The 72089-nt window shown below is 39.2% G+C and overlaps 1 long non-coding RNA gene across 1 annotated transcript; it reads left to right on the top strand.

The window, feature by feature from the left end:
- The first annotated feature begins 50246 nt into the window (after positions 1–50246).
- On the top strand, positions 50247–51122 carry LOC119773879. Its single transcript, XR_005279470.1, has 4 exons — positions 50247–50399; positions 50567–50638; positions 50735–50817; positions 50994–51122. It is a non-coding gene; the product is annotated as an uncharacterized LOC119773879 (long non-coding RNA).
- The last annotated feature ends 20967 nt before the right edge of the window (positions 51123–72089 follow it).

The following is a 72089-nucleotide window of genomic DNA, read 5'->3' as shown; positions in this document are numbered from 1 at the left end:
CTCAATATGCACTGTTTATATATGAAGGATGGAATTTAACTGTGGGTTGCAATTTTACTTATTTATTCTGTGTTATTATACTCTATTTTATTTTGCTGTATTGTAACTACTTACAGTCTTATTTTTCTCTGTTCTGTAAATAGTTGTGGCAATAAAACAATTTCCTGCAAGTGATTAATTAAATCTGATTCTAATTCTGGAAAAGAAGAGGAATCAGTTTAAACTGACATGTAAAGAGTAAAAGTTACACGGAAGTCAGACTTCCATTCAGTTTTACTCCAACTAGAGTTGATTTTAGTTATTGAGAAAAGCAAGATCAATACTGACAATTGTTGACCTGGTTTTACACTAACAAACATTTAACTCTGACTGGATTTTTAATGACTGTTTTTGCTCTAAGTGACAGATGTAATTTCCAACCCTTCATTTCCTACATTTGCTCCATTTTAGAAGCTAATGCTCCAAGCCGGTCTGTAGGCATGAACCCGTTTCACAGTAGATCCTGTTAGGAAAACTCCTTGAACTTCTTCTGTCTCCTTGAACCCCAGTCGGCCTCAGCAGATGGCCGCTCACATTGAGCCTGGTTCTGCTGGAGGTTTCTTCCTGTTCAAAGGGAGTTTTTCCTCTCCACTGTTGCTACAAGCATGCTTAGTGTGAGGGATTGCATTTGAGTCAATGAGTCGATAGAAAACTTTGAATTGTATTTGTATGATCTGGTTGAACTGTAAAGTGCCTTGAGATGACATGTGTTGTGAATTGGCGCTATAGAAATAAACTGAATTGAATTGAATTGAAAATCAAAAATATTTTCTGTCAGATCAATCCTGCCGGAATAAGTGTTTTTGTTCTGAACAGAATGGTGGAAAGGTATAAAAGTACATTTCTGCCACTATGGTGAAGTTAAAAATATGTATACTTTGGCATAGGTATCTATTTTTTATGAGAAAATATCTCATAGTTAAACTTAGTATATTATAATAATGAGACAACTAGGTCATATGATAGACATTTTGGGCTTTTTTTCACTAGCAAAAATGGGCTCCCATGCAGTTAGGTTTTCATACCATAGAGATGATACTGATGATCAGCTCATAATAGCTTATACTTTCTTTTTAATCAGACATTTGGGAACAGAGTCTTAGTTATAACAGTATGATATTGTAAAATTGGGCTTTTTTTTCCAGATGTTTTTAATACCAGAACTTATTTCCGGCCCACGACTAGCGGTCCAGTAAAAATGCAGCTGGAGTCCTTAGGAACCATTTTTAAGATATTCCCAAAATCATGTAGAGCTAATAACTGATGCCAGTCTAAAGGGTATTCTTGTTCCTTTTATCATTATTCCTTTATTTCTGTTCTCTTCATTTGGAAGAGTCTATTTTCAGCTGATACAATTAAAACAACTTACAACACCAATTGCCAATTTTCATGACAAAAGTGAAATACAGAAAGTATGTTTAAATGTACATTTATTTAACAAATTCCTATAGACAGAATCTCCAAGTGTGATCAGACTGGTCAGGCTTAGGCCCTGCTGAAGTGTGATCCAGACAGAGGAGCTAAGGAGAACGGCTGTTCAAACTGCTGAGATGCTGAAGGAGACACAGTCCTGGAAGCAGAGATAGCTTCTGTAAAAAGCTGACAGAGACGCTTACGGTACATCAAAAATATCTCTGTAGTTCTTAAATACTTTCTGGAAGTCTGACCTCTTTCTAGACCTAATATAAAAAAAATTGTTTTATCAGTGGGGAATAGATTGGACCCAAAATTTAGCCTTGAGGGACTTCCTTGACTCCAAATAACTTGATTTTAGATCACCTAGTTTTTCACACTGTTTGCTCCATGTCATATTTAAAAAGCGAAGGTGTCGTCTGATCTGTGAATCATATATCCGAAAGCCTTCGACAAAATATTCTATGGTCAATCCTGTCAAAAGCTCAATAATCTGGCACCAAGTGCTTCAAATACATCACTGGGTAACTTCATAGTGGCAGAAACTGTTCCACGATCCTTTCTAAAGCTAGACTGTTTTGGTTTTAAAACTTCACCTGCTCATTTATTAATAGATGAGCTATTTGGAATGAAAAAGTCAGACATTGTTCCAAGAGTACTACATTCCCCTCTACATCAGTTCAATCTGTGCATGGAGTAGAGTGATGATGAAATGAAACTCTCTCCTCAAGCCTCTGGCTGCCTGGTGTGTTGAAAAGCAAAGGAGGATTTTAGGTAGGAGGCAGATGCAGACATGAAATATGTCAGGTTCTACAGAATCCTGTAAAACTAAGGAATCAAACGTGTGTTGTGTCCAGTGTTGGGCATGTTACTTTGAAAAAGTAATTAGTTATAGTTACTAGTTACTTCTCCCAAAACGTAACTGAGTTACTAACTGAGTTACTCCACAATAAAAGTAACTAGTTACTAGTAAAAGTAACTATTGCGTTACTTTTGCGTTTCTTGCCCCGTAACCCTCACCACCCAGCCCCCACCTTCTCGCCGTGTGTTTCCAAAGCCAGCTGAATAGAGCGGACGACAAAGACAAGAACCTGGAGAGAGTTTAGCATTTATTGCAACTCAACGTAAATGACATCAGGGGGGAACGCCATGTGAAGTTTTTTAACAGGGCATTCAGATCTGGTGAGTATATGAAATTAATAACTGGGGATGTCTAATTCTGAAATCCTGTGTGTTTGGGTTGTTATAGATACTGTAACATCTATCTATCTATCTATCTATCTATCTATCTATCTATCTATCTATCTATCTATCTATCTATCTATCTATCTATCTATCTATCTATCTATCTATCTATCTATCTATCTATCTATCTATCTATCTATCTATCTATCTATCTATCTATCTATCTATCTATCTATCTATCTATCTATCTATCTATCTATCTATCTATCTATCTATCTATCTATCTATCTATCTATCTATCTATCTAGATCTATACTCTGCGTGTGACATAAAATATGGATCTCCATCCCTGCCACAAAGGCCATCAAATAATGTTTAAAATAAAAAATACAGTAGGTTGAAAAGGCAGAGCATCCATCCGTCCATCCATCCATCCATCCATCCGTCCGTCCGTCCGTCCGTCCGTCCGTCCGTCCGTCCGTCCGTCCATCCATCCATCCATCCATCCATCCATCCAGATTTTTCCCTTTCATTTGATCGTTCACGCTCTCCATAGTTCTCCTGTGGCGCGAGCACAGAGCGACTGTTGCGCACCTTTAGCAAGCATGCGCGTTTCCTGTAGCTTGCGCGGTGAATCGTGCCGCCTGCGCTGTGCGGAGATGCAGAGGAAACCGTTATGTGATGGGGAAACGCAGCTCGACGTAACACCGGTATTTCCATGTGGAAAACGCTGTTTTGCTACTGGAGTCATCCTCACTCTCCATCTCTCTGTGTGTGCTGTACGTTAACACCCACCAGCAGAAACACCCACCTACCCAACTGACAGACGGAATCTCACTATACATCAGCCATTCTCATCCTCCCCTCTCTCATGACAAGGCGCGCACCTCTGGATGACCTAAAAAATAATCTTTAATATCTCTTAAACAAAAGTAGCACAAACAATATTTTATTCTGCACAAATCTGCACTAACGTTGCACTAACCATTCAGTCTATTTGCAGAGTTTTTTGACGTGGGTGGGGTGTCAGCTTCACGCAGCTGCGCACGAGTCCTATCATGAAAAAAGGTTCATTGTGCGACCTGAGTAACGCGCAGTAACGGGGTGTCTCCAATGGTAACTGCGTTATAGTTACAGTCAAAGTAATTAGTTAGATTACTCGTTACTAAAACAAGGTAGCCGTTACTTTCAACGCCGTTAGTCCCATCACTGGTTGTGTCCTCACACTGGAAGAGCAGGCTGCAGGAAGAGCTGGATGTCCACAGTGGGGCTGAGCTAAACTTTTAGTAGCTTGTTTCGAATCTTGGCAGGCCCTTTGAGTCGGTGCAATGGAAGCCGTTTGCTTTCTGTTTCTTTGTGCTAACAGTTTACACAGCCTTTGGCCTCATCCTTGGCTTGTTCCTGTCAACCAATCACAAAGCATAACTCTGTCTACAACTTCAAGGAACAGCCCCCCTCCCTCCAGGGGTCCGGCTTTGTGTCTGGAGCTCACATATACTGGATATGCATGTGGCTGTGTGGCTTTGAGAACAACCCTCAGTGATTGCTGCTAAGTTTCTAATTGTTCTGATCATAAAGAAATACCTTTCAAGGGGCCTCTGTTTCAGACTCAAGGCCTGATTAAAGCTTGCATGATACTTCAGTGACAAGACTGCATTATTAATTCATTGCAAACAGTGGAATTTGGGTGTGTTACTTTGAAAAATGTTCAAAACTGGCGGCCTGTAATAAAAGCACTGAGAGAAATTCCAACTCATTAAGATTTAATCACAAAATTCTCTTTCCTATGAAATACCCAATATAGGCTGTCAGAATCAATCAGGTGTCCAGAAGAAGGAAGATGACACGCAGAAAGGATGGGGAATATGTCAGCTGTGGCACTTGCTGTTTCTTCTGGCTGTCAAGTTCCTGGCGTCGCCTTTAAGCATAGAAAGGATGTGCAGCCTCGCCGCTCTGCCTCTAAACGTTCCAGAAGAAGAAGAAGAAGAAAAAAAGGCTTCTATTGTGAAAGCTTAGCCTCACAAAAATAAATCTGCATCGTAGGTTGTGTCGTTTGGGTGTAGTAGATGTGTTTAGAGCCAAGGCTGCTGGGTAATGAGGCTCCTTCTTGAGATCTTTGCTCATTATTTTATAACCGGCCTGCAGGTCCCACAGATACGTGGCAGTATGCTTGTCTTCCAAAACCTTCAGCACAACTTTCTGGAAGTCTGATGTTTGCCCTCGTCTCCAACTGCCTGCTAAGATGCAGAATTGGGATCGGTTCGCACAAAATTCCCTTGACAGTAGTGGTACGAGTACACACAGCTAAGTTTAAAGACCCCAAACTTTGGGATTGAACTAAAAGAAAGGAAAAGAAAAAGAAAGGAGCACAAATCACACAAAGATGCGTTACACATTTTAGACACTAGATGCTTCATTTGCTTTGGCTCCTTTTTTCCTTTCTCATCTACTTTTCTTTTCTACAGTTTGCAAAATTAGAGTTTGAAATCTATTATTAGAGGTTTGAAGCAATGTCGTGTGTTTCTTGCTCCTCTTCTTCGCCATCTTTTTTTTTTTACAACCAGGAACATCAGTGTATTTCACTGAGGATTGATGTGATGGAGGAACCACTAAACACTGTGTAGGAAAGTAAAAATGATCCATGTTTTTGCGCATTTTTATCAACTTAAGTTTTATGAAAGCCTTTCTACCCCATCATTACTGTGATGCCCCTAAATAAAACCTAGAGTTACCGTCTGCTTTTAGAAGGGGCCTGTTAACAGAAAGAGGTTTGATGGTTGGAGAGCAGTCAGAACTAGGAGGCCCATGGTTACTCTGGAGAGAGAACCTCAGCCAAGATGGGAGACAGGACTGCAACAAGCGGCTCAGAGGAACAGTGCTGGAAGAAAGCTTTGGACAGAGATACATTAAAAAGGGCATTTAAAGCTTTAAATGAGACATAGGAAACAGCTGAAAAAGTGCTTCTTTTCAGATGAGACTAAAATAGTTATATTTTTTTAGTTTTTCTAACATCATTTAACATTTAACCAAATTATGTGTCATGATAATCATAATATGTATGATGGGATTTTATGTGTTTGGATCAGTGTACTTAACTTGACTTTTTAGTATCTGGTTTTTACTTGAATATTTATTTTTCTGAGAACTTGGTACTTTTGCTTTCTACAGTTTAATACAAATATCTGTAGTTTCTCCTTCTTACTTTGTCCAAACTGGCTCCTTACTTCTTCACATATTGGTAACAATGTGATGTATAAACTGGAACAAAGCCAGCTGCCCTGTTAGTTTGTAGAAAAAGAAATGTTCAAGACAGGAAGCTGTGAAACAAAGCAGATGATGGATCGTTAGACATCTAGTTTACATGTTGATTAGGTTAAGTTTTATTCCAACCTGAAAAGACTCCTAAGAAGACATTTAGAGATTTTATTGACATTAATATAAATATGTTTAGCATTAAGACTCCGAAAGAAAATATTATGTGGAGCATTGCTGCTGCTGCTGATAATAGTATGGGTACATTTATGAGAATGGACATTAACCCTAACGAAGGAGGCTTGAAGAGCGCGAGGATCTGCAGAGGTAGATCTGGATGACGTGGCAGTCTAGATGTGCAGATGATGTCAGGTTTGTGGAGGTTAGATGAAGACCCAAGTGCAGAGATGGAGGCAGCTGATGTTTTGGAGATTTATTGGTGGAAATTACGAGAGCAGTACATATCCAGAGTGAACAGGCACAGAAATCAGACCGTTGAACAGCACAGGGGGTAGTGAAGTAAAGACGACGATCAAGCAGAGACAAACTGCAGAGGAAAGGTATATATACACTGAGGAGGAGACTAACAGGACAATGATTGGAGTAATGATCTAAGTGGGAGCAGGATTGCAGAGAAATAACTAAGAGAAAAACAAAAGCAAAGGAATGTGACACAATGGGGCAACAGAGAGTAACTGGGAAATACAGTAGAGCTCAGAAACAAGGGAAAAGAACTCAATGACTGAGTGAAAACGAAACTATGGGAAACAGACTTGATAAACTCAGGAACTAATACTGTATGCCATGGGGGAACATAATCTAATCCTATATAAAGAATAACTATAAAAAGCTAGACCAAATAAATAAATAAATACCAAAAATGCTGAAGAGATAGCCGAGGCTTGGCACAGGAGTGCAATCTGAAAATACGCTAAAGCTCCATTTCAGTTTTAGTGCTGTTTGCAGATTTAATACTGTAATAAATACTAGAGCTAAAAGCATTCAGCTGCTTCTGTAGAACTTCCTGTCCAGTTTAATTTATCCTGTGTCTCTGTTTGAAAACAAGACAGAATTAATATTTTTCTCAGCTTTTCTTTTCCTTCCAGTGAGCAAAAGAGGAAAATTAACCCATATTTTGTGCACAGAACTGCTTTTTTTTTTTTAACAATAGTTTTTACTTGACTTTATATCATTTAAGGCAGCAACTTAATTTTACTTTTGTACTGTAGCAAAATGTAGAACCTGCATTTTTTCAAACATTTCTTTAATTATAGAAGTTCAGTCAGTACTCTTAGTTTTCCAAGTCTATTTTTAAACAGGCATCTGGACTTTCCTATAAAACTGGATAAGAAATATATGATGAAAACTGACTTACAGCAAAAGAGAAGCTAATTTTAGCATTGGGCTAAGATCGCAAAGCTGACATGCTTCATGAAAATAGGAAGACAAATATTTAGCCTACTTGTGCAACACAAAAACCTCAGCATCACTTTTCAGGCGCTACTGCTTGAATTTTCTCCAGAGCTCAAATGTTCAAACGTTTCCTTTGGTAAGTTTTTTAATCTTCCCTCTTATTTTCCTGCTAATGTAGTAATTTTTCGAGAGCAAAGAAGAAAGTTAAAGGGGTCATAGAATGATCATATAGGGTATTTGATGCTGGTCCTTAAGGTCTCTGAATAGGGTGTGTAACATTGGTTGGGCTGAAAATGCCATATTTGCTGTTCTATGAGCCCTAATGTAAGCCTGGTTAAAAGCCCCAGAATGAAACAACAGGTTTCCTTCCTTCTATGGTATGATCATTAATATTTAGATGAGCTGTGCACTGATTGGTTGGTTTACAACCAGCGAAGCTGCTGAGCAAAGACGCATCATAGCAAGAAGCACTCACTCACAGAAGCATCAAATTGCAGATATGGTAAGGTGACCAGACATCCTCTTTTTCCCGGATATGTCCTACTTTTCATACCTAAAAAAATGTCTGGGGGGGAATTTCAAAATCCTCCGGGATTTTGGTCGACTATAGTGCAGCACATAGCCGAAACACACTGGGGAGCCAGCCGGTGACGGAGCAACCAAACTCAACCTAGTGATGGTAGCCTTGACATCAGAGACCCCGTCCTTCCCTATTTCCCCCTTTCTCCATGCATCCTGGAACACTGCATTTACGCCTGTGGTTCTGGCTCATTTTCGACAGAGAAACTGCCTGCTTTGTTATGCTTGTAGAAGTAAACCCAACTGCAGGGTAAACAGCTAAACTGGTGTCTTAAATCTACCTCTATTTATGCTGTCGGGCCGTGAACCAGTGGGCTTGTCTGTATGTAAATTTCAGGGAGCGACAAAAGTACAGGCCAGAACCTACCGTAATAAGGCAACATGCCCAAATTTACGTCAGCTCGGGGGCTTTGTTTGGATTGGCCCGTTTTATGGTGGAAGTTTAGAATTGTGAGATTTGCAGAGAAAGGAGGTGTTGATGGGGTTTGAACTTCTCTGTACATCCATTTCACCCACTGAACTATCATTATTCATCTATGACAATGGAAACTCAATTTTGCATTCTATGACCCCTTAAGTGTTAGTCTGAAAATAATTTGTTATCTGCCAGATTTAGGTTTAGACCAATCTTCATTTTAGACATTGTGTTTCTTTCGTCTGGAAGTAGAAGTTTTTAAACTTATAGGCAGTGACCCCTTTATGTAAATCCATTTTTTAAACCTTTTTTCAACCATTTTTTCCAAGACCGCCTGGAAAAGACAAGCTGTTTCTAAATGGGACATTCTAGGTTAAAAGGCCCCATAATTAAAACTTACAACATATTTGACACACATTCATGTATTTTTTATCTGGTCCAAACAAATTATACCAATTTACATGGAAACCATAAAAGGCTCAAGAAAATACCACACATGTTCACTCTATATGTATCGCACTTAATTAAAGTATTTTAATTGAAATTCTGGCCCTCAGGCTTTACTCGTTATTAGTGACATTTTAATAGTAACGTTTGTGGAAACTCCATATCTCAGCCAGCACAAACTGGCTGTAAATGATGATTGGGGCAGATTGTGTTTAATTGGCTGGTAAAATGCTAAAAACAAGCTCCTATTCGTTCTTTTTCTGCAGAAGCAGCATCTGAGAGATTGTTCTCTATATATTAAGAACCATTGTCATTAAACCAGCTTCTCATCTTCATCATCAAAACGCAGCATTTCTGGTTACTGTGTTCTTCCTCGCTCATGAGTAGCCATTTCATTCTGTTTTATAAAATTATGATCATGGATTTCTGCTAAAACGGATCGTTTTTAGCTCAGAATATTCACAGGATGTGGATTCAGAAAGAAAATCCAGTTGCATACAGCTACAGTTCTGCTATTTGAGTTAAAGTTCAACCAGATGTAAAGGTGATGTAAATAACTCCAGCTCCACCTTCTGTGAGTCCTGATGCAAACTTCACTGGTGTTCTCCCATCCTCACAGAAACCTCACTGTCTTTGGAAGAAACCCGAATAGAGTGAAGAGTTTTGCTTGAGTAAAAGTAAAGTAACTTAAAGACCAAAATTAAATTTTTTCCTAAAAGTTTCTGAAAGAAGTGCTGGTCTCCGTCATCCAGGTCATAATATTCCAAAAAAAACAATCCACTGAACTTTGTTTCCAAGTTTGAAGATGTTTAACTTCCCAGTGGGAAGCTTTTTGAATTCAAAATGTCAGGAATAGTGTTGAGTTTAAGGCTTCATACACTAGCCCTTTGCTTTGTTGGTCTACTCTATTAAGCCTCGAACTTAACACTATTCCTGACATTTTGACTTAAAAAAAACCCTGGATGGAAATGGAAACGTCCAGTGGCTTGTTTTTTATTTTTATTTATTTTTTTTTTACTTTTTTAGAATACTAAAGGAAGTGTAACTGATTGTATTTTTTTTCCCAGTTATGCTGGATAAATAGAAAACAATGTGAAATAATAAGCATTTTATTCTTTTCTTTTCTGACACCTCATTTCCCATCTATATTCTTTCCATTTTATTGCTTTCCTTTTCCCTTAAAGAGGAACACAGGTTTTTTTTTACATTGGCCCCTTGATTTAACGTTATTGCATCATGTTCTACTCACCTACATCAGTTTTGTGTCATTTGGAGCTGTTCTGAAGATATTCCGTCAGGTTATATCTAAGTAACGTCTTCCTTTAGGCAACGACTTGAAGGCACAAACGAAACTGTCCATAATTTATCATTTATGGTATGCCAGCATTCATAACATGTAGGTGAATCACTGTCCCCTAGCCAAATGCGGTTATATTTGTTTTATTTATATTTTTTTAAAACAAAGCGGAGTGTGTATGACATCATCCGTGCGCGCCGGACTGGAGTTGTGACAGGCAGCCCGGGCCACAGGCGGCTACGCTCTACTCCTGCTATTCATTCAGCTAGCTAATCTGAATCGTTCAATTCCATTTGGAGAGCGAGATCATCTGTGGTAGCAGCATTAGATGAGTGAATAGTAGCCGACGCGCACGGATGACGTCATACACACTCCGCTTTGTTTTAAAAAAATATAAATATAAAAAATTATAACCGCGGATGTCTGGGGGACAGTTATTCACCTATGAATGCTGACGTACCATAAATAATAAATTATGAACAGTTTAGTTTGTGCCTTCAAGTCGTTGCCCATAGGAAGACGTTACTTGGATATAACCTAACTGAATATCTTCAGAACGGCTCCAAATGACACAAAACTCATATGGGTGAGTAGAACATGATGGAATAACATAAAATCAAGGGGCCAATGTAAAGAAAAACGGTGTTCCCCTTTAAACTCGTCTCACCCAGTAGAGTGAATGCTGCACAAGGCTTAATTACTGTGATAGAGGGGTTAACATTTTTGTAGTTATAATAAATGAGACCTTTTGCATTATTTCATATGTCTGCTGGCACTAATAACCATGAAGTCATTGGTTGCCTTTAAAGCTACAGTGTGTAATAATTACAGGGATATACAGTCAGAAATGTAATATATTATACATAACTATGTTATTTATCATCATCTACGAGCGCAGCCTCTTAACCTTAATATTTGCGTTGCCTTAGAATTCGTTATTTATAATTACATAGGAGCGGGTCTCGCAGCCATGGAGGCAGACATCTTTGCGCTACGGCAGCGCAGAGCCAACAAACTAGCGATTGCGAGATCGCCAAAACGTCACAACGATGTAGAAAAAATTACGGGTATATTTATTATCTTAAGTCTACATGAAATCTATACCCTACACAGACTAATGAAATACAATATGTAAAATTATCTATGTAAACAAACCTCATCACTTGAGAAGGTAGGTGATGCGGACGTGGAAGACATTTTGTCCCGTAACGCTCGCCGTACTGTTGGGGGGGAGAAGCGGTGGGGGGGAGATGTTCATGTTACTGCAGTCTGCAGTCTGACCGCTAGATGTCGCTAAAAGTTACACACTGTAGCTTTAAGTGGTTTTCTAACAGTTGCACTGTTGGTTTACTGGTTCTACAGAAAGACAGAAAAGGGTTTGTTATTGAATGTGTTCTGATCTAAGATGCCAGGCCTGATTTTCTGTCCCAGTCCGTTCCTGTAATGTGTGAACAGATGAATTGTTTTGATTGGGCTGATCTTTGCAGTGAATAAGGTTTGGTTCACCCTGGGAAACATTAAGTGTTGTCAACATTTACTCCACCTAGGTAAATTAAAGAGTTTGGGATCTGATCTTTATTGTTGCAAAATAAAGATAAGTTTTTATGAACAAACCAAACAACAGAAGGCAGCACAGGGGTAGCTGCAGCATGAGTGAGAGAGGAGGATCATAGCAGGATGGTCAGAAAGAAAACTCTTCTGCAGCATCAACAAGGATTCATCCAAAGAAAGACATTATAGAACTGACCTTCAGTCATGTTAGACATGAGATGTTCACCTAATATTATATTTATCACAGTGATTTGGTAAAACAGACTTTCAGGGTTAGGTGAGTTTTCACTCAGTTTGGAGATATGAAAGTTGCTCATTAAAATATAATAAAGTAGCCAGAGAGAGAAGAATAATAAATAAGGTAAGAAGCAACAAACTGGGAAATATGAGGAGGGAAAGATAATCACCTAGTAAAATGTGCATTTAAACTCCAAATAATAATATTGTTTAGGATATAGAGTATAAACTTCCTTGCATTTCATCATCTGAGGAAGTAGTTAAAAAAACAAAAACATTTACATTAAGATCATCTTAGGGTTCTCTTCTAAAAATACTAGTAGACTTCTAGTATCTAAAACAAAAATCTTATTCACTTGTTAATTGGAAATTGTTGGTACTTTAAAGGCCCGAAATCTGTTGTTGAGGAGGTTGTTATATTTAACTTTTATAATGTTTTAGAATAGTGAAATACTGAAAGAAGAGAGATGGAAAAAAACAGGAAGGCTGAGAGTTAAAGAGAGAACAAAATTAGACTAACAGGAAAGAGTAAATCAGAGAAAGGAGACTAGGAAGACTGACAGAAGAGTACGATAGAAAAGAGCAGAATATTTGAAAAGAAAGGAGGGAAGAAGATGGCCCAGACTGATTAGATGAATGAGGCATACATCTAATGAAATGCAGCGAGGAGGAGCACATTCTGCTGTTACACTTGATTCTTATTTCTTAAATAAATTAGCCTAAATATTTAGAAATAAATTCAACTGCCCCTGCATCTTCATCTTATCTTGATAACATTTTAATAAAGTTTGATCTCTGAGCTGAAACTGTCCCCTGATTTAGTCAGAATACGGTCACATTAAGGATGCAGATCTGGATGGGTTCCTTCTTTTGGTTCATCTGTCCACCTGTTTTGGTGTGAACATCTTAGAGAAAACATACACAAATAAAATGTTTATGTCAGAATAAAATTCAGAAGATATGTGATAAACAAAAAAAAAGCAGAACTGTGCTTTACAGTAGGACATGTTTCTCATTGTCTTCTTGGTTAGTGTAACTTCCCAGCTCCCTGTGCCTTTTAAATATACAGTAAAACTGATAAATAGACCATCTAACAGGACACCAAACAAACTGAACATCTTTATCTGCCCTTGACTCGGAAAGACTAAAAAAAAAACAAGAAAGAATGATAAGTTGCCGAAAGCCGCATGTAAGCTAACACTGTCCAACATGTGGGATTTTTAAAATACATACTGTCAGAATGAAAAGAAACAACATTTATTTCGTTAGTAATATTAATCTTTGTTTTCTCCAAAGGGAATTATAAAAACAAAAGATGTTATCCAAACTGCAGCCTATTTAACCTCTGTGGGAACTTTAGCTGGAACAGCAGAGGCTGTAGGTTTAACAGAGCCTGGAGCTCTGTGACGATGCTATTACCCCTGTATGGACTGCTGATCTCTAATGGCCGTGTGCTGGCCTCTAATGCTGCTTTCACAGAGTGGAAAAAGAGAAAATAAGAAGTAGTAATCTTTGAAAATGCTGACCTCTGAGCCACAAAAAGTGAGAGCAAAGTGTTAACAGCTCTTTGGCTTCACTCTGAGATGTTTTTTTTATATAACCTTTGGCCCATTTTCTCTGCTAGCACTGGGAAGCAGACCCTCTTCCTACCTTCCTCCTGTGATCGCTAATGCTTTTAAACTGATCTTATTAACTTTAAAAGGAAAACACTATTTAGTATCTGTCTGGTTGTATTCCACTTCGGTAAACTGGTTTTCACAATGATTAAAATCTAAGCTAACAAAAAAAAAAAGGTTTGGGCATCATATTATTTACTCTGTAATAATTATCTATCTTTTTATTTCAGCAGATCTCCTTACAGTGTCAAGACTCAGAATAGAATGGCCCAGTATTTGTGCAGGACACTCTTGTGTAACAGTTCAGTCTGTGCCCAAACAACAAGGTAGGATCCCTCAGGTGGGCTTTCAACAAGATGTTTGCCCAGAGTGTCCCAGATGCTGCAGCTCCGGAGCATGGAGAACAACCAGAAACCTGAAGACAGGTCAGGCAAACAGATCAGAACAAGAACAGGCAGTTGAGAGGCAGACCAGGAAATCAGAAACACTAAGATACACTAAAAACACTCTCACCACTGGCATGAGAGAACAAGATTAATCTGGCCCTGATGACTGGATGCAAGCAGCTTAAATAGAGGCAGGAGCAGGTAGATCAGATGAGCAATAATAAGAAACCGGGTAGAATTGGACAGGTGAATGAGATGAATAATTAAGCAAGTCATTAAGTGCCTAGATCATGACATACAGGGGAACTTTATTTGCAACCTTGCCTTTATGATTCCAGGAATAAATATAAAATATAGGAGATAAAGGACGTTGGTAAAGAAGTCATTTATTATTTATAGGTAAATTAGAAGTTAATTTTGAAAAATGAATCGGTTGGTTTGCTATCCATAAAAACCTTTAATATTCAGCTAATTAGGCAGCCTTCTGTTTCTTTAATCATAATTTAATATGGTGTCGCAACGGCTAAAACTATGTTATCAATCAAGTTTTAGCACACAACATCTAAAAATGTTGGTTACCGGTTCCAAAAAAGTGTAAAAGAATTGGTGGCTCTAAAAAAAACCCAAACAAGCAACAGCTGGTGTGTTTCAGCTCAGAAGTTGGTGTTAGCTTGTCACCAGCATGTTATGTCCGTCCCACCTCTGTTCCTCCATCACAACCCTCCTGCCATTAACACAGGCAGGCTGCAGCCCAGGGAATTGGTCTCCATTAGTACACACCAGTTTGCTCTGAGATGGTCGTCAACACTGCTGGTTGTTTGGACCATGACTCCAGGGAGCTCCTGTTACTGCAGTACTAATCCAGCATCAGAACGACCGCATCAGCTGGTTCTCCTGTTTTTAAATGCTTTTGTTTTACAACAATAGTAGAAAAAGCTAATGAAAAGGTTTTTACTGCTGAACACTAAAGCAATCAGGACTACTGGCACGCTCACAGACCTTCTGATTAAGACTGACTCTGTGTTTGCACACTTCATCAACCCTTTGAACAACTCCCAGGAGGAGGCAGACCTCATTATGCCAGAACCAAAACAGTGACACCCAGCGTCGGCCGTGACTCTTTTGCTGATGGCCGAGCCGGGAAGACGGAGGCAGCCTTGGATCTGCAGGGTGAAGGCTCGCACAAAACCCTGATGTGATAGCATGCCTCCTGGGCAAGTATTATTCCAACTGGATATTATTAGCAGGTTGCGTTTTCTAATTAGCAACAGGGCAGAATAATGAATACAGCTCCATTAATCAAAAGGTAATATATGTAAAAGCACTGTTTTATGGCCTCAGGGAGGAGTGAAAAAGGTAAGAGAGAAAATACAAAAAAAAGAACAGAGATGAAATGTAAAAAAACAGTCTGCTCGCTGGAATAAAAATCACTTTTCATATTCATTTACACACATTCTTTTAGGAGCTTTATGAAGGTTGTTCTGTGGAGCCCAAATACAAGGAAGGGAGATTTGAGTCAGCAGGTTTGCTCTGTTCGCTTCAAACTATAAAAGAAATTATAATGAAGAGCAATGAAGAGTCCATTTATGGTTAGACTCCTTGTCTTTGTCTATTTAAAAGTCACTAATCGATGAAAGGAAAATATACACTAAAGAAATAATGCTTAATTTAATTTTATATATAGACTCTCTTAGGATTTAAGCTCACTTTGAGTGTAGCGTTCAGTTGGAGTCATGAGTTCAGCCATCTTGGTCAGTCTATAGGAATAGTCCAACCTGTTGTTTTTTTTTTTTACCCCATCTGTAAAACTACACTTTAAATGTAAAAATATATATATTTTTAAGAGGTTTAAATAAGCTTAAGCTAGAGAATCTTAACTATTAAGGCCATTAAGGACTTCACTCAGCTTAAATCAGCCAAGCACCCACCGTCAGACCTCCAGAGTTTAAAACCAGACTTAGATAAAGTGAGTAAATGTCTTGAAATAATTGTTTCATGTAATGCTGCATACATTGTATCTAAAAAAAATCGACAAATTATTCTTCCCTTTAACCTACTATTCATTCATTCGATGGCAACAATTTCTACTTTGCTCTGGAGCCATTCTGGCCCACTGTTCAGGAGTGTGTAACACCTTCAGCCATGACATTAATTTCGGACATGGAGGACCAGTGTCCAGGCTTGTGAACTTTAAAAACTGATAACGTAAGATGGAGTTTTACTCTCCTCTCAGACTGCAACAAACGCCCCTCTTACAAGACCATCAACAAGATATTCCCACAGGCAGTGTTGGGAAAGTTCTCTTTCTATGTGAACTAGTTCAAAGTTCAGTTCACACATTTTAAAATGAACAAGTTCAGTTCATAGTTCATAATTCAAAATTTTGAACTAAGTTCACAGTTCCAAAAAATGAACTAGTTCATAGTTCTTTTTTTTCATATATTGCTCAATTACACCATAGCCTACTGTAGAACCACAGACAGCAATTATTTTATCAGTTGTAACACTGAAACTGTGCGTCAGATTTCATCTTCATATCCAGTTTTGAATCCTTATCCAACCAGGGTTTACATTAGCATTGAGGGGACAGCATTTCCCTATTGTTGCTTTAATGCTTTGTTGCTGTCCATTCACTTCACACTAGTAGCAGCTGCAGCTTTCACCCCTACAGTATATTCTCAAAAACATCAGGAAAAATGTGCTGCTTGAATGGTCTTTCTTATGAGGAATTATTAAAAGAAAAACAGGAAAGTAGTCTTTAAGGTGCAAATGTTTTTTTTATTTTAATATTTTTTTCAATTTGAAATTCCATTTCAGTACATATGCCTTTTCAAAGTTGCTTTGGATGTTACTGAAGTGCGGATTTTTTTACTGAAAGCTGGCGGCCAAAGTTTGCAGAGAAATGTAAGATTGTTGCCATCATCCCCACCGACCACCTGGTCATAAAACTGTTCTAAGTGATCATACTGCTGCTTTGTCGCCTCCACGGTCGCCTCCATGCTGCTGTGGCTTCCACGCTGCATTTTGTTTTGATGACGCACGTGGCTGTAGGCTACGACGCTGGTAGCTGGTGTTGCCAGATTGGGTGTTTTTCCCGCTACATATTAAGGCCTGTTTACGGTGTGATTTAGCCGGGGTTTCGCCTGGAGGACTCTATAGAAATCTGGCAACCTATTGATCGGAGCTGAACTGAGAGAGCGTGCCGTTCACAGACACCAGAATGAACGAGTTCACAATAACGTTCATCAGGCAGTAATACAGTACGTTCAGTTCACGTTCGCCCAAAATATGAACGAGTTCATGAACTTTCGTTCAATGAACGCGTTCAGGCACAACACTGCCCACAGGAACATGGGATCCTGCCCTGCATAATGCTTGGGGACAAAGCAACTACTTCATGCTTGTCTCACCCTCTTTTTGCAATGGCTTCACAACCAGCCACAATAGAAAGACCCAAAAAAATGGATGGCAATGAAGGGACACAGGAACCGAAACATTCTGAATGCCAAAATTAAGTGTGCCTGTTGGGAATCTTAGAACTAAACTCTTGCAAAACAGACTTTCTGCGTTGTTTACAGGAACCTTGGAGAAAAACTTTTCAGAGACTGGAAGGATTCAACATTAGCTCCCCTGCTGCAAGCTTAACTTGCTCCGCTTGGGGCCTGGGATCTTTCTGAATGGAGTTTGCATGTTCTCCCTGAGCATGCATGGATTCTCTCTGGGTACTCCAGCTTCCTCCCACAGTCCAAAAACATGACTGTTAATTGTTAATTGGCTTTCTGAAAAGTAGTGATCATCAATGGTCACTAGACGAGTAGATAAATAGTAGAGCTCTTGCAAAGCATCAGGGATTTATTTTGGGGACGAGAGAGAACAAAGATGGCGCAGGCTCAATGCGGGTTGCCGGTGTCATGTGTCCAAGAGGCATCTCATTATAAAGTCCACTATATAGTCCCCGATCAATGTAGAGATGGAGGTGTTTAGGTGTTAGGGTGGACATTTGGACACAGCCAGTACCGTGGTCTATTGATAAGAATTTGTGATAAACTTTGTGTTTTGGTCCCGCAGGAGTTGATGATTGTCTCCCTCTATTGGTTGGGTGCCCTCCCGTCATGCAGCATTAGTTAGCAGCATTTATAAACCTGCAGCTGTTTTTTGCTACATTTTTCCTTTGCATGTGTTTGTGCGTAAGTTTGCAGAACTTAATTGAATTTGAATAAGATGTGAAATCCTGTTTTTATAGTGTTTGCACACCTTGACCTTGATATAAAAGTCTATAGAAACTCTTTATGAAATAGTCCATTGAAATCATGGATAAAAATAATTTTTCACATCATCATGCAATGTCCCTGAGAAATACAAAATACGAAAGTTTGCAACCTTTATTGGTACTGCTATAATTCCCAAACCCTTCATGGTTGGGCTACACCCCCACTCTAAATATATTAAACCTAAACCATTGAGGGGTGTCAGCACTGAGCAAAGGAAAAAAAAATAGGATAAACTGTGCTGTCTGTGACAGGAGGTCAGGTTTGGAAAAGTCTGCCAACTATTTAACAGAATGGCCATCTTATTTTAAAAACAACAGCAAACAACTACTTCTTTGAAATAAATCAGTTCTGTTCGCATTTTTAACTATGATTGTATCTGTGAAGCTTTTATCTTTATATCATTCACTTGATATAAGTATTAATTGTATGTTTTGTGTTTCAGGTTATGTAGAGGTTATAAAGGACCTGAATGCAGAGATGGGAGGTGAGGTGGTTTCTAGCTGATTTAAAATGAGGAGAAGTGGCGACAGAAGCATAAATACAAAAAAATAACTAATCAAGTCAAAAAAGAATCAAGACGAAGGGGAACATATGGGTAAGGAGGCCATGAAGGAATGTAGAGAATCCCGCACTAACCAACTGCAGAGGAAGAGTATAAATGCCAAACAGAACACAGAACGTCGTAATCAACTGATTGGGAGCAGGTGTGGACAGAAGGACCTAGAAGGGGAGCTGGGGGAAGGAGACTGGCACCATGGGAACACAGAGAGCAAACAAGAAAACATAAGAACTAAAATACAACCAGAAAAAAAACTAGAATGACAAAAAATGGAAATGAAACCAATTATGACATGAATCAAAGTGTAACTGATAACTCAAAAAGAAAACATAAACTCTGCCAAAAAGTCCAGAAACATTGTGTCTGTCTATAGACTATAGATGTAAATTAAATTAAACACTTACAAGAAATGCAACAAAAATTTGCTTAGTTTAGCTTTACCATAATCTGTCACATTTAATATTTGTGCAAAATTTCTATGTGTTTATTGTTGTGCACTCTCCGGAGTAAATAACTGTATAAACAAAACAAATATGTTGGTGATATTTTAGCCATTTGGAGGAGGTCTTGTTGGTCTTGTGGTTTCCTCTCTTACTGCTTCCAGACCTCCAATAATACCGGATGTATGAATCCGTTTACTGAAAGCTGTTATCATATTTTGGAAAGTAAAACACGACTCACACCTTCCAGAAGGTTCCTCTTTTATCTCATCAGCCTTCATATCATTCCGAAAGATTTGGGGAGCATCAAGATATTGATTTAATATTTTTTTTTATATTGGATTTATTGGATTTAAAGTGAAGTAAAAAACATAACCCAAAATATTTTCTTTTTGTTCCTACTCCTGTATATGGTATTGATATTTTTAATGCTCATCTTCAGGTACCTTAATTAGGTTCTGCTTAAATTACAGATGAGCCAGTAATCTAAAACACTTGGGTCTTTCCTCAGGTTGATATGATCCAGGAATATTTGCCGTGTTTTTAAGGGATCTGTTTAATATTTCCAATCATTTACACTGTACGGTTTCCCTGTAGTGTTGACAGGTCTGTGAGCCAAACTTTATCTTTATTACACACACTGAGTTTAGTTCTTGCAACACTAACTATCACAAACTGGACTGACAGAACCTTCCAGACCAGCCAAGGATTTTTCTCCTGTCTCTGGGTCCGAGACCAGAGACATATTATGTTGAAATCATCACGCCAGAATCTTTGCAGTTTGTTGCAAAACCGCAACGTAATGAGCCAGACTGACATCTAAGGGAATCCACCTCATACATCAGGGTGAAACAAACAGAAAGGAGTGCATCTGGCCAATAATGAAGCTGAAGAATGACCTGGTGTTGGATTAGTTGAGGTCTTTATATTTGCTATACAGACTAATATACTGATGTTCTTTTGTGTTATATACTTGGAGCAGTTAGAGTTGAAAACAAATTCAAAAACTTAGACACTTTTTTTTTTTTATTAATTTTTATTATATGATTGATTTATGTGTGAGCTGTGGTTCTCTACTAGATCCCATCCCCTGGATCCCATTTTTCCCAGCCTCTTTCTTATTGTTGCATGGTGATAAAAGACAATGACTGAGACAATGAGGCCTGTGGAGATTTGGGTGTTTTCCTGAAAGGCCCTGGATGACCAATCAATGCCCTTTGTTGGTTTTTGGTAGGTGGAGAACACCTGGGAATATTCACCAATATTCCACGTTTTTCTGGTTTGGTGGAAGTGCTGGACCCTTAATGAACTAGGAACCATTGGGGGCCCAAAGCCTTAGAAAAAGCCTGACACTGACACTGACAGTGGCTCCGATCTTATCTCTCCTTTCATTAGTTTGGGGCATATTGTTTTTTATTTATTTATTTATTTATTTATTTTTCTGAATACTGTAGCCTACTTTGTGTCCTCAGGCAGGTTATGCGGAAGTCGTTTCTTATTTTTACTGTTCTGGCAGATATCAAATCTGGATGTAAAAAATTTAAACTGAAGCAAAAAATGTGTTTAATCACAGTTCATTTTTCATTTTATTGTTTATCTGTGTAGATATAAAAAAAAGGGTATTTTTTAAGTTTAACTCAGAGTTTTATTTTTTGTTTGATGCCTGCAGTGTTTAAGTTTGACCAAAAAAAAAAAAAAAAAAAAAGAATAAATCTGTGGGGAGTCAACTAGTTATTTGAGTATGAAGTGATGTAAAAACAAAACAACAACTGCATAACTGAAAGCATTGTTTCTATGGCAGAACCTCGAATACAGAATTCAACACAAACATCCAAGCAAATTAATACTACCTTATTAATAATAGAAGAGTTCAGGTTAGTGAGTCAATAAAAGAAAAACTCTTATGGGTTGTTCTTTTTAAACAAAAACTATTTTAAACTTTTTTTTTTTTAATTATTCCAGAAAGTAAATATCTGTAGGGAGATTCTGACCTAAACAAACTCATTTCATGATGTACCTGCAATATTTAGTAATAGAAACATAGAGGCCATAGTGTTAAACTTGATAGCACAACAGTCCTTCTGTGAGGACTGTGGCTCTAAAGGCTTATGCAGAAATGTAATGAAAGTCAACTAACAAACTAAACTCACTTTCAACGATATGTTTGTAACACATAGAGGATCCATTTAAAGAATATTCCTGAATGCTTCTAATGTACGTGAGAACAATCAGCTAAATGTGGTAACATCTAGGTGGGATTTTCCTGCTGCCAAAACATAAACTGTAGGACATGAGAAAAACTATGATGGAGCTAAATTTCTCACAGATAAAATGATTTTTCCAACCTGCTGCATCAGCGACTAACAATGATTGATAAGTCGTGATCAGGTTAGATTAAAACATGTCGGCTCTCATGTCTAAGAATTTCTATAAATAGATTAGATTCATTTAGAAATTAGAATTTTAGAGTCAAAAATAAATTACTAGTTATTTTTACAATCATGAAAGGAAAATAAATAAAAGCTTAACAAAGATTTATTTTAAGGATGTTGCCAATTATTATTTTGTAAATAGATCAAACAGTCGATTACTTTTCATTTAATTATTTAACAATCGGATAACAAAATGCGTCTTAAGATTTTAAAAAGGATTGAAAAAAAAACAGGTGTCACTTGCAGAGTTCTGCACAGAGCATATTCACAGACTGAGAAGGTTTTTCATTTAAAAAAACTGAAAATATTTGTATATTTATTTTTGAATTTTTGCTGCTCTGAGTGGTTTGCTCTTTCAGCTAATGGCATGTGCCTATATAGGTTATGTTTGAGTTTTAAAGTGACCTGATAGTTCTACTTCCTGTCCGGCTGCTTCATGCTGAATCTTCAGCTGCAGCCTTTTTTTTTTCTACATTTGCACCTCGCAGCCCGAACCAGGCGAATCCATCCTCCTCATGACAGCAGCCCAGGCTTTTAAAGCTGTTTTCAGATATAAATAAAGTTTTCTGAGCGCTACCTGCAAATGCTTTATCCCACCCAGTCTGGAAAATATAGAGGTCCTTCAGAGCACAGAAAATATATTTCAAATCTAAAGTCTTCTAAAGTATAGGTTATTCATTATAAAAGACAAATAAATGTTGTAGATTAAACTAAAAATTATTAAATACATATTTATGAACCAGATTCATAGAATAACAATATGATTTGATGTATTTTCATGTCAAATTTCTTAACATTTTTAGTTTAAAAGAAATTAGCAATGAAAATAAATGGAGGTACAGTAATTAGTTTTAATCATATAATCAAATTGATAATGACATAAACATAATATTGCTTATATTTTTTTAAAAGTAATGATTTATTGATGTTTGAATACTACTAATAATAATAATATATTTCTAAAAATATAAAAAAAAAATAGTTTTGGCTAAAAAAGAAAGAGTGAAATAATCAAAGTTTGCCGCCAGCTCCAGCAGAGTGGAGATGAGATGAAATTTTGGGTTTAGGGTGAAACAGAGAGCTCGTTTGTGACATGCATGAGATTCTCTGTGATTTGACATGTTGTCTCAACCATGATTTGTTGCCACTCCCCGGGGAGAGGAGTTAAAAGACTCTGAGTGACTCAAGGAAGACATACACTTTAATCATGTTAGCGAAGTTTCATGAAAATTTCAGATCAAGACGCCAACATCTGCTCTCCATTATTAATCACTGTTGTCACCACGGAGACGATCCCGGCAGCATGATACACTTGACTTCTGAAGTTACTTACTTTCCACTGCAGCACAGGTATTAATGCCAGGAGCTCACAGGCAGCACATACTCTATGTGTGTGTGTGTTAAAACTATTTAAAGTCCCATTAAACGGGCCATATTAAATAAGTAAATTAGACTGTAACAGAGTGGGACAATGATGAAGATGGGATTAAAGAGAATATAATAAACATCCTCACTTGTTCTCTTTAACATCACGCTCCTCCCTGCACTTTAAAGCAAGTCTTCTGTGTCTATTTTCCTATTCCATCTTATCAGTGGCATTTACCTGCTAACGAGGGTAACGATATCAGCAATATCAAAGTAGCACTTTTGTCATGTTGCATTAGAGGCCCTCCTCCACTACCTGCTTACACACCTCTGATCAGTGATTGTTTGCAGAGATACGGAGTGAAAGACAACTATTTATGTAGGAAGAAGAGCTCAGGCTGTCATCTGCTTGGCAGTTGATCACATACAAGCAGCTTCCTGCATCCTAACAACCTGCTTCTCTTCACGTTCTTCATTTATTTTCTGTTTTGGGTGTTTTTTTTATGCACTGTCTTTCAGCCCTCTCTTCATGTGGACGGAGTTTATCCGATCAGACTCTCAAACAAGCCAGAGAAGGAGAGTCTGACAGCCCCAATTAAGGAGGACAGAGCAGCAAGCCCCTTTCTACATGTATTACTGCAAATAAGCCTGTTCTGTGCAAAAGAGTCGGATTGAAAAGCGTGGACAAGACTCACTGGGTATTTTGTAAACAAGTCAATTTATAGGGCTTCCTGTGATGCAAAAATCATGACAGGTTTATTCTGCAGCAGCAGCAGCAAAGTTTCCTGAAATGTATCTAGATTTAAACAAATGCATCCTCTACATTGCAAATATTAGTATCCAGGCTCCACAAGATATTTGATTTGTTTCATTGATTTTCATTGATATTTATCTGTTTTCTCTTTAGAATATTTAAATATATCTTTTTTTAATGCAATAGGTTAAATAATAGACATTTAAATTTTCTCAATCACTGTAAAACTGATTTTGCATAAATATAAATGTAAATAACATAATTTGCCAATGTAATAACTATATTTGCCCTAAAAATATTATAATTAGTTATTATTCGCTTAAAATAAGACATTGTAGTATGTTTATTTTTCATACTTTAAAGAAAGACTGTTTTATTCCATCTATAAACTTATAAAAAATAAATCAATAATAAAAATAAAGTCATTTCAAGAACATCTGATTTAGATTTTAATTTCTTGCAGGGATTTTTTTTTTTAACATACCCTTAATAATAATATTTAATTATTGTTTTTCATAACCGGTCCTTTTCCTATGAAAACAAATAATCAGATTCTATGATGATAAGAGGTGAATTTGTTTTTTCTGCTTTTTCATTTTAATCACTTTAAGAGTGATCACAGCATTACAGATACCATCACTATTTTAATCTTTTATGCCCACCAGATGGCGCTTTAGTCCTTCACATCTCTTCTGTTCAAACACCAATTTACAGAAGTGAACAGATTAGGCCCAGGCAGACCTTTGTTTCACAAATTTATAAAGATTCTTGCTGTATTTAATAATGACAAAAATAATAAATAAATAACACTCAGATATTATATGTTGATGCTAATGTATTATGTTCACCTGTAAAAAACAAAAATAACATTCCCTTTGCTACTATAACGATCTACACACATTTAATTAGATAAAATTCCAGATAAAATCCAGAAAAAAATCTTTTTATATTTTATTTTTGAAGCCATCTTTTGTTGGTAGCTCAAAATAGCCTGGAAACAATCCACAGGTAACATAAATTTACACACACACGCACAGAAAGCCCTCACTTGGCACTTTTTATGACAGCACATTAGACCGCAGCAAAGTGAGATGCAGTGCAGTGAGAACACAAAGCACGCCGGGTTCAACGAAACGATATTAGATCGATACGCACGCGCCTCCGCGCCTCTCCGAGGTGCGCGAGGCCTCGAGGCCCAGCGGTGCTGCTGCTCTAACATGAGCTTCATTACCACGCCGCCACACAGCATCTCTTTTCAGACACAATAAGAGAGGAGAATGAAGCGAGACACCAAGGAGGAACACAGAGGAAGGCCACTGAAAGGCCCCATTGATCCTCATTCATGTCTGCGTTCAGGAGAGAAATGGTTTATCACAATTAAAACCATGTGAGAGCAGCAGGACAGATAACCACACACAAAGCGCTGTGGGAAAGTTTTCATACCTGTTGAGCTGCCATAATCTTCCCATCTACTACCTGAAACTTTAACATATTTATGGGAAGTTTATTTTATAGACCATCGTATTTAGTTATAAGGTGGAAGAAAAATGATTAAAGATTATTTTCTAAAACTTATAATCTTTAATCTTTAGTAGCTGAACCCAGTCAGAAACTGACTGGTGTAACTATCAGTAAGCAGAGTATTCAGCTGCTTAGGGCCCCCTGACCTCTTAGTGGCCCCATCACTGACACCTGGTAGACCCCCTACACAATTGTGGTCTGGGAAATCTCTTTGCAGATGTAATGGTGTGAAAAATTCATCTTAAACCCTCCTGATACTATGAAGGCTGACTGGACCATTTTTATACTCCAACATATCAGTGTATTCTCATTATCAGTTCGTATGAAATCGTACGAAAAGTTCTGCACAGTAATTTTGGACGTTTTTTTCGTCGTATTTTTACATCTCTCCTCGAGACAAGATATCCTTGCGCATGCGCATCTTACAATTCAATAACATAGAATTTAACATACAATTAACCCTAACCCTGACCCTAACCCTAAGATATAAAACAGTAAGCAACCTAGTTAGAGACATCAAGAAGTAATTATTGCACTGTTTTTCCCAGTTTTACATCCGCCCGCGGATCTGCTTTTTTCGTCTGTCTGCCTGCGCATGCGCACTGATCTGTTTTTTCGAGGAAAAATGTCCAAAACGTACGAAATACCGTGCATACATTTTCGTACCATTTCATACGAACTAATAATGAGAATATGTTGAACATATGGCAGATTTCAACAAGATGGTGAGCTGTTTAAACAAGACACCAATAGCAAAGCAGACACTGGTACTTTTAATTACTATGTTAATAACTGTGTATAGTCGGTTGGAAAAAAATACAGTCCTATAATATGTTTCAAACCACAATAAAGGTTGTTGAATAAGCACTTGGGATGTCTGTAACATGTGGTGTTGCGCTGTCACCAATGGTTCCATTCAAGGTGCACAGTCACTATTTTTGTGATGTGTGATCATATACTACTGAGAATGGCATAATTGTATCTTGTTTGCTAATTTATGGAACTGTTACCGTATCCTGAATGTTTATCACGTGTTGTACTTCATATGGGGCCCACCCAGATAATGTTGGCCTATTGTTGTGTTGTTACGCCATTGACTGAAATGGTTCCTTCTTCTTCCAGCAGAAAAAAAATATGTATGTCAGATTAGAAAATGGACTGCAAGCATCAGTTTTCCTTTCTTTATTCTTCCAAAGCTCATCCTATTCATCCTAGGTGACAGTAATATGCACTACTGTGTGCAGGTCAAACCTATTTAATCTCAAAACACATTGAATGTGTTTAGTGACAGAGTGCTGCACCCTAAATGCACCGGGGAGCGTTATCACAGATCCTTCCTCCCAGCAGCTATAAGGCTGTATAACACCACTGTTCCCAGCAACTTCAATATGTTGTTACATTCATCCTGATTTCGCTTTTTCTACCATAGTCAGTTAAATAACATGCTGCTGCCATTTTGCACATATCTGCGGTTGATGCTATTTTCAAATATTTTTACTGTAAAATGTCTATTTCTGCATATTGGTTGCTTATCCTCCAGGTGGACAGTATTTATATTGTTAAAACTCTTTACAGTAAAGTATTTTGTTTTTTTATTTTTTAACTCTTTATTAGTTATTGTTATATTTTTCTGAGATCCATATTTGTGTGACCATTTTTCCTGTAATATTTTTGCTTCAAACACCAGAATTTCCCCATTGTTAGACAATAAAGGGATTTTTAATTCTTTTCTATTCTATGCTATTCTAAATTCATGGGGTTAAACATAGCAGGATATTAAAAAAGTTAAGAATCAATTTCATTTTTATGTAAATCCCCACAAGGAACAATTTAAGGGAAATTTTACATTTTCCTGTGCTCATACATAATTACATGCTCTCTTATTTCCTCTTAGATTGCTTTAATTAAGCTATAATTATGATTATAAATCACGACTTATGTGATTCTTTCAATTCAATTAAAGACACACATGGGTCCATATAATACCAGTAAATACAAATCAAATATAAAACCACAAAAATCAAGCACAAAATTACAAAAAGACAAACTTTTTTTTTTTTTTTTTTTTGCAGGACTGTAACTACCGGTAACAGGATGATGTTATATTTAGAACAAAATGTTTTACAGATAAGTTTAGGCAATGCAGCAAGAAAAGTGGAGTCACTAAAACTGACAAATACTTGAATTGATCTAGTCCATCTAGGCAACCTAAGCAGTGTCATCATTCCATTATTAGATGCTACTTAGAGTTTCTTCTTTTTCTGCCTCCATAGGTGGCCAGCATGCAGAGGATGCAGCAAGCTTTAAACAAAACCTGTCGTAATATAATGAGATTAAATAAGAACCCACTTTAATGTAAACTTTAAGAATAAAGAGTCGTCTTCACCTTGAGTTAAAATGCTCGGCTCAGGCTGCAGTTTGGTTGATGTTCGATGAAATCTATTTAAACTTTTTTTTTTTTTTATGACTTTTTTGTCTCATAATATTATGTCTTTACTTTCTCATAATAGTAACTTAAAAAAAAGTCTTATTCCATCCCTAATATATAGCAGAGACCAGTGTTTGGCTGACATATCACTCCCTTGCCATCACTTCAGCTGGAGGGGGCTCCTGTTCACTCACCAGTCGATCAGCAAGTGTTTTGGGATAGGATAGATGTTCTACTGGGTATAGGAATGAAAATTGTTTCAAAAATTTTCCAGAAAAAGCAGACCAAGAAACAGGAAAAATAAAAAAATGCTGTTATGGGGATAATAAATACTGTAAAGATTTAGTATTTAAGTTAGCAACATTAGGTAAGCTATAGCTACATGCAAAGATTGAGGTGAGATGTGAGTTTAAGTAAAAACTTTGTAGCTGTAAGTATCCAGATATCCCTTTTGAAGTTTTTTTTTTCTTTTCTTCCGCTTAACCGGGGCCAGGTCGCGGAGGCAGCAGTCTAAGCAAAGATGCCCAGACTTCCCGATCCAAACACACTTTCTCCAGCTGCTCTGGGGGGACCCAGCATGTCCTGGGCCTTCCTCAAGGCCTCCTCCCAATGGGACCTACCTGGAACACTTCTCGAGGGAGGCGACCAGAAGGCATCCGAAATAGATGCCTGAGCCACCTCAGCTGCCAGTCAGAGTACTGTCCCCGACCGCCATGAGACGTTTCAGCCAAGACAGTCCTACAACTCAAGAACTTAAGTTACTCAGGACAAATCCACAACCACTCCCGGGGCCTTGCCACCGAGAAGCTTTCTAATTACCTCAGTGACTTCAGCCTGGCTTATGGGCGAGTCCGGCTCTAAGCCCCCATCCTCTGCCTGCTCCCAAGAAGGCATGGCGATGGGACAGCATCCCTATTCGAAGTCAGCAGCTCCCCACCTGCACTGTAAACAGTGTTGATGAAGCACTGCGTTCGGTATGTCAGAAGATTTCGAGGCCGACCAGCCAGCCGGTACCTCTTAGCTTACTCCGGAGTCCCACTAGCTAGCAAGGCCAGGTAGGCCTCCTTCTCAAGGTTGACGGCATCCCTTACTTCCGGGCATCACCACTGGGTTCAGGATTTGCCACTGTGATAGGCACCAGACACCTTTTGGCCACAGGTACGGATGGCCACATCGACAATGGAGGAGGAGAACATGGACCACTCTGCCTCCATGTCTCCAATCTCCCTCAGGATTTGGGAGAAACTTGTCAGAGGTGGAAGTCTTTCACTAACAGAGAGATGGACCAGGCATTCCCAACAGACCCTCTCAACACACTTAGGCCTACCAGGTCTGACCGGCTTCTTGCCAGTGGATCCAGCTCAGCACCAGGTGGTGATCAGTTTACAGCTCAGCCTAGTCCCCCTGTAGAAGTCCCCCAGTTGGAACACCATCTAGTACCCCTACCAAGCACTCCAAGAAGGCCAGGTACTCCGCACTGATGTTGGTTCCATAGGCCGAGACAATGGTGAGAGACCTGTCCCCAAGATGAAGGTTTAGGGATGCGACTCTCTCGTTCACCGTGGTGAACTCAAACATGCGACGACTAAGATGGGGGGCAATAAGCAAGGCCACCCCAGCTTGCTGCCTCTCCCCGCGGGCAATGCCAGAGAATTGGAGCATTCAACCTCTCTCCAGGAGATGGGATCAGGAACCCAAACTGTGCGTAGAGGGAGCCCGACTATGTCCAGCGAGTACCTCTCAACCTCACGCACAAGCTCAGGCTCCTTCCCACCCAGCGATGCGAATTTCTATGTTCCTACAGCCAGAAGGCGTGCGTGCTGAATGGGCTGTCGAGTCACCAAGCCTCGACCACCACCCAGTCCTCTCAGCAACTGACCCCTACGGATCCCTCTGCGGATGGTGGGTCCACAGGAGGACGGGCCCACGTCGTCCGTTTGCGCTGAGCCCCATGGGCAAAGGCCCGGCCACCAGTCGCTCGCATGCGAGCCCCAACCCCACGCCTCTCAGAACAATAGTTTTATTTTAGAAGTGAAAAATAAAACTATAGTTTTGGCAAAATGTTGAGTCTCCATTATATGTTTCTAAAACCCACCGCTGCCTTATGATGAAGAACAAATAACAGACAATCTGCAGTAACTACAGTGGAGAGTTATCAAACAAAGCCTCCATTATAAACAGGTCTGAGCAACATTTAAACATCATTTGCACTTTCTGCAGGATTCAGTCTGAACCGTGTTGACAGGATACTGTTAGAGTAATGATGATAAACATTTTTCAAACTTGATTATTTTAACATATTAAATCAGAACTGTTTCCTGTTTTAAGTAAGAAATATTTGAGCATTAAGAGCCCTTCATCTCACAGCTTGATTTTTTTTTAGAATATTAACTGTATATTGTAATTCTTCATCTTGCATTACTTTGACAGATTTTCACTTACTTACTTTATCATGTGATATTGTATATTTTTTTCTTTTTATTGTTTGAATGACAAATATTGTTCAACCTGAAAAAAAAAAGTAAATTAATCGATCATGTTAATTGTTGCTGTTCAGGATCAAAATGAAGATTGAAGCTTAGAAGGCGAGTGGTGTGCAGGTGGTGATTAATTAAAGAAAAATAAATAAAGGGAACTCAAAAATGGGGATGAGTAATTACAGTGGATCCAGTGAAGGGTAACATGATAATCAACACTTAATCAGAGCAGGACACGTGTACAGATAATGAGATGAAGAGATGTCAAAGAGATGACTTAATATAGGGTGACCAAACGTCCGTATTTCCCGGGACATATCCGTATTTCACGTCCTGTCCTGGGCGTCCCGGGTTTTTTTTAGAAAGTGAGGAAATGTCCTGATTTTTTAAATTACCTTAATTGGACCATTAAATTTACAGGCACTAGGGCACTGCGCACAACCCTGCGTGTGACGTAATCCCTGAGCTGCATCAGTGCGGCCAGCCCTGTTCTTAATCAGAAAATAGATAGCTTGGCTGTCAGTACGCCAACAACATGCAAAGCTGCAAATGTATGTTTATCGACCATTTACAAAAGAGTTTCCCCGCTTTCAGACCGGGTCGAGACAAATGGGAGGCCTTGTGCACAGTGTGCAAAGCAGGCACATATGTCTCGGTGTCCAATGGAGGTACAAGGGATCTGAAAAGCCACCTGGACTCCGAAAGTAAAGATAGTCTATTGATATGTTTGTTCGTTTTTGGTACATTTTGAGTTATTTTTGCTACACAAGAGGTATTTTTTGTTAATGAGCTCAGTTGTTAATTTATTTTTTCCAATAGCCTGCAGAACAGACATTATTTTGTTCATTGCTGAGGCTGAGTATCATGTGTTATTGGGAGTTGAGAGTTATTGTTAACTTTTATTGTTAAGTGAGGGAGTGTAGATGAGACATTATTTCTTTCATTGTGCTATTCATTCATTATAGGAATTGTTAAGCATTTTTAATAAATACATTTTGAATAAAATTATTGTTTGTTATTGGAGTTATTGCTGTTGACTTTTACTGAAAAGCATTTTTAATAAATCAACTGTAAATATAATGTTATTGTAGGATTACATAGGTCTATGTTAAGTGAGTGAATGCCACAGACATTTCTATGCATGGGAACAGAGATTCCCCCGGAGCTCCAAGGTGTCCTGGTTTTCCCAAATGAAAATATGGTCAGCCTACTTAATATGAAAACAGTACTAACAGAATCTATCTATAATCTATACTAAAATATAGAAAAAATGACTGTGAAAGAAAAGACAAAACAACTAAAAACCAAGAAACACACAAGAGCAAAAAAATAGGAAACACCTGACAGAGATAAGCAAACAGAACTAATGGCCAAGAAAAGAAAGAAACAGAACAATCCTAAGGTAAAGAATGAAAGCCTAGAAAGGAAAAATCAAACCACATAATAGAAATACAAAAAGTGATACAAACTTATAATACTCAAAGATCACAATAAAAAAACATACAAAAGGATAAAAAAATTCAAAGAATCTAAATCATGGCAGACCAATAAAAAAATAGCTTCTCTGAATTTACTATTTCAAAGCTTTTATTATAGTACTACAAAAGAATGAATTTCATTCTTTAAGCTAATGACCAGATTTAATGGGTCTCACTGTGATGAAAACTGTGGTTTTTAGCATTTAGCAGAAAGCCTGTTTCATTTCATGAGCAGAGATTCTGGATTCAGAAAATTTGTGGTGGTCTGAACATTTCCCAGTGGTATATAATCCATATAATTTAAAACTTTATTAAGCTTGAGAATAACACATGCAGTAACATAAAAAGGATGACATTAAACTGAACTTTTTAAACAGTCATCATCCAGAATTAGGATTTTATTTTATGTTAAAATGTGTCGGTGGTAAGCCTGAGGGAAAACCCGCTCAGCAGTGCAGAGTGTGACAGTGGTTTGGGTGTTTTCATGTGTGCTCCTGGTTGAAACCAGAAAAGTCTGAAAGTGCACTCTCCCCCTAGATTTTATCCCTTCTCCTTGATTGACATAATTTGTGAAAGGATGCTAACATTAGCCTGCCTTGCTATCAGCAATCCCATCTCTATTCCACCAATCAGGGCCTCCCCACAGGCAGTTGTGTAATGGTACGATCACACCGCAAGCAGAAGGGGCTGCAAAAATGTGCGTGCTGCTTCATTTTTGATGCTTGCACAAGTTTAGTTCTGATGTGCTGCTGAAGCATCTTTGCTGCTCTAGCGGTGCTGTGGAGCTACCCTAATCTTTCTTTGCCTCTAACAATGGCAGCTATATGTGATCAGTGGGTAAAAAGTAGTTTTAATATGTTTTTAATTCAGAAAGTCCACCTGAAAACTTCATCTGTGCCGTCAGTTCATCAAGATTACAATCCTGCCTTCAAATTTATTTCGCTGTCGGAGCCGCTCGGATACACTGGCGTTGAACTGTCACTAGGAATCCCGTTGAACAGCAGCCTCTGGCCCGGTCTCCTCTACTCGGTTTTCCGCTGCTGTTCACAGTGACTGGAAGGCGTTTTTTCTACATATGACATTTTAAGTTAATTTAGGCATTAATAAACTGTTTAAGAGGAATGATCATAGTAAACTGCATCAGCAGTGCTGTGTATGTCTCCCTGTCAGAACCTAGCTTCTCCGATCGTTGATGTGGCGCGTCAAGCAGCGAAAATTAAATTTGTTCAACTCTAGCAGCTGCTTTATCTGAAGTGCATCGTGCCAGTCAGATGCTCAGAAGCTCATGACGCACTGCTTCAGCTGCTCAGACGCGCTGCTCTTGCTGCTCCAAACACACTGCAGGACCTTTTGCTGCACCAAGATGTGCTTCAACCATTGACTTTGCATGTGAACTATCTGCTTATGCTGCCTCGGCTGCTTGCGGTGTGAACGTAGCATAACTCTTTACCCATCATCCAATAGGCCAGGAAATGATGATGAGAGAAAACGAGAGCAAATGATAACTTGCAGAGCAATTTCATCAAATTTTCTACAAAAGCACTGAAGGTCAGATTCTGGTTTTATAGAAAGGTTATTTTTGTAATCATGAAAACAAATGTATATGTATGTAGATTTAACATGTTTTCTGTGTTGGAATAAACAATAAACAATCATGGCCGAATTTTTGTCTTGGCTGTCTTTCATTGTTGACTGAGTGAAGCTGCAGCCTCTTGTTATCGTTCCAGTAAGTAGTTAGTAGATGATTTTAGTAGATAGTCAAACAACCATCTATTGACCAGCTTTGTGTTTCCTAATATTATAATAAACATAATTAATACGATAATAAACATAATAAAACAATTATTTTGATACATTCAGATTTGCTGAAAAAAATGCAGTTTGTTAAAAAAAAGTAGTTATAAAGACAGAAAGCCACCATATTAAGTAGTGCCTCATTTAAAACTTGTTAAATCAGTTCAAAGTCTATTAAATAAAAAAGATGTATGAATAAACATTTTAAAACTGGCATGCTGTTATAGAACTGGCACACTAGATACCACTTTTCATTTTAGGTGTTGTTTAGCTCTGTTTAATGTATCTCTCCAAAGAATTTCAAAGGACTATATAAGCAAAATTCCATATTATGACTTCTTTAAGTTGTATAAATGCAGTGTGTTTACAAACTCAGTAAGGTATATAGGTGATTAACTATACTGACATATGAGGACTTAGGTAAACGGTAATATGTCGAGATAAATTTAGATTAAAATATCCCTTGAAAATATTTTCCAATGAAGAAAATACATAAAACAATTCAAAATGCAGATTTGCTTTTATATTGTTATTCTTGCTTCCTTGAACGTGGTATTTCAGATGCCAACAGAGCTCAGTTGCTTAATGGCCGGCTTTAAAGTGTAAAGAAGTGAGGATTCTTATATAAGCAGCTGTCTGATTAAGAGTTAGTGCTTCAGCACTGCGACAGTGTCTGACTGAAAGACAGTAAATTCTGTGGGAAAGACCTGGCTCAGCCCTTCACGCTCCCATGCTCATCGCTCAGCCACCCAGGGAGCCGTGTCCTTCATGGGACCTCCACCTCACTCTGGCCTGATAGCACCACTCTACCTTTTTCTAAGAAAGGGAGCAGTGCTGCTAATTGGTGATCATGGGATTTGTGTCACACTGGGGGACGGCCCTCTTGATGAAAGGGCCAAACGTTATGTAAGGTGATTGGGCGGTTCCTTAAAGACTGAAGACAAAGATGTAATTTTTTTGTTTGTTTTCCTAACCCTGGGATTTATCTAATTACTACTGTCATACAGAAAAAGTAAAAAAAGTGTTAATATTATCTGTAATCTTGCAAGCCAAAGCCCTCTTCTGGCCTTTGCTTTGCTCTTGTCTTTTTAGAAAAATCCAAATAGGATAGGAAAAAATAAAAATGGTTTGGATCTGCCCTTCCAATGAACAAACAGCTGGTTTGCTTCAGCAGCTGAGCAGAGGCGTCGAGCTGCGTGTCCAGTCCTCTGCCCTCTCCATGTTGCCTTTTTTTCTGGCTGCAAACAGAGTGAGAAGCAAGGAGGTCGCTGCACACTGTTTGGAAGCCCAGGCCCCTCTGAGCCACGCTAATTACAACAATAATGGAGCCTGATCGCAGGTCCACACAGGCCATGTCTCCCACTAAACCACCTCTATGTTTACTTGTTACATGCATTGGTTTTCCTGTTGTAGACATCAGCACGTAGCTGTTCTTGCTGCTGCACTTGGGAACGCGTGTGCCGGGTTAGAGCATGTTAAAAAGCCCCCACAGCTCCAGCCCAGGCAGCAGGACCGGGCCAAGCGTAGTTAGGCTTAATGAGCAGACGTTAGCGTAAACACACGGCAATGCTGTGGGGAAACAGGCAGGGTCAGGTCAGGGAAGTGATGTTACCAGTAGGGTGGCAAGCACACCAGCGCTGGGCTCCTGATTAGTGCTGATAAATAATGCAGCAAGCGAGCGTGCTTGGATTGGCTGCAGCGATGTGAAGCTGCATAACGATGACAGGCCACTTCTGAGAGGTCTGCTGATAAATCCAATGTCTGAACCAAAACCGTGACAGCATTAGATGATGACCTTGTTTACTCTGAGTCATCATTTTACCCCTATGATGCTGCTACCTGTGCATGGGAGCTGGTTCACTTAGAAGCCATATGCTGCACAAGAAGTGATCATTAACCCTTGTGTGTCATGTGTTTGGACTGGGTTGTAGTGGACATGGCTGCAATCTGCAGCCAGTACAGCTTCACACTCCGTTATGTGTCAGTCAGAGAGGAGGTGGGGTGCAAAGGTCAGACCCATTATGTAGAATCAAGAAGGAGCTTCTGGGTAAAATGGTGGGGGTTGGCTGCCATGTGTTGTCATGGGAACCTCGGGTATGAACTTTGCCCTCTGTGGGCTTTAAGACAGCGCAAAACTCAGGGGCCACCACACAAGTGTATTAAACCTCTCAATCAAACCACACTTAAGGAGCAACAGCAAAACATTTTTTTTTTTTTTTTTTTTTTACGGCACTAGTGGCTTGTTTTTCTGACAGTAGGCAGACAGAAAAGAGGGTATGAGAGAGGGGGATGAGACATGCACAGCAAAAACCATCTAGAAATAAGTATAAATGTCTTAAATCAAGTGTATTTACCCTTAATTTGTGCAGGTAAGTAAGATGATCCGCCAATGGAATGAGTATTTTTGCTCTTAAAATAAGGTAAGTAGATAATATGCACTTGAAAGAAGACGATGCAATTATTTCTTCTTATTTTAAATGTAAATTGTCTTATTCCATTGGCAAAATGTAACACTTACCTCCTAATTTCAAGACAAAATGCACTTATATTAAGAAAAAATGACTTATCTAGAATTCAGTTTTTTCCAGTGTGCAGCAAAGGACCACAGGCCGGATTCGAACCCGGGTCGGCCACGTCGAGGACTAAGAAATACATATATTTGGTTAGAGTTAATTTAAACCAACACATAAAAATGTATATCTTCATAGTCAAAGACAACCCATGATTAACAGGACAAATGGGTAGCTAAGAAATAATAAGCACAACTTTGTAATTACATATTTATATTTGTGATGTCAAAAAATTTATTGGAATCACATAATTTCATAAAATCTAAAAGTAACGAGTTGTAAAGATTAAAATTATAAAAACATCATGGTAGAAGTATCTCATTACATTTTAAAGTATAGAATATAGTTTATTAGGGAGCTGCTGTGTTCCAAATGTTTCCTTATTTGGTCCTTTATGAGAACCAAGAGGGAAAATGTCACAAACAGGATTCTCTAAACATGAACAAACAGGCCGATGAACTTATGAGACAAACTGCTTTACTACTACTACCAATACTACTACTACTACTACTACTACTACTATTACTACCAGTAATTATTTTCCTCCTACTACTACAACCTACTATGCTACTCCTACTATTAATACCACCACTAGTACTACTACTTCTACAACTCCTACTACAAGGACCCAGAAGTCGAAGCACAAAGATGGGATTAACAAAGACATTTAATAATGTATGTCGGATCTTCAACTCAGCATCTACAGCGTCAAAAGCCAGAATCTCTGTAGAGGGAAAACGCAGGTTAGTGACCCTGTAAAACTGACGGAGGATGACTAGCGTGTGAGTCACTAACCTGGTTTTTGAGTTCAATCTGTGACCAGAAGTAAGAGTGGAATGGTTACCCACAGCACGAGGTGAACCCGCCTAGAGAGTTTCAGGAGACGGAACGCCACTGAACTGGCTGACAATTGAATCCAAGCAGACGAAGGAACGCAAGACTTTCCAGAAGACGAAGTCCAAGCCAATGTCGAAGAGGTTAACAGATGTCCAGGCCAGAAGAGCAAAGATCCGAAGAGGGCCTGGGGTGAAATCGAAGTTGAAGTCAGGAAGCAAATCTAGGTTCCAGATTCTGAAGACAAGCCAGGCTAACAAATCCGAAACAGTACCAGGCAGGCTCAAAGGTCTGGAGGCGGAACTGGTCTGGATCAGGCAATCAGAATAACAAACAGGTATGCTAGAGAACTATCACAGAAGGCTTGAATAAACTAGTACTGATGACTGGGAGCAAGCAGCTTAAATAGAGGCAGGAGCAGGTGGATAACAGAATAGAATAGAGTATATTTGTAATGGTCCTGGAGCTGATGGTTTGTTTTTTTTCATTTGCTCCTGCTCAACCTGTCTAATTGGCCCCAGCGGCTGATTAATGGCAATCGTTTCCACCTGGTTTCCTAGCTATTGAGGTTACTCAAGCTGTTTGTGGGATTAGCTCTAGCGATTTTTTTTATCAGTCTGATTCTCTGAGCCTGACTTGTTTCTGTTTTCGGGACTTTTTCCCTGTTTTTGCTTTGTCCCTCTTTTGCTCTGTTAGTTTGATCTGCTCTTCATAGATTCCTGGATTCTGACGGCTTACCAAACTTAGACCTGCCTTCCGACTCCGGCGTTGGATTTCCCCTCACGGACACTGCTGCTGCTCGGCGGCGCCTGCCGCCTGCCCTTCAGTCTGTTCTGCTCTTTTACTAGGAATTCTGGGGGGCGGCTCCCGCAGCAACTCACGGAGAAACCTCCCGTTTGGGTTCTGCTCCTTCCTCCGGGATCGGACTGTAAACAGAACCAGAGCATCCTGTGAGCCCGCCACAGCTGACGAGCAGGCCCACGTTTCTGTTTGTGTTTTGAATAAATGCTTTGATTAGGGTGTTTATAGCAAACAAGGTTATAGTAGATGTGTTCATACAATGTGCACCTGACAAAAGTGTATAAATAACAGATAGTAAAATAAAACAAATAGAGTATTGTGCTGTACAATGTTTTTTTTTTCTATATAAATACTCTATATTTGTCTAATAAAAAATCAATAACAGCTGTGGACATTTTACAATAACAGATATGTGAAAATTAGCAACAACACCAGAGATACAAAACCCCCCCATTAAAGAGGAACAGTGATGAGAAACAGGGCCAAACTGGCCAGGTGAATGGAATGAATCAAAACCAGTCATCAGTGCCAAGATCATGACAAAAAGAGAAATAGAGAGGAGTGGTTGTGACGTTCCTAGATGTAATAATGCTGGCAAATGCAATAAAAATATGCAGCTTTTAATGTACTAATTTCACAAATGTAATAGTTGCTGAGCTTTAAAGGTTCAGTTTAGGCAACTGGATGTAAAGTTGACTAAAATACATTTCTCCTCTCATCTACAATACACTGTAGATGTAACAAAGAGTTAGGTGGGACTGAAGGTGGCTCTGATCCCTCTGATTCTTTGGTACATAACCTTGCCAAGGAAAAAAGATGGTTTAAGCAAGGGGTTAAGGAAGCCGTGTTTGTTAACATGGAGACACCATCTCTCAAAAGAAGAGGTGGTCTTAGACATAACCAGTCACCTACTTACAAAGCACTTTTAGAAACAATACCCAGAAGATTCACCTCTCACCCACACTCACCTGACTAACATTTCAATGAGTCATGTGACTGAAACCACTCTGACAAGGGAGTTAATGACTCATCAGAACCCCCTAATGACCATTAACACCAGTAGCCAATCCAGTAGGAGGGATCAGAGCTATTTTATTATACACACAGTATAATAAAAAGGAGATGCAGGTTTCAGTTCTCAAAAACCTTCAATGCAGAGATAGAGTTGATTCCTTCCCGCTATCATCTCAATCCTCATAGCCATGCAAGAGACCAAAACATCTCACCTGTTTATCCAGGTTAACAACAACCCTAATGAGTTCCACTTAAAGAGGCATATGCAAAGGCGGTTCTAGACAGGGGCCAACGGGGGCCAGTGCCCCTGTAGATCCTGTCCTGGCCCCTGTTATGGCCCCTGCACTGAAGACATAATACTCAAAGAAATTCTAATGATGAACAGACATGCTTACTGAAAGGTCTTTGGAACTATTTCAGTTTTTTTCTTTTCACAAAATCTATTTTACTAATTATTTTAAAACAAAAAGGTGATAGCTTAGGATCCAGGTTTTTCATCCGCTAAATGTTTTTTTTTTTTTTTTTTTTACAAATTTTAAAAAATGCAATAATTTTTACAGCTGAATTTATCAGTTTTTCTTTATTTCTAATTCCGATTTTATAGAAAATGGCAATTTCAACCTAAATTAAATCAAAATACGCAAAATATTCTAAATTATGTAATGATGCATATTGACCGAATAACATAGAATTTCAATCAAACTAAATTGAATAGAAATTTCACTTCATTAAGCTCTTTTAATATATTTTAATCCCTTGCCCTGTTTTTTATTTCATGTTTTTTCTGGGCCCCCATGAAAACACACTGGCCCCCTCCTGGCCCCCTGGTACATTTGGTCTAGAACCGCCACTGGGCATAGGCCAGTATCAGGTTGCGTTGTTGCCCTGTTTGTCCCTACATGGCGCCTCGCACCACTCAATCATAGTAGCACGGGGTTTATTCTCCTAGCTTAACTTTGCAGTCATTGCGTGGGGCCCGGATACTGGTGTACGGTTCGTTGAATAAGCTGGGCGAAAACAACGCCTGGATGTATGGAGCGAAAGACAACACCGGAGGAAGGACGTCACCAAATAGTCTGCGGCTTCAAAAATGGCAGAGAAGAACCAAGCAAATCTCAAGCCACATGTGAGGTGCCAACATGTTGCCATATGAAAGAAGGTAAGGAACGGGTGGGCCTGTAGTAACAGGAACGGGTGTGTGTATGTGTGTGTGTGCATGCGCGCATGCATGTGGATGTGTGTGTGTGTGTGTGCGTTCCTGTTCCTGTATCTGTCTGTCTCTCTGTCATAGAAGAAAGATGTTGTACTGATACACTGGATATTAATCGTTTTAAATTTCTTCCTCCCAACTAGATACCTGAAACAGTGTCACCACAGCCAAATGAGAGGTTGGGGAAGGATGAGAAGCCTGTTTAAGGATGAAGACTTTGTGGATATGATGAAACAAGCCGACAAAAGGTTCAATGTGTACAGTGTGATCTATATAAAAAAAGAGAATCAATGTGTGAAGTTTTATTCAGCACAGTGTTATATAAATAAAATAGAGAAAAAGAGAAGCAGTGTGTGGAGAAGTTCTATTATTGACAGTGTTGACTAAATGACTAAATGACAAAAACGATTACAATTTGACTAAGGCTAAAATTGATTTTCGTCATTTAGAGTAAGACTAAGACTAAACTGGGAAGGCAATGACTGAATATGACTAAGAATAAAATTAATTTTTGTCATTGTGACAAAAGCTAAATTAAAGAAAAGGTGATGAAATTATCACTGCAAGGAAGGCAACTTCTTGGCAGAGTAGGTGGCATTTTGTGTGATTTTGTGGAATGCCTACCAGAAACCAGTCCACCAACCACTCAAAGGTGGCTGGGGCTTTATACATTGCAAATTAAATTACCTTAAATTGCCACACTCCTTGGCCAATGATGAAAGCTCTGATTAGGCTTTATCCCCTCTGCCAGCTTCACCTAAAAATAAACGCTGCGGAGGTCCAGAGAGCTGAACCAGACACACCCAGCAATGTAGCCCAATGCTTCATCGAATTTGGGCAGGGTATAGGAATCTTTAATGGTCACATTGAGTCGCCTATAGTCCAGAATCGCAGAGATCTTATTTCTTCTTTACTTGTGCTGCAGAAGCTGTCCATGGACAATTTGAAGGCTCGATTACCTCAGCCTGCAACATTTCCTCCATCTTCTTGTGTGCAGCTTCTCATTTTGCGGGGGGTAAAGGGCATTGGGCATGGTCGGTGTGTCGTGTGTCTCAGTCCTCGTCTCTCATGGCAAATACATACTTTTTGATGATGAATGCCATATATATATATATATATATATATATATATATATATATATATATATATATATATATATGTATATATGCTGAGATGTTACGCTAAAAAACAACAGATCTGCAAGCAGAACACGCAAGCAGAATATATTTTTAAAATGCGTTGTTGTAAAATTCTAATAAGTATTTGGAAAATGAGTGGAACTTTAAAGCTGACATCTTTTTATATTTCTATCTTTGAAATTGCCTTTAAGAAACACATACAGTTTTAGGCTGATATTCCAAATAATCATCCAAGAGTTCAAAACGGTAGAATACAAGTTTTTGCTGGTATTTGTTGTCCTTCTACCTTTTTGAAATACAAACAACTTAAAAACAAAAATATACAACAGTTCAAACTGGGCCTTTCCTGGTATCTTTCAAAAACCAACTTTGTCCCATCAGACATTCTCTCATGCAGACACAGTCTCTAAGTTATAAGCATGCCAACCGCTCTCCGTTCCAACTCCACACAGCGTTGGCTCGCAGTCTAGTCCAGACGAGCGCATGCATTTGAAACCAGGAGCGAATCCATATTACATGTGTAGTGTGCTGTCTGTCTGGGTCCGGGTCATCAATTATGAATAGAAATATACAGTCTTCACATTCCCAGCCGTGGTGTCTCAGCACTTGTGAAGGATTTCTTAAAACAGGGACACACACACAGGTTTGTCATTTGGATGCAAAACCTTGACTTATGAGACCATCCCTGAGAAGGTATGATGTTCTCCCACATTTCCAAACTGGAGAAGGTTCTTTTGTGATCATTTAGCCGGTTTCCTGTTAAGATGAACTCATGTCAGGCATCAGAAATTTGTGGCTTAACCGTATATCTTTTCTCATTTTGTCATGTTTAACTGGGATTAATGATTAGGAAGGGAAAAGCAAGGGTTATATTTATAAAATTATTTTTAGCAAAACAGATCTAAACAGTTTTAACATTTATTCCCAGCAAGGCAGTTCTATGTGGAACAACCTTACGATCTGTGCAGTTACAGCTGCAGGTCTTTTAGGCAACAGTATGTTTGTGGTCCAGTGGCTCCAGACACTTTTAACTGTTTTGCGGTTTTGTTCTTTGGATTTTCTGTTTTATTTTTTGTTTTAAAATTAAGTCAGTAAAACGAAAATTCCTAAAACAGAAAAAAGCTATCTTTATCTTAATTTAATAAAGGCATAGAGCATTGTAAACATTATAGCAAGTTGCTTCTTAACTAGTTAAAAAAAAAAACCTTGAGCAGAAAGTTTCCTGATAACAAAGTGCGGCTCCAATATAAAGCAAAGAATTACTGAGTTTACTGTGGGTTTCTCCATTCTGAAGTGGTTCTGTAATCATTGCAGAAAAGGGTTTAAGTGCAGCAGTTGCCACTGTCTTCCAACTGAAGTGGCATCCATTGTTTGACAAAAAGGACGTGCATCTGCATTGCTCACTGTAGCAGCTGCATAAGCCAAAACCAAAACGACAATTTCTTTAGACTTTCTGTATGCTATTATTTGCCCTACACGTACCCACTGTGAGACGTTTTGCTGCACCTTGATGCTCGTCAACCATTGACTTTGCATGTTTGGATGTAAACTAGCTGCCCCTGCTGCTTTAGGTGTGAACGTAGCATAAGTCTTTTCACTGGCTCCCTATAGCTCAGAGAATAGACTTTAAAATCCTTCTGTTAGTCTCTCAGCCACTGAATGGATCAGCTCCTCTATAGCTTATTTGTTGTCAGTGTATCAACCTCCCAGATCACTCAGGTCGTCTTGTTCAAGCCTACTCTGTACACCCAGAACTAGAACCGAACATGGAGAAGCAGCACTTAATTCCTATGCCGTACTGATCTGGAACAAACTCCCAAAAAGATTTTTTTTTTTTAGAACTGCCTTGACTGTTTAAGTTAAACTGTTAAATGAGCTATTATTAGTTTAAAGTTGTGGTCCAATTGTTTTAGTATCTGTCTTTCTCATATTTGTATCATGGCAATCATTGGCTCAACAGGCTGGAGTGAAACACTGAGACGTGATGTGACTAGAATCTTAGGCCAATGAGAATACAGTGATGTCAGTGTGAGCTCAGGAATACAGGAAAAAAGGTAGTGCATACGATCATTGGAACAAATCCCATATACAGGCAAGGAGATAATCTGGTGGAGACTGACAGAGAGAAACATTTATTAATAGGCATGACTACCACTGGGAGAAGTTAGGGTGATTAGGAGAGATGCAGGTGCATCTACTCATTCTAGCAGAGCAGGGAGTGGAAAACTGCTCAGTCCCCCAAAGCAGGCTGGCAGTATGAGAAAAGCAACACATAGAGAAGATAGACAAACATTATGAAGATAAAAACACAACAGAAACCTCAAACCCAAAGATAAGCGCAACCTTCTTGTCCTTAAAAGTAATGAAGTTAAAATAGGAAAAAATTGTAATCAAAAAAATGTAATCCTCTTTGTTTTGTGTCTAACTTGTTACTTTATTTAATTTTCCATATTTGGTCAAAGTATTAATGTTGCTCTGCTCACAGGGAAAACCAACAGCAACAACAAAACAACAGTGCAGTACATAATATCTCCTGTTTGCATACCGCTTATCCCGTTGAGAAGGCATTAATCATAACTAAACACCTCACAGCTTCAAAGAATTAAACAAAACATCCCACCTTTCTGTGTATGTTTGTGTAAAATCTAACACATCTTTGCAACAATGCAGCAAGCATGGAATTACACAGCGCATGTAGCTGGCAAAACAAATTTGCAATTCTCCTTGTCTGTTCTCAAACCCCCAGTGTACGACACATGCCCTCTAGAGACAGAACAAACAGCAGTAAAGACATTTAAAAGGCTTTGCTTTCTCAGATACCTGAGCTGCTGAATACCAATAGACTGCTCTTACTTTAAGGGGGTTGGTGACAAGGTACTACACTGAGAGCTGGTGGGGAAAATGTTAACTCCCCTTGTTTCCTCAAGGGCAAAAATGTGCTTAATGTCTTTTCCTGATGGTGGATGAAGGTGTGTTTTTGTGCATGTGTGGCTCGCTCTGTCAGCCTGCTCAGGATATGAGCTGAGGTAAACACACAGGCGCTCCATAAGTGTACTGTGCCGTAAGCCGGGGTCTTCGACTGGTGGGACATATCCCACTGATTTCTAAAAGGTCACTGTCATTATTGTTGCTAAGCAACCCTGTATTTTGAGCCATAGGTGCATACTTTACAGTAGCTGTGAGGGCGTCTGCCGAGCTGCAGAAGATCAGAGCAAAATTAACTGGGTGCGCAAGGAATCATCTAGATGATGCTGAAATAGGAGTTCTCTTATCAGGATCAGAAAAAGAATGTAAACATGTTTAGAAATGTTCTATGAAACAGAGATAGGGATGATAAAGAGGGAAATATGTGCAATGGTTGTTCAGATAATCAGCTACATTTTTATCTGCTAATCATGTAACTAATGCAACACTCATTAATGGTTATAGGCTAATTCACATATTGAAAAATAAAGTGATAAAATAAAAAAAATAAAAAATAGAATCTCATTGTACTGGCTTCTCTCCTGTGGAACCAACTACCAGTTTAAGTCAATGAGGCAGGCGCCCTGTCTACTTTTAAGCGTAGGCTTAAAACTTTCCTTTTTGATAAAGCCTATAGTTAGATTGGCTCAGGTTATCCTGAGCTATCTCTATAGTTATGCTGCTATAGGCTTAGACTGCTGGAGGACATAGGGACTCCTTTTCATCATTCTGTTTTTTTCTATCTCTATTCTCCCATTCTGCATGTATAATCTTAGATTATAGATAAGTTTGACCTGTTTTTTTTAATGTTTAGTTTCTCTTTTTCCAAGACAGATTTTATAGATATGTGCTCAGTTTTTACTGTGACTGACTGGATGTGCTCTCTTTCATTCCTTTGACATGAAAACTGTTTCAGAGCTCGTCTGCTTAACAGTTTCTTTCCTTGGCAGATCCACCTTTGAAGCTAGTTTCCTGTTAGCGTTTCTAAAATATTGATCAGTGCTTCTATGTTCATTCAGTCTGTCTTTTCTTTCAACTTGAACTCTAGTCAGCCTCGGCAGAAGGCCGCTTACAGCGAGCCTGTTTCTGGTTCTGTTGGTGGTTTCTTCTTGTTAAAGATAAATTTTTCATCTCCACTGTCCCTGCATGCATGGGTAGTGTGAGGGATTGCTGTAGAGTCATCCTTATGTCCTCCTAATGCTATTACCTTATCAAAATTAGTCACAAGGTAGTAATTGAGGTAGTATTTAAAACAAGTGGTTGTAGAAAGTCAACATAGGCCTCCTCCATGAAGTACCTGCCTTAACCGCACTGCATCCACACAATAAAAGGCTCACATTCTCTGCTCAGGAAAGTATGATGTAAGGCAGAGCAAAATAACTTGAACTCAAAGTTAATATAGGCTATTTTAGCTGCTAATTTGCAGGACAGAAACCTCTCTTCTTAAGCTACATCATATTCTGAGGTAACTCTCTGACTCACATGCAGAATACTGCAAGCAGGTGGTGTCATGTTGGGGTCTAGTCTTCTAACCCATATGCAGAAACACTCAAGAGACAGGAAAAATAGTTAAAAGGTTTATTGACAATGTTTTCAGAAAATGTACATGGTGTCTTGGTTCGTCGATCACGGGAGGGAAGCAACTAGAGGAGGACAGAAACGGTTAGAGTGGCTCCAGGAAACTTGCTGTTTGACGGTGGTCTGGTTTTGTACCTGCTCAGGGGGTATTCTGATCTGTAGGGGGGAACCTTGAGGGTCCAGAGGCTGAACGGCAGGAAGAGGGCTGAGGCGGAGGCGGAGGCTGAGGCGGAGGCGGAGGCTGAGGCGGAGGGCAGACAGGCAGGCTCCAGGCAGCGAGAGTTTTGTCTTGGAGTTGACTCCTCCTCCTTAAAAGCCTCCAAATGAGCAGATGGGAATCAGGTGTGCAGAAGTCAGCTCGCGCCCTCAGGAGGAAGATCTCAGGCTCCCACTGGTGGAGAAAGGTTGACAAGCCTCCGGATCCCAACAGGTGGTAGATAAAGGATAGATTTATTTGAAACCAGAAACAAAGAAAATAACAGGAACAGGGCTCTCGAGGTTCAGTGGCTTCTGAACAGGGGATGGCTGTTATCACAGGTCTTGGTGAGGCAGCATATGAACAGAGAGGTCTTAGTTTACTCTTTGAGGTCAAACAAGTGCCTATAGGAGCAGATGAGATTCTGGCAAAGAGTTTCCGGTGATACAGTGGAGTGGGAGCCTAGGCTGGTGGAATCACAGAGCTGGAGAGCAGGCAAAGGTTGACATAAGGAGCTGCAGTGAATATCATGGACAATGTGTTTCCAGACGCAGACTGTGAGGCTTCATGTACTGTAGCTGAGGCTATGTGGGGGCTGGGAAATGTCTTCAACCTGGGTAATGTGCACCAAAAAGCTTAACTTGAAATCCTAGCAGCAATTAATAAGGAAGAAAATAAGAAAACTGCTTGAAACTTGTAGAACATGATTTTACCTACAAACCATCAAGCCATGAGTGATTCTCTAGCCAGTCCTTAAGAAGGTTACAACAGATAGATGACCACCAGCTCACAGTGCTCTCTTCAGCTAATCTGCCAAAGATCCTCAGGAGGAGGAGCACTCAGCAGTCTAGGTCATGAAAAGCTATTTTCTGGACATAAGAGATTTCAAACTTTGTCAGCCTTCAGAAGTGGTTGGAAGAAGACAACTGTATTTAATGAGAAACGAATGCCGACTTAGTGCTAAAGGCATTACTTTATCACTTATTTGCACATAGGGGACTTTGAAAAGGTTAAAATTATCCGATATAGTTCCTTTATTCTATGGTATATTTGTTATTTGGGGATTTTTAAGACTTTCCTTCCAGTAAGCTCTATTCAGGCTTGGATGCAGGCTGGGTCTGAGCCATAATACAATGTTAAACCTGGTGTCAGGTATGTATAGAGAGACCAGCACAGAGCCAGAGTGATCTCTGAGTCATGTCCCATTTGTAGAGGTTGATGGATTTCCCCTTGCTTTGCTCCCTCTGCTCAGTGGGGAGAAGGCAGGCCTGATAAGGTGATTTATCTACACCTTTCCACCTCCTGTAATGGATGGCACATCCACCTTTCCCAGAAACTTCATCATCTCACGGCAGCAGCAGAACCCCCCCGTCCACCCACCCTTCACCACCACATGTACTGTAGTGGTGTAACAGAGAGAAATAAAAAAGACATACAACATAGGAATAAAACAGACAAACAAGAATGTGTGTTTCTTTCTGCACTTTCTCATTAAGGTTATCAGAGGGTGGGAACATGACACTTATCACTCTGAAGTCACTAAATCACTCTCCAGTGTCAAACAACCAAAATATTGGATAGATTTCAGCTTTAGATCTTTGCTACTAGCGCCTTGATTGATTCCTCACTCCCTTCATCCGGACCGGGTCCTTTGGGGTCCTGAGCCTCAACACAAGGAGGAGATCTAACAACAAACAGACAGAAAGATCACACAACTGGATGGCTGCTGTCATCAAAGCTCCAAATGCTGCAAACACAATATTTTTGCTTTTATTGGTAAATTCTGTGCTGTATGGCAGACAAGGAGCAGAAGGGGCCCAGAAAGTAAATGGGCAAAACAGAACAAATCAACTCAGACTGAGCTGCTCTGTCATAGCCATCTGTATGATGATGTATGATGCTACACCTGAACGATAAATAAACTTTAGAAAACTGCTTTTTAATTAGTAAATGATTTTAAAGCAAAAGGTGATCAAAAAATCTGAATCAGACATGCTTTAATAATCCCAGAGGAAAAATTACTTTTGTTACACGCTCCAGATATACAAACATTTTTATATATATATATATATATATATATATATATATATATATATATATATATATATATATATATATATATATACAACAACACAAGGCAATATAAATATATATGCATATAACTCTTTTATATATATATATATATATATATATATATATGCATATGTATAACTATAAATCCAAATAAAGTGATAGCGTGCTTAGGTCAGATTCTAACCTTCAGCTGCTACAGCAATAATGTATTGCTGTAGCAGCTGAAGGTTAATCTGATTCTGTAATGTTTGACTTTTAATTTCAATTTAGACTAATTGGGGTGGGGAAACAAATATTAGAACTCTAGGCAGCTGTGGCAGTTCTCGATTAAATTAACAGCGGAGTCAAGAAGAGGACTTTGATTTTGATTTTTCATTATCAGGGTCATAGCTAGTGTTGCACCGATACCGATACCAGTATCGGCCAGGGCCCCGATACTGCCCTAAAATGATGGTATCAGTATCGGCGAGTACCAACAAATAGGGCACCGATACCATTTTGAGAGCCTCTCAGTTTATTCAACTACTGTCACCCACTCCTGGTAGGCAATAAAAAGTTCTACTGGATTCACTTTGTATTAGATTTTTTCCTGTTTCACAAAGGTAGGCAGCAGCTTGACAAAGCCATAATGGCAATTATTTTACATTATTATGGTATCGATATCGGCCGATACTGCACAGCCAGGTATCGGGTATCGGTATCGGGGCCAAAAAATTGCATCGGCGCAACACTAGTCATAACTACAACTTTTCATCAATTCATTATCATTATATGATTTCTGTAAAATAATAAATTGGGAGACTGCGTAGAGTGCAGAATAAAAGTAATAATTTTACAGAAAAAGATATAGCATATAATTAATTGTTTTAAACATTTTGAGAGATCTGAAATATGTAAATATTTACTTCTGGTTTATGATCATTATTTTTTTTTTATATTTGTTCCTCCTACAGGACCTCTTGGAGATGGAACTGTTCTAAACACTGACTAAACTACAGAGCTGCACCTCTGTAGCAACTGGATGACCTAACGACCAAATGCCTGAGGAGGTGGAAGCTTTTAATGCACACAAGAACAGTCATATTGGTATATATATTTCTAAATCTAAGGTATGTATCAAACTCAAGTCCGCCATACCTACCAGGTCAGATTATTTGGACCTTAATTGTCTAGAACAGGGTTCCCACAAATTTTATCCTTTAACCCCCAAATTTAACAATGGTATAGACTAATAAGCCCGTAAAATATATATATCATTACTTCCTTCAATTTTTAATAATATGTATAAAATGAGGTCATTACATTCATTTTGAATACACACATTTTCTAAATTCAATTCAGTTCAGATTGTTCATATTGTGCTATTTTAATCAGATTAGTTAAAACAATCCATCTAGAGAAAACCAGCTGATTTCATCCAGTCATTGATTTTGCAGGATTCTGCAGTATGGTACAATAGATGTTGACTTGCATTTTGTCATTAACCAAATGAAATTTCACTAATTCATCACTTTCTTAATATTTAATATGGCGTTTGAGTCTGTATTTTACAATCTAATTTTGTAATTAATATCTGAATTATGTATTAAATGAATAAATAAATATTACAGCTACTTATTTAATAGTACATGTGTTTGCTGTTGTCACATTTATATGTTTCTTTATATATTTAGTCATCCATGCACTTCAGGGATCACATTGCAAAGATCTCATGATCCCCCACTAGTGGTCTCGTGACCCCCAGGCGGTCCCGACCACCATCTTGGGAACCATTGCCCTACAGGACACAAACACCGTATTTTAGCTGTAATATTTAATTAAATTTAGGGTTTTTTATCTCAATAAGCTCTACTGTGACTTTAAACTCTTACATGAAGCTGGTCTGGTCAGATAGAAAAGTAAATTTGAGGAACTTGTTTGGATCTGAGGGGGAACGTATCAAACCCAGTCATCCTTGGATCCACTTTACACTCAAGAAAGAGTTTTCTTCTGATCCTGACATGCTGGCTTCACCTGCCTAAGCATTAAAATCAGGCCCTTCTAGACTTTATTGGTTATGCTCCTAATTGATTCAACTTTTGCTTGGGTCTTTGGCCTTTTATTACATCCTTTTCAGGACTGTTTGCTGTGGATTTCTAAAGAAAAGTCATTGCATATGAGTGTGACTCTGTAAACAGCTTCTTGGCTTAAATTAAACATAATGATGATTTTTACACCTTTGAGAGGATGTCAATTTACCTCAGCGGTCAGCTGCTTTCTGCTTCGGAGCCTAGGGCCTCGGCTGACTCACCGACGCTTCAACAACAGCAGAGAGGAGGAGGGATGAGGGGAAGAAGAGAGAGACAATCAATAGCAGATCAAAGTGTTCATCTTACCTTGGGCTGCATAGAGTAAGGCGTTGTAATCAGCCAAGATACTGTTTACTTGCCAAGCCTTCCCAAGGCGAGGAGGAGGACATTACATGCTGAATAAACTGATTTTGAATAGACTGATTTTCAGTCTTGAATTAGAGGGAAAGAGAAGAATTGTGATCTTTGTGAGCCTTTATGCAGAAAACTTCAATGGTTTAATCAAACTCTCACCTCTTTAAAAAAAGTGTTACTTTTGGATGGAGAGATGCCAACAATAGGTACTTTGAACTTTTAGATTTTGGCAGACTTTGAAGCTAAAGGTAAGTCAACCTCGTCCATTGTAAAACCGCCTCAGAGCTGATTGGTTTAGCTGTGTTTCTCTCTTAGATGGAGCCAATAATGGAGCTACTGCAACAATTGAATCTGCAAACAAAGCGGTCTGGGACGTGTTTTCTGAGTTTATGCCCCTCTTTTCTGTCACCCCCAGTTGGTCATAGCAGATGCCCTCGACTAGTTCTGCTGGAGTTTTGTTTTGAGTTGAAGAACAAGCTGCTCCAAAGTAAGTGGCTGGGTTTCTAAGGTGGACAACTTTGTACAAAATGAGCTAACAAGCAATCTTTGGGGTCTGAAACTTATAGCAACCTTCTACTTTCAGTACACCAATGGTTGCTGCATGAGCCCCCGTGTTTGGTTTCCCTCAGCCCTTCCATCACCCCAGAACCCACTTTGAGCTGTGAGGTCAGAAACCCTCTCCTTTCTTGCCAGCAGAAGATTAGGGAATGTAGATGGGTTCACCGCTTGATGACACCCAGAAACTTGGGACGGGCACAGCTGTCTGTGTTCTATGGAAGATGTATGGATTTTTGTTTTTTGCTTTTATTTTATGAGGATTTCTCCTGTATCTACAATTACAGAGGATGTCGGCACTAATTTGGGCATCGATCAGGCTGCCGGCAGCAGTTGACACCCTCACAAAGGCTGTGAACGAGCAAGATAGGGAGATGAGCGGTATGCTAGGTGCGATTCAACGCAGGCTGCGGTGGTTGAAATCAAAGGTGAGATGGAATAATATCTTGGATGTGCTGTCAGGAATCCAGTTGGTGTGGTCTGTTTTTGTGTTTCTTTTCCTCCTCCACCAGGTGGTGCCCCGTTATCATTGGGTCTCCCTGCACACCTGCAGCTCATTGCCTCATTACCAGTAGAGTGTTTTTAAGCTGCTGACTGCCACTACCTCGACGCCAGAGTGTTTGCCAATACAGGGTACTCTAGCCATGCTTAGTTTAGCAGAGTCTAACCTGAGTTTTTGGATACTCTAGCCAAGCTGAGTTTTTCTGAGTCAAACTGAGTTTTTGTCAACCTTAGCCTTAATTTTGTTTTTGTCTTTGCCTCTCGGCAGGAAGTCATCCTGCAAACTGGATTTGTTCGGACCTTCTCTCTCTGGAAGGTTCAACTGAGCTTCTAACTGAGCTGGGGTTCCAAACAGGAAGTTTGGATCCACTTTCCCCAAGGGGTCGTTTGAGCTACACACCAAGCAAAGGTTTCATCTGCACCGAGGCCCGTTCAAGTACCGCAGGAAATCAGAGCGGCAGTCAGCTTCTCCATTCACCCAGGAACAACCGCAGTCTGAGTAACCCAGTCCACCCATCACCAAACAGGACAATCTCTGGTACAATCCTCACAGACTGGATTCAATAACGGACACCTTTTCCTGGAGAAGTGAGTCCGCAACCTTTTCCTCCTATTAAAAACCAAGATTCAAATTTCCCACTGAGCCTGAACTAACCGCAGTGCCTTCCCCTCACCTCCCAGTTCCAGTTTGACAGTGTTCAGAGCAGCACTGGATTCATCACATTATTCCTAATAAACCTGTTTAAACTTTTCCCTGGTCTCTCTGTTTGGTCTTCTGCATTTTGGTGTAAGACCTTAGAATATAATCATGACATGTGCATGCTTGCTTCAAGGTGGAAAAGCCCAACAAATTTGGAATATTAGACTCGCCAGGTAGAGTCAGCAAGAAAAGACTCAGACTGATGGAAAATTCCTGTGCAGCCTGCTTTCAAAACAATAAGTGTGATTCTGGATTCGGCCAACCCCTATCAAAGTCTCCCCTGGATATTATGGTGAAAGGGCACAGAAGAACTGGTCCCTCCCTCCCCTACCCGCGAACATCTGTGGATGTGCCCAGAATTGTTCATAAAGGACAATGGCCTGTGGACAGCTTTTGGGACAAATTGAACACACTCATCATTCACACAACTAATGTCTCAAATGTCAGATTGTCTTCATGTCACCCTCTGCTGAAATGTCTCGTGTTACATGTGCTTTTCTTGTGCTAAAGTTTTTTGATATCGCAAACTGATCTGTCAAGAATAAAATGTGAAATAAAGTTTCCCCCCCCCCCCCTCTCTTCCTCTCTTCCCCAACGTGGTTCCTATCTTACCACAGATATAAAGGAATTGCTATAGGTAACCGCCTGGGACATTGGAAGTCAGGTAACCGGTGGGAACCTGGGAAGCCATAAGAACCCTCCAAAGGCAGCATTCTGCGACACACATGGCCTCAGTAAAACCGTGCCCCCTCTCAGCCCCACCACCCCACCCCAATGTATGTGATGTATTGTGATGAATGGTTTGAACTGAAACTGAAATCTCGATTGCAATATAAATTGTAGTTGACAATAAAGTTGATTCATTGATTATAATGATATACTATCTGCTTTAAGGCTGATTTATACTCAGAAACCAGGTTGCTGCGTGTGTGTCACAGTGAACGCAAATATGCCCCCGCCCCTTCCGCAGACACTCTGGTGCATCTCCCCAAAGTTGACAGGACGCACCGATTGGTCAAATCTACATCCGCTCTACACTATGCGTAATTCCTGTTTGGTACCTTACTGGCTTGTTTTGTTTGTATGACCGCCATTGGGGAAAACGACTTGTGAAGATGGACTAGCTAGAAGAGCGAGTTGCGCATGAACCTTGGGAACTTTTTTCCACCTGGATCCCTGCTCTTTTTCCCCCTCATGTCCCTCGATTGTCGCGCAAACTTGCCCCTTGCGTTTTTCCACTTCCTCACCTCTTCAGGCATATCTAGACCCACAGCTAGTTCGTGATTGTCGCTCTTGCATTTTGCAGTGGAATAACATAGTGCAGACCACGCTCAAAATTGGGCATAAATCAAAAATATGTCATACCTACAACAAGCTAACTGTGACACACTGCTGCGGAAATATACACAGCCCTTTAACTGCAACACACAATAAGACGACCTGGTTTCTGAGCATAAACCAGTCCTTTAGTTTTCAAGTATTTTTTTTTTTGAAGAGGGATAAAATAAACGCGGCAAATCAGTGCTAATGAGTTGATCTGATCCCTTCTTCACCATCCGCAGCGAAAAGCTACAATAGAGTCAGTGAATGAACCATTGCTATCAAAGCCCAGAAAAAATCACTACTGATTCCTAAAGAACCAAAGGGTAGAAAAGAGCCATTCCCTGTGAGAACTACTCAGGAAATAACTGCTCAGCAGCATCTATCTGTGTTTAGTAGGTTATCTAAGTGAAGTTAACAGAGATCAGGTTTACTGTTCTTTAGGTATTCACAGCCAAGCTTAGCTGTTTGCTTTGAGTAACAGGTACTGTAGTGAGTCAGGGAATGGGGAAGTTCCAGCTCTCTGATTCTGCAGTAATTTTAACTTTGCACTGATTTTAACAAAACTGATCAAGAATCAGTTAATGAAAGTGATTTGATTCAGTCCATTCACAAAATGGTTTTATTTATTTGAATGACATGTTCACAACTGACCCAACACTGGTTGGCACAAGGCCACCCACCCTACCTGCAATAGCCCTGCTTTCTGGCTTTGCATTTTCAGTGCAACCTGTAATGGCTGGAACCACAGGCAAGAACGTGCTTAAAGTAGTAATAGATCAGCGTAATCATTACTAATAAAAACGTTGAATTGACCAGAGGTGAATCACTCTGAATTGGTATTAGTGGATAAGCTATCCCTCTTAAATATTTATCTTTAACTTAACTTTGTCTTAGAACAGGTTGGAAAATAAAGCGTCACTGTGTGAGTTTTCTTTAGACTCAGAGTCTTAACTATCATTATTACAGGCTTGGACAGATAACAGAAAATAACTAAAACCCTTCAGCTGAAAGGTGGAACACAACTATAAAAATTAAGGGTTAGAAATATGTTAATAAGCTTTTTTAAAATGAAAACCAGAGCATGTTGTTTGTACTTTTTATGCTGTCGAACCATTTTTCTTATCACAAGTATGTATTTGTTGATGTTCAAAATGTATAAACATGATGAAAAAGTAGAAAGTCCTCTAAAGTAACAACATCACTCAGGTGGGCAACTGGCTGAGTGACATTGACCCCTGACACCAGCCTCCCTCAACTGCCACGTCCTGCAAGCTGTAAAAAGCATGACTGAATCCAGAAGGGTGGGGTGGGGGGGTTTAAGGGAGTGAAATGCAGGAGAGGAAGAGGAGGAGGAGGGGTGTTATGCTGGGTGTCCATGGAGAGAACAGCAAAGTGCTAATATTTGTGAATGAATTTAGACGCTGGTTCTTCCACTGCTGAGATTCCTCATAAGAGGAGATAAAATTCAATTTCTTTTCAGCCTTTCCAGCCTCTTATCTTTGACATATGTTCCTGTCTGCTCACCTGGGTCACACTGGACCTGCAGCTTGTGTCTCCTTCTCTCCAAGCTGAAGTGACCACACACCACATGTGTCACAGGCCGACCAGACAGGGGGAACCAGCAGTGATTTTGCAAACAAGCACTCAATCAATGATGCAGTGGAGCATGTAACACATGCCAGTCAAAACCTATTACGTTCAAACAGCCCTCTTCAACTTCCACTTCAGTGGTCTGACCCTTGGGCTGATAGTCAAAGAAACTGGCCAGAGGACAGCGACACTGCTGTGGAGTCACAAGCCAAGACTGAGACGTTTATTCCATCATTACGGGTCAAAATTGGTCACATTCATGTTTTAAATTAGAATATAGATAAATGGTCAGTCGTATAAAGTGTCTTACACTGTAAGGTAATTGTAACAACACATTTTACTTTCAGTTGTATGGAAGATTGTCACAAAAAGATTTAGGGTAATCTACCATATGATTTCTTGTATCTGAAGAAAATATAAAGCAGCTTTAAGAAGCTGTTTTGATTATGCATTCATGAAAGGTCTGTTGGGGGAAAAGCATAAACCAATTTATTTAAACCTTTCAACCAATGTCACTACCCGATATGAACTGGAGGCAAAATCTGTTCCATCAGCACAACCAGAAATACACCTTCTTCACCATCAGTTAGGCTTTTGTTAAAGAGACAGAGAGAAAGCAGAAGATTGCTGCTTGAGTTAATGTGTATGTTTATATGAATTCTTGATGAGAGGCCGTTTTGATATTTAGGAGAAGATCTCTACTCTCATTTGTTCTATTGTAGATCACTAAAATATGATTCTTCCTGGTATAAATCACATTCTTGGTCGGAACAGTCATGATATATATTCTAAATTACATTCCTGCAGCAGAAATAAAATTTCAGAATGTTCAAAACTAAATTTTTATATACATAGAAATGTTTAATCATTTTAGGTGGCCATTTCACATTTCACATCAGCTTGACTGTATTTGTGATATCTGAAATACTGTCAATGTCAAACAGAAAAGTTTTCAAAGCAGATATCTAAAAAATAAGCATTTATTGAAAACACCGGATCTGCAGTGAACAGCGAGGGCGTCTACGGCAGAAACCTCTGTAGGAAGAGAACACAGGTTAGTGACTACTTCAATCTGGTGGAGGATGATTATGAACTCGAGTAACAAATGGTCTCAGAGTTCAGTCCATGTTCAGGGAGCAACGTTGGTTCCAGCCGTTCCACAGCCAACAAGATGCGGTGGACGGTGCCCAGAGGATCCAAGAAGTTGAAAGCCCTGGAGGCCGGAGAACAAAGTTCCAAGCAGACGAAGGAAGGCAGTGTAATCCAGGAGTGAAGCCAAAGCCAGTTTCAAGGAGATGCTCGGGAACCCAGGCCAGGAGATCAAAGATCCGAAGAGGTACAGAATGGAAATCCAGGGCTGTGTCAGTAATCAGTTCCGGGTTCGGTAAACAGGCAAAATAAAGCAGGAGTCCAGAGAAAGGTCAGGCAAAATGATCAGAACAGGAAAAGGCTCAGAGTTCCAAAGGCAGAACGGGTCAGGATCAGGCAATAAGAACACACTTAGATTCCCAGGAAGACTCTGACCAAGGCCTTGAATAATCATGGCACTGATGAATGTAATAAGGCAGGCTAAACATTGGTGTCGGGTGCAGGAGTTTGTCCTGCAATCGGAGGGTTGTCTGTTCAAGCCTCTGGCTTTCAGTGTCGTTATGTTCTTGGGCAAGACACTTTACCTGCATTGCTACTACTGATGGTGGTCAGAGGGTCCCAGTGTACAACAGCCTCACATCTGTTAGTGAACCACTGGGCAGCTCACTAACAGTGGCTACTATGTAGTTTGCCACCGTAAGTGTGTGTGTGAATGACTGAAAGTAGGGTAAGGCACTTTGGTCAAGTGTTCTGACTTGAAAAAGCTCTATCTTCCCTGCTTCCTGTCAGGTTAGCTCTAGGGAGAATGTTATTACGGAAACAAAGGTTGGGGAACCTCAGAGTTTCCTTGATTTTAGTTTAAGAAAGCATAGATTTTTTTAGTAAACCTGCTTTGTGAAACAGGGCTGTAAAAAATGTCTAACCTTTAATCCAACAGACTTCCAGGGAAGACAATAAGTTCTCCTTTGGACAGTATTTAAAGTGAGCCTCAGAGCTTTACACTGCAAGTCAAAATGGTTTAACTTTTTAAAACCTTTTTGGCTTGTGCTTTCAGGAAAAGGCGGACAGTTTGTTGTGGTCTTTCTTAACTGAGAGCTTATTTTCCAGGTTTGCTGTGAATCAATCAGCTAAGAAACTAATCAGCAAATTAATCACATTTGTGCTGCAGCCTGCGACATTAAACTAAGCAACATCAATTAAAACAGTGATATAATTTGTCATTACGTTAACATCATTATATTAATAGTGTCAAATTATATAAATGTGTTAGTGTAAGAATCATGGGGTACCTTCTCTAAGTTAAACCTTAGAGTATTATACCACTGAAGGATTAAGGATGTAAGACCAGAGGCCTATACTACCCTTATTAACTGTGTCATTTAAGATTTATAGTCAAAGTAAAATGAAAACCCAAAATTTGTTAAAACCCCCAATTTAGTTTTTCCTATTCCCTCCCCACTACTTCCTTATGAATGCATGGAAGCTCTTCCCTTTTTTATCCATGTATTTTATAGGGATGCTACGGAATTGTGTAGAACCGCCCTCTGGTAACTTTAAGGATGGCCAGTTATGACTCTCCTTGCTAAAGAATGCCTGATGAACAAAGAGTAGATTGTTTACTAATCTCTTTTCTGTTTTAGCTAATTAAGGAATGCAAACATTTGTGACAAGGCAATTGGAGCAAACAAGTCGGCATAGAGCATGTAGAGGCAAGGATGCATTTTTGTCATGTCTCTAAGGGTAGGGTGCATGTGTAAAAGGTATGTATGGGCATGTGTTGGTGAAGCTATAAGTGGGTGTAGGCATGTGTCTGGAGCTGAGTGATTGTCTAATTAATATCAACTGGATCTGCTCTGAGGCTGTTTGTTTGTTTGATTCAGAGAGAGGCTAAGGCAGGGTGCCAATATTTCTGTTGACCGCAAGTTTAAAGCAAATAAGTCTTCAAATCTACCTGTTGTACAAAGCCTCACAGAAAAAGAGTACAATAAAAATCCCTAACTGCAGAAAAGCTTTATTTTTCCTCCTTGGATTCAGCGCGTCGAACAGATATTTTTTGGATGATAGTCGCCTACAGAGCAAACAGAGAAAAAGTGGAAAAACCATTAACATTAGAACTCTCAAACCATACATAGAGTAGTTGGGTAACAGTCCCAACTGTTCACCAGCAAGAACCCACAAAACGGGTCTGTAAAAAGAAACTAACAACAGAAATCTTCTAACTTTTCGTAGAGTATGTTTAAAGCTTTTGTGGGGGGATAAAAGATTGGACTTTAATGGAAGTGTGGTCAGGACAGGAGAAAAGTGGCAACAAGTTTACTTCGTCTTGCTAATCTGTATTAAAATGATGGAAAATGATCAAAACAGAAAACCTTAATTAAAAAACATCGTTACATTAACTTTACATGCCACTTTGTAAAACAGGATGGGATCCACGGGAAAGTTTGGATGTGTGTGACTTAATAAAGAAGAAAAGGAAGGAAAGACAGCTTTCAACAACAAACAAAAGAATTGCTAGATGTGTCAATAGTTGTTTGACGCATCTAGTCTTGTGTGGTGAAAAGTCACCTAATATAGCGACAAAGTTGCTATAATAGCGATAGCGATTACCTGTTTTAGGACTGTAATAACTTGGTCTGCAACAGACTGGTGACCTGTCCAGGTTGTACTGAACCTCTTGCCCATAGACTGCTGATGATAGGCGCCGGCCCCACCCTGACCCTGATGGAATGATTGGAATAAGATGGATGGATCAATGGATATTTGCTTGTCTTAGCTATAAACACAAAGTATAAGAGATATCAATGTGTGCTTTGACAATTATTTACCAAACTACCCATTCTTTGCAAATCTTTAATTTTTTTAACGAATGTGTAATTGCTATTAAAATAGAAAATGGGTTTATATTGAAGCAATAATCGAAAATGCCTCAGTATTAAAACTAATTTGAACCCTAATATAGATTCACACAAAATGTGTTGCTCATTGGAAAGAAAATCTCTTTTTTACAGTTTACATGGAATAATACTGTTCTCTTGCCTGTAACAGACAGATACAAATACTGTCAGCAAACGCTTTTGTCAATTGTCACTGGACTACCCCCTTGTTATATAATTAGCAGTTTTGGACAGTACTGCGTAAAGTAAGTTTGCAATAGCAACTGAAATAAATAGCCTGCCAAAAACTGAGGTAACGTTTAGGTTCCTTAAGTGAAGCAGCATAAAAAAGAATATAAATAAAAACGCTCCAGTAAGTAAAAGTTCAAAATTAGTAAAGCATTTACACAAGTTAGGTCTACAATAAATATTCTAAATATATTTCACACTTAGCTTTGACAGGTCTTTCTCATAAAGACAACTTCTTTCACTTTTTGTTTTGTGAGACTTGGTCCATCTAAAATAATACTCTTATTTTTTCTGTAACAGACACATATACTATATATATGTGTATATATATATATATATCACATTAGATTTCTCCTTATACAGTTCTTCAGTTTCTCCTGATGCTTATACACTTTAAAACTTATGTTGATATAGCAGCTATCCAGTCTTCACCTCATCTCAGTGCTGATATGTGTCAGTCAACATAGTGTTTAGGGTCCTTGCATCAGTTTTTTTTTTTTTTTTCCCAGATATTTTTTTTCTTCAAATGCTTGTGTAAATGCAACACATTAACAAGAAATGTCAGAAATGCACAACCATTCCAACACACAGGAACACACAAGAGAGCCTGTGAGCAAGCTGGGTTTCTGTGTAGCAGCACATGCGAATGAGGCTAAAAGAAGTGAAATGAGCCCTTTGAGTCAAAGAGGAGCTCGGGGCGTGCTGCAGGCAGAGAGCTCAGTCAGAAAGGGAGCTTGGCAGGCAAACGCGCCTTCTGTTGACGGCTTCCACTGAACATCTAATGGCGAGAGATTGGGTCCACAACCGCTCAATTCCATGCCATTTGTTCCCCATATTACGACATTTAGTAGGGCGCCTCTCAGCACATATGTATATATAACCGGTGAACATTTATATATTTTTTACACTTATTAGCATTGCTTCTTTAAAAAAATTGCAACAATCTTATTCCTTTACTCTTTTTTTTTGTTGTCAAAGGAAAGTTCTTTGTTTCAGCTCCTCCACTCTGTTCCGAGTTAGAGAACAGGGCCCGGTATATATATTGCCTTAGAGACTGATTTTTTTTCTAGAGAGGTGTTTATGTATTCTTTATGATATACAGCCTAAGAGAGGGAACACTGGGTAAGAACATACCAGTGCCAGGCTACATTCTCAGCATGATACCAGGATGAAAATGATGAGAATATCTGAGCTTCTCTTTCTGTTAGTACCTGAGGCTATCGTAACTCTATGGCCTTGGAGGAATTTTAAGATCCTCCTTCGATATTTGGGAATTCCCAATAAGGAGGGAGGATAGTCAACCCAAAGTAGATTCGACAGGCTATCGAATTATGAATAGACACAGGTTTTATACAAACCAAACACCACCATGGTACATGTACTACTTTGCTGAGACTAAGTGGAAAACATCTTGCTTGCACAAAGTACTTTGCTAAAACAATATATTTAATTATACGAAAGTAGTTTTACTTTCAGCTTCACTCGTTGCCTTTTTTACAGGTTACCGAGAGATTTTGTGTCCTAATGGTACAGTTTTCATTCTTGATTTTTGCAATCTACAGAGTGAATTCAATAGCCCAGATTGGACTCACCTGGTTCAGTGGCTGGGTAGAACAAATACATGGCAAGCGCAGTATCCGGACTTCGCCCTAAACCCTAAATCTCCCAATCTCTCAATCACTATATAGAGCGGGGACTATATAGTGAACTTCATAGTAAACTCAGTTAACTTGCTGTTCAGGTTGATGATCGCTACTTTTCGTTTCCTGTTGATCACATGACTCTGACTCTCTCTGTGCTCTTTATTATTGTTGCAACTGTGATAGAAAATCCCATAATGCTTTGCAAGGAGAGCTCTTGCAGAGCAATCTGGGATATATCTGCTTGTTGAGTGACTCTGGTTGATCACTACTTTTTGAAGTGCATTGTGGGAAGTTTCGAGTCCAATACTTTTTTATCTACTAGAATTTCAGACACTCATTTAAAATGGCATAGGGCGGACATTTGGAAACAGCCATGGAGATGACTTGTAGACTCCACATCTCCCAACTTCACTCGTTGGCTAACGTGTTTGTCCCGTTTCACTGGCTGTAATCACATTGAGACAACTTAAAATGGCGCCATCTGGTGTGTGCACCTGGACATGTGTGTTTATTAACTCATTCAAAGGTACAAGAGGGCTTGGAATGTAATTAGACTTTGGAAGAAAATGTATTTATAACTGCAATACATGATTTTTGCCAATTAACTGCCAAATAAGTTACATATTGTCTCTTTAAGGTCAGAGTAAAATTCAGTCACTGTTAGTTTTACATTTTCTCTTGCGTGGTACTCATTCCTGTAATGCGAACAGCAGAAAATAGAAATAAATCTGGTAATTTGGATGCAATAGGAGACCAGTTAAGGTGAAAAAAATAATAAAGCTGATAAAATTATTTAATGAAATATTGTATTTAAAAAAAAATTAAAGGACAAATAAGACTAAAAAAGGCAAGTAAGGCTGAACCTCACCAGGAATTAGCCTTTAATTCATTGACATTTTAAAGACATGCAGCATTTCAGCCTGTATCAAACATATTGCTGTATTTCATTTCATTACAACATTTACTATTTAAATGCATTGAAGACAATGATGCATTTTCTTGATTCCCGAAAGTGATAAACATGTTGTTCCTTTGCTATTTAATTTCCTGTGATGGCTTTAATCAGTGCTGCTCAGTGGGCGGTGCTGAAGCATAAAGGACAAAATGAAGCAGAACATCAGTCAGTGGAAAAATGATGCATGGCCTGTTCCCCCATGAAGCACCAGAGAAAGGAAATAAAGAAAGGAACCTTTACTTTGTTATTCTTGAAAGTGATGAGTACAATAAAGGTGGAGCTCAAGTACAGTAATTAATATAACAATTAGTAATTATTATAACAAAAAACACTGACCTTAAAAAAATATACTTTATATTAAGGCTGAAGATTATTTGGCAAATCGATTAATCTGTTGATTATTTTTTCAATCAATTGATTAATAATCAGATAGCCAGTTCCTTAAAGAAGACTTTGTACAGATTTAAACCTAAGCTAAAACTTTTCCACTTGAGGAGTTCTGGATAGAGAACAGAAAGAAGAAAAATTTATTTTATTTTTTTTTTATCTTAAATGCAAGATAAAGCTTGTTTTAGAGTCTCTACACTCCAGTTAACGATAAATTGGTTAATTACGATTAATCTGATTAATTGTTTAAACCCTACTTATTTATAAAAGCAAAATGAGGAGTGCATATTTCTACACAATATTTTATGAAATTAAAAGATTCATTTTTCACATTATTGTTTTTTTTTTATTATTAGAACTTGCAGAAAGCAAGGTGACAGATAAAAGATTACGGTCGGGATCTGGAGGTCTGTCCACTTTTCTCCACCAGAGGGCGTTCTAGGTCTCCTGGAGCTGGAGCTGACTGCACCACCTGCAGCTCGTTTGCTCATCAGGAGACCAGCACTTAAGGAGGCAGAGAGCTACACTTCGACGCCAGAGTGTTTGCCAGTTATGGTTAGCAAGCCTGAGCCAACCAACCTGTCTGAATCTTTGACTCCCAGAAAACCTGAACCTAATCTCTTTGTCCTCTCTGCTTCCCAGGTTGAACCTGCCGGAAACCTCGAAGAGTTTCTCTGTTGAAACTCTGTCAGTCTGATCTCTGAATAACCCTGGAGAATCAAATCAGTCAAAGATCTGCCTGCCCGCTCTCTGAAGAATCTGAAAGGGAAACTCAAACCTGTTACCTGCAAACTCTCAAACCAAGCTCTGCCTCCTCCAAGCCCTCAGCCTGCCGACAGCCTCTGGACCCTCCTGGTTCCCCCTCTCTGCCGCTCTGCTTAAACTCCAGATCAGGTACAGACCTCCACTCTCTCACCCTGCAAATTTCCTGGACTTCAGCTAACCACTCTGTACCCCTCTGCTGTGAACCCAGTCGTGACCAGTCCTGGATCTGATAACCCCATGGATCAGTTCTTTATTCTCTGTGTTGTTTCAATAAACCTTTGAACTTTTTCTCCTATTTCCGAGTGTTTCTGCATGTGGGTTAGGAACCTAAAACCAAACATGACAATTACATTCAAGGGGCCCTTAACACCTAGCAGTATTGTTAACTCCCTTTAGAAGAATATGATTGGACATACAGGTGCTGGTCATAAAATTAGAATATCATGAAAAAGTAGATTGATTTCAGTAATTCCATTTAAAAAGTGAAACTTGTATATTATATTCATACATTACATACAAACTCATATATTTCAGATGTTTATTTTGTTTAATTTTGATGATTACAAATGACAACAAATGAAAATCTCAAATTCATCATATCAGAAAATTAGAATATTACTGAAGACCAATAAAAACAAAGGATTTATAGAAATGTTGGCCAACTGAAAAGTATGAACATGAAAAGTATGAGCATGTACAGCACTCAGTATTTAGTTGGGCCTCCTTTGGCCTGTATTACTGCAGCAATGCGGCGTGGCATGGAGTCGATCAGTCTGTGGCACTGCTCAGGTGTTATGATAGCCCAGGTTGCTCTAATAGTGGCTTTTAGCTCTTCTGAATTGTTGGGTCTGGTGTATTGCATCTTCTTCTTCACAATACCCCATAGATTTTCTATGGGGTTAAGGTCAGGAGAGTTTGCTGGCCAATTAAGAACAGGGATACCATGGTCCTTCAACCAGGTACTAGTAGCTTTGGCACTGTGTGCAGGTGCCAAGTCCTGTTGGAAAATGAAATCTGCATCTCCAAAAAGTTGGTCAGCTGCAGGAAGCATGAAGTGCTCTAAAACTTCCTGGTATGTGGCTGCGTTGACCCTGGACCTCAGAAAACACAATGGACCAACACCAGCAGATGACATGGCACCCCAAACCATCACTGACTGTGGAAACTTTACACTGGACTTCAAGCAACGTGGATGAAGTGCCTCTCTTCTTTTCCTCCAGACTCTGGGACCTTGATTTCCAAAGGAAATGCAAAATTTACTTTCATCAGAGAACATGACTTTGGACCACTCACCAGCAGTCCAGTCCTGTTTCTCTTTAGCCCAGGCAAGACGCTTCTGACGCTGTCTGTGGTTCAAGAGTGGCTTGACACAAGGAATGCGACAGCAGAAACCCATGTCTTTCATACGTCTGTGTGTGGTGGTTCTTGAAGCACTCACTCCAGCTGCAGTCCACTCTTTGTGAATCTCCCCCACATTTTTGAATGGGTTTTGTTTCACAATCCTCTCCAGGGTGCGGTTATCTCTCTTGCTTGTACACTTTTTTCGACCACATCTTTTCCTTCCCTTCGCCTCTCTATTAATGTGCTTGGACACTGAGCTCTGTGAACAGCCAGCCTCTTTAGCAATGACCTTTTGTGTCTTGCCCTCCTTGTGCAAGGTGTCGATGGTCGTCTTTTGGACAACTGTCAAGTCAGCAGTCTTCCCCATGATTGTGTAGCCTATAGAACTAGACTGAAAGACCATTTAAAGGCTTTTGCAGGTGGTTTGAGTTAATTAGCTGATTAGAGTGTGGCACCAGGGGCCATCAATTTTGAACCTTTTCACAATATTCTAATTTTCTGATATGATGAATTTGAGATTTTCATTTGTTGTCATTTGTAATCATCAAAATTAAACAAAATAAACATCTGAAATATATGAGTTTGTATGTAATGTATGAATATAATATACAAGTTTCACTTTTTAAATGGAATTGCTGAAATCAATCTACTTTTTCATGATATTCTAATTTTATGACCAGCACCTGTATATAGGAAAGCAACAGCTTGAACCAATCAAAGAGCTATAAAATGCTAAATTAAGTTTTTAGGCTTTAAATCTCTAAAAAATGTTTTTGGCTTGAATGAATAATTACCTTTATTTTAGACAGTTCTGTAAGAAATACCATTTTACCTTGAAGTGAAACCTATTCAGCCATACACCTTCACTTTTTTAATAGTCCTAAACATCAACAGTCTTCCCAATTCCTATTGAACTTTGTCTATAAAATGAAAAAGTCTACTAAGTGAGCAAATTAACTAGTATATGTACATATATGCATACATACACATTCCCAGTGCCTACACACACATTCATCATACAATTATTGCCCAAAGCCCATATTAATACAACAAAGGCAAAGTATATGCACCCATCTACAGTGAATAGAGAATCATTGATGTTCACCACCCTGTTTCAATTTCATCTTTTTAAGAATACCAGTTTAAGCCTTTTCTTAAACAGTGTCATGATTTTATATTGCTTTAATTCAACACTGAAATTGTTCCAGACTTTCGCACCATTTATTGAAATGCACATTCTTTTCATATTTCTTTGGGCACAAAAGATTTTAAAATTTATACTCAGTACCTCTAACTGTACCTCCCTCTCTCAACAAAAAAGTTTTTATATGCTATCTGGTAGCTGTTTATCTCTAACTTTATACTTTTAACTTTATACATTATGGTGAGGTTTGAAATTCAACCAGACCAGAGAATTTGAGCAATAAGTCTTGATCTGGGCGCTGATGAGTGGCTTGATTACTCACTTCATTCGCCTGCCTGGCTCCACGCAGTTTCTCATTACCGTTCATCTGATGCACCTGCTCCAGCTTCTATTTAACCTGCCCTCTACCAGTCATCGGTGCCAGATTATTGAAGCCATTGGTGATAGTTTTCAAGCATATCTAGTTGTTTCTGAATGCCTGATCCTGACCTGTCTGCCTCTGGACCCCTGAGCCTGCTTTTTCCCGTTCTGATCTGTTTTCCCAACCTGTCTTTGGACTCCTGCTGGATTCTGTCTGTTTATTGAACCTGGAACTTATTCCGTCCTGGATTTCCCTTTGGTACCTCTTCGGATCTCTGATCTCCTCGTCCGGACTTCTGAGCATGCCCTTGACGCTGGCTTTGGCTTTGCCCTCTGAATTATCCTGCCCTCCTTCATCTGCTCGGTTCTGATCTCCTGGCTGTTCTCCAGCCTCCAGGGTTTCAACATCTGGGATTCTCTGGCCAGCGTTTTTCACATCTTGTCGGCAGTTGACCAGCTGAAATCAGTCTCATCCTCTGGACACGCACTGAACTTTAAGAACAGGTTAGTGACTCAAACATTCTTTATAATCCTCCACCAGATAGACCTGGTCACTAACCTTTGCTCTCTCCCTGCAGAGGTTCCTGCCTTAGACGTCCTCACTGTTCACTGCAGATCCGTTTACTTAATAAACGTTATTGAAAAATTCTGTGTGCTTTGAAAACTGGGTCCTCTGTTCTGAGCCTTGACACAAGAAGGAATGAATGAATGAATATAGAGCTGATATGCCTTGACTGTTACTTTTTTATCTCACCTGTCCATAGGACATTCTCCCAGAAGCTTTGTGGCTTGTCAACATGTAGTTTGGCAAAAAAAAAAAAAACGCAGTCCTCCTGGTTTGTCTTCCATTATGTTTGGCTTGAACAGTGATGGATGGTGTGATCTAATGTTAATTAAGCTTCAAGTTCATTTTTGAAACTCTAGAACAGGGGTGCTCAAGTCCAGTCCTCAAGAGCTACTATCCTGCAACTTTTTGATGCACCCCACTTTTAACACACCTGAATCAAATGAGTGGCTCATTACCTTTCCTCTGCTGGGCTAAATGATGGATTGAGCAGTTCAATTCAGGTGTGTTAGAGAAGAGATGCATCTAAAAGTTACAGGATGGTAGCTCTTGAGGACTGGACTTGAGCACCCCTGCTCTAGAATCTCTTCTGGGTTTTTTGTTACCATTCTTAACATCTTTCTCTCTGATTTCTCCTCCTGCAGCCATGTCAAGGGTGGTTAGCTATCTTAATTTTCTGAATGTGTGCAATTGTGTCACAGGAACATCAAACTGCTTGGAGATGGTCTAATAGCCTTTACCATTAAACATACTTCTTTACAAATGTTTTTGTAATCTCCTGAGACAATTGTTTGATTTGCTTCCTCTGGTCCATGTTGAGTGTGGTAAACATGTCACCGAACAGCACAGTGAGCACCTGTAGCCCCATATGTAGGCCCATGGACTGATTACAAGAGTGTAAACACCTGTGATACTAATTAGTGGACACAACTTTTCTAGATGTAACATCATTTATTTCCAGGCCTGTTTCATGAGTTTTTTTTTTTTTATTCTGATGAAGCATGACTGAAAAACTGTGTTTCATTTTCATTTGTGCATTTTCATAGAATTTATTTCTATCATTACTTTTGAGAAGTGTAAGTTACGTCCGTGACCATTTAATTATTATTTTTTCAATAACCATGTTTAGTAACAACTTTGTCATTGTGAGTATGTGAAAGTTTTGAACCAACACATTCAGTGTTACTTTGTTATCTGCACTTTCATCTGGACAGTTTTGAGAATCTGAGCCAGAACCAAACTAGTTTCACAAAGCGCTTAGTCCTTAAACAGAATTCAGTTCCGTCTGTGAAGGAAACTGATGGACAGAAAACACAACTAAGCTAATCAGACTTGGCGCTGGTCAAGCTCAATGCTAATTTTTAGCTGTCTTAGCTAAATGCTTATATTGTGGGGGGTGCAGATGAATTTTACGCTCTTTATATGGGCTTGTTGATGCTCACAATAAGAATATGTTTAATAAAAATAGTTAAAGTAAATCACTGGCAAGTAGCTACATATAGCTTACCCCGTTGATTTCAATGGCTTAAAACGCAACACCAGAAAATATGTCATATTTCATGAAAAAATGTTGTGAAAAAAGAAATCTATCATCATATATGTGCCAGAATTGGACTTTTGATAGAATAAATAAACAGGATATCGGACCTTTAAAGACCAAAGAACAGACAGGAAGGAGTGGAGGAGAAAATAGAAAGATATAAATAAGGGACAGATTAGTGAATGGTCAGAAGTGTTGGGGGATGTGTCCTGAGAGGAGCGAGCTGGGGACGTGGCCAGACCTCTAACAAGTGATTATACCACCCCCCCTTCTTTCCCTTTTCTCCCCCAGGGCATGGGGACAAGCTAGCAGCAGGCTGGCAGTGTCTGCATATGTGTGTTTATGTGCGTAGATACACACACATGCGTTTCTGTGTTTGCACCCTGCCTGTTTCAGCATATTGTGCCCTGAAACACAAAAAGATGATTAGTGGGATTTTTTTGTTGGCTGAACAGCATGCCTTTAAGACTGAGACAGCTGGTAAAGGATGTTCAAGATGAAATGGTCCTGGGGTCTCCTCAGAGCGATTCCACTTGAAGAAAACACAGAGACTAAAGTGTGTTTCTGGCAAAGCGGAGGTGCGTGGCACTGCGCCGCACATTAAAGTGAAGTCAGCGCTTCTAAGCAGCTGAGTGTTATTACCGTGACAGGTAGATATTACTGTAAACGGCGCGCCTTGCCTTATATATTCCTGAACAAACACACCATTGAACTGGATGCTAACATCACACACACACACAAACATGTACACACTGCAAGGTATCCTTTTTGCCCAAAGGTTAAACAAATATATTGACTTTAATCAAACTAAGCACTGAGAGCCTGGCTCATATTAAAACAAGGGGCAAACCTCTGCATTCCCTCAAAGCTCATATAAATCCAGCCAACAATATCTATTTATTCCTTTATGCAATATGCCTTTAATAAACATAGTGTCAGAGGAAAACCAAATCATCCACGGCTGAGAGCATGTAAGAAAATCAATTAAAACGAAGTCACAGAGTCAGCTGCCCAATTGTCTGTGGCAGTAATTTGATATAATATGGTTAATACTACAGGCTCTGTAAATTAACACAATTTTGCCATCCTATACTGCGTGTGTGAATGTGTCTTTGCGTGTGTGTGAGTGTGTTTCTGTGGGTTTATTAGGACAAGAGGGAGGTTTAAAGGGGACCACAGGTCTCCCAGGAGAGCTGGACACTAAAAAAATAGCAATGGCTGACCAGAGACGACCCAGGATGTGGACAGAATCAGTGTACTGCAAACACTGAAATATAAGCAAGTCATTTTTCTTCTTGAAATAACTATATTTTCTCTTTATTTGTGTGGGTTGCTAAGATATTTTGCCAATTAAGCAAAAATGATTTCAGTTCAAAATAAGAGTAAAAACACTTCTACTATCTTATTGTAATTGCATGATATATGACCTTATTTTAAAGGGATAGTTCAGTATTTTTGACATGAATCTGTATGGCATTCCCATCACCAGTGTCATGCAATCACACTGACTTACCCCTGGCAGCGTCCTGTGAGTTCTCGTCCAGTTTTGGTCAAGCTGAAAGTAGTCCGGCAGGTTTGCTAGACCCAGCGAAATAAAACATTTCTCTTCCCAAAACATTATGTGTTCAAAAGAGCGATATTTTTGCATCCCAAAAACATTGTAGTGGAAAAAGTCACACGTCGTTATCAATTGGTCCTATTTTCTCTCTGTTCGTATCAGTGCGCGCCGTCATTCAGACAGCTAGGGCCTACTAACCTGACAACAGCCAGATGCATGTCTCCCTCCGCCCAGCTAGGAGCTAGGCGGAGGGAGACATGCATCTGGCTGTTGTTGAGCTCGCTGTCATGCAAAAATATCACTCTTTTGAACACATAATGTTTTGGGAAGAGAAACGTTTTATTTCGCTGGCTCTAGCAAACCTGCCGGACTACTTTCGGCTTGACCAAAACTGGACGATAACTCTGCTCACAGGACGCTGCCAGGGGTAAGTCAGTGTGATTGCATGACACTGGTGATGGGGATGCCATACAGATTCATGTCAAAAATACCGAACTATCCCTTTAAGGGCAAACATACTGCAGTGGCAGATCATTTTATTTACCTGCTCAAATTAAGGGCATTTTACCTATTTGTAGATCCCTTTATGCAGTGTGGGGCTGGAATCTAACCTCTGCAGAAGATCTCAGCTGTTTAACATCATGCTAAGTTCTTAACCACAGTGAAAGAAGCAAAGCAAAATTAAAACAATTAGAACTTTGAATGAGTTTGTGATGGGACAGCCTTATTTGTGTCAACTAGATCTATGAATAAAGTTTTATTGGGTTCATGTAGTTTTAAGTGATTTTTTTAACCAGTAAATCTAAGATCTAGATAAACTGTGACATTTAACACAAACACTTCAACATTTTTGCCAGTTAAACCTCAGCAGATTGTCTATTTTGCCTCTTTTTTCTACACACCTACATGTTTCAAATCAAAATAGTTTTAACAGGAGACAAGGATGACCTGAGTCACACATCATTAATGATTAAAAAACATTCTCCACCAAACTAACCATTAATAAAAATAAATGTCCCTCCATCCCATCACCTCTGTTTTAACACATTCTTAACCAGTTGTTTTGAATAATACTGTAAAAGAAAAATAGAAAAAGAAAAGTATTTTCTGCTTTATAAACCTGAAGAATAACTGTTAAATATAGAGATAATCATTTAAGCCTTGTAATTAAACTGTTCCTTGTACTCTTTGATATTATAGAGTATATTTTAGTACTTACACATTGAAGTTGTAGGTGGGTGAAAGTTCCTAAAGCTTTTATATTTTGTTGTGGTGAGCAAATACTTTGATTTGGCTTTTAAGCTCAAGGTTTTTAAAAATTTTTATTTCAACAAAAATATTTCTGGTAAAGAAATGCACATAATGTACTTTGTTTACAAAGACAGTAAAAGTTCCTTATTTATTTCTTAGTTAAGCGGGGCATCGGATCCCGGGAGTGACTGCAAAGGTCGGAAATTTGAAACTTCAGACTCAGTTCCTTGACGTCCTGTATGGCACTTTTGATTCTCTTCAATTCAATTTGTGTGATTTATATTTCTAATTTACAACACATGTCTTCTCAAGGCACTTTTCAGAGACAATTTAATCAGATCATCTATTCAGATTTTTTCAAATAGGAAAACCAGCTGACGGCATCGAGCCATTGACTTTACAGGATTCTCTTCGCCTGGATGAGCAGGTACTGTAGAACCGGTAGATATTAGATTGACGCTTCTCACCAAGCATGCATGCAGCAAGATTGGAGAGGAAAACTACCTTTTAGCAGAAAGAAACCTCCAGCAGAACCAGAAAGAGGCTCTGTGTGAGAGGCCTTCTGCTGAGGTTGGCTGGGGTTCAAGGAGATAGAAACATACATAAAAAAGGATCACAGAAGGACTGATCCATAAATAATTTCTATGTTAGAAAATTTAACGGTAAATTAGCCCCATGGGTGAATTTGTCTGAAAAAAAGAAACACTTAATTAGACAAGCTCGGAGTCAATTTTCGTGTCAAAGGGATGAAAGAGAGCACATCCAGTAAGTCACATTAAAAGCTCAGCCCATAGCTATGTCTAGGAGAGAAACAAGACTAGGCACTAAAAAACAATCCCAACTCTATCATCTGTAATCTACGGTGTTGATTGCAACAGCTCAGCTGACATACACTGCAAAAGAAGGGGGGGAAAGTATTGAAAACCACTGAAAGGACCTATTCAATTTCACTACAAGATTTCTTTAATAGCGTTAATTTTGTTTAAGTTTAACATTTAAAATAAAAAATCAACTCTTAAAATAAGCTAAACTAAGTAAATAAATCTATATTTGTCAGGTGATAACCAATTATTTGCAGTCGAATGCAGTGAAACAAAATGCCTCGCCTCACTGCAGAAGTTAAAATTTAAGTTAATCCAGTGGTCTGAAAATTTGTTTTTGCATAGAGACATAATTTTTTCAATTAAGTTCAGTTCAGTTTATTTATATAGCGCCTATTCACAACAAATGTCATCTCAAGGACCAGTTCACCAGATCATTCAGTCAAATTGATTCAAAGTTTTCTGTCTAAGGAAAACCAGTTGATTGCATTGACTCATTGACTCAAATGCAATCCCTCACAATTTTCTTCCTTTTAACAGGAAGAAACCTCCAGCAGTACCAGGCTCAGTGTGAGCGGCCATCTGCTGAGGCCGACTGGGGTTCAAGGAGACAGAAGCAGAGATACAAAAATCAGCTTTAAAAGGCGGCCCCGTCCAGGAAACACACAGCCAGGCAGACGAGCTCCGAGCCAGCTCCCATGTCAGAGGATGAAGAGAGCACATCCAGT

The sequence above is a fragment of the Cyprinodon tularosa genome, unplaced genomic scaffold, assembly GCF_016077235.1.
Source record: "Cyprinodon tularosa strain WSP-4 unplaced genomic scaffold, ASM1607723v1 ctg79, whole genome shotgun sequence".
Lineage (NCBI taxonomy): Eukaryota > Metazoa > Chordata > Actinopteri > Cyprinodontiformes > Cyprinodontidae > Cyprinodon > Cyprinodon tularosa.
Note: the sequence above shows the minus strand (reverse complement) of the source record. Positions and strands in the feature narration are given on the sequence as shown.